Source organism: Punica granatum, chromosome 2 (assembly GCF_007655135.1).
Source record: "Punica granatum isolate Tunisia-2019 chromosome 2, ASM765513v2, whole genome shotgun sequence".
In the NCBI taxonomy this organism is placed as follows: Eukaryota; Viridiplantae; Streptophyta; class Magnoliopsida; order Myrtales; family Lythraceae; genus Punica; species Punica granatum.
In genome coordinates, this window is record NC_045128.1 from 22,121,172 (window position 1) to 22,182,414 (window position 61,243).

General features: G+C 39.2%; 2 protein-coding genes across 4 annotated transcripts; both read right to left on the reverse strand.

Annotated features, from left to right (window-relative positions):
• Positions 1-31,399: 31,399 nt before the first annotated feature.
• On the reverse strand, positions 31,400-33,852 carry LOC116194685 (adenosylhomocysteinase). The gene is made up of 2 exons (XM_031523562.1): positions 33,040-33,852; positions 31,400-32,488 (listed from the first exon to the last, which is right to left on the reverse strand). The coding sequence occupies exons 1-2, from the start codon at positions 33,748-33,750 to the stop codon at positions 31,742-31,744; spliced, it is 1,458 nt and encodes a 485-aa protein (XP_031379422.1). The 5' UTR covers positions 33,751-33,852; the 3' UTR covers positions 31,400-31,741.
• Positions 33,853-37,630: 3,778 nt separating this feature from the next.
• LOC116194686 lies at positions 37,631-38,852 on the reverse strand. Of its 3 annotated transcripts, none has more exons than XR_004154500.1 (4): positions 38,516-38,852; positions 38,392-38,448; positions 38,190-38,255; positions 37,631-38,047 (listed from the first exon to the last, which is right to left on the reverse strand). XR_004154500.1 is itself a non-coding variant. In XM_031523563.1 (4 exons), exons 1-4 carry the CDS (start codon positions 38,710-38,712, stop codon positions 37,965-37,967), a joined length of 375 nt encoding a protein of 124 aa, XP_031379423.1. In that variant the 5' UTR covers positions 38,713-38,852; the 3' UTR covers positions 37,631-37,964. The 3 variants fall into 3 exon arrangements, 1 of the variants encoding a protein (XP_031379423.1); XM_031523563.1 differs by having other exon boundaries at positions 38,392-38,420; XR_004154499.1 differs by having other exon boundaries at positions 37,631-38,076; positions 38,392-38,852.
• Positions 38,853-61,243: the final 22,391 nt, after the last annotated feature.

The following is a 61,243-nucleotide window of genomic DNA, read 5'->3' on the forward strand; positions in this document are numbered from 1 at the left end:
CACCATGATTCCCAACTTAAGTCTTGAGTGTTTTCTACTTGGAGTTGGCAGAGCTTGCTGCCATGGAGGCTGCGGTTTTTGCTGGAGTTTTGAGAGTGTTTGCTTGAGTGTTTGAGCATGAAGAAGATGCAAGTGTGTGTGTGTGGTTGATAGTTGTAAGTAGGGCTTATATATGAGTGTTAATGGGCAAGCAAATGAAGATTAATGGATGATTAAGGGCTCAAAAGGTGGCAGGCCGAATTTGATTAGGGAATTTGGGTCTTGAAGATAAGATGGCAAGTGGGTTGATGGAAGAAGATGAGATGGCATTAATGGAAGGATGTTGATAGAGGGGTACAAAAGTGAAAGACTTAGGATATTTTCAATGCAAGTGGGCAATGGTGGCTAGCTTTGTCTTGGCAAGGGGGAGGAAGATGCTGTGGATCCCACACGGCTTAGATGAGTGTTGAGGAAAAGTTCGGGTCTTGATTGATCACGCATTAGAGGTTTGTTGCTCAAACGAACGTCGAATTGTCAATGTACGCTCGAAAATGGTTCAAACGAGCCCAAAATCATCCATTTTGGCCAAATGAATGTTCGTGTAGTTTTTGGGCTCGGAAGTCGGTTTTGCTCGTTTCAGGCAATCGGAGCAAAGTTAGTCGTTTCTGAATGCACATCCCGTGTCTGCATTCCATATTGGTCATTTTTACGTGCATTGTCAATCAGACTGAATAATTGACCAATAAGCTGGTATAGCCAATGTGAAGCCGGAGACGTCATAGGAGTCCGAAGCCGGATGATCCAGAGATTGCTGCGATCTCTGTTCGTTGAGAACAGACCCCGAAGGATTGAAAAAGTGCATATGAGATCCTAAAAGCATTGTTCTGAGAGCCTAGATAGATTGTGCAATTCCGTCTGAGGATTTCGCATTGAGCCTTGGGATGAGTAGCATTGTATTGGCCAACCATCTGACGTCAAGTTTTTGCCAAAAGGACATCCGGTTATGAATTTCAGTTAAAAACGGTCTTTTCTGCCATTCGGAGGTCATTCGGGAAACTTAAAGGGATATTGCAGTCTGATTAGCCCAATTGTGTATATCCGCTGTAGTTTTTGGGGCAATGTATGGCTAACTTGGTTTGCCGATATTCCGTCAGACCAGTCTTCGGATATGGTTTTCCGTTGAAAGGTATGCTTGTTTTGCCGCACGGGAGTCATTCGAGGAGTCTGTGTGACTTCCGAGAGACAATCTAAAGCAATGCTCATGCTCTGTATAATTGCTGGATGTGACTGCATCTGACATTGAGCATTAACCTTTCTCCGGTGAACCAGTGTTTTTGGACTTCCCCTGAAAAATTGTATGTATTCAGAAGATTGCTCTGTATAGAGCAGATGATTTACGAAATGTGTTTGAAGACACTTTTCATCTGTTTGGCACCGTGAGGGATTTTTGGAGTCCAATATAGGATATTTTTTAATGATCGAGCGAACCGACAGAAAATAGCACTGTCGGCAAGGTATTCTGAAAACACCAGTTTTGGATGCTGTCTGGGCTCCCTATTTACTCTGTATGTTACTGGATGATTCTATATGTTCTTCTGTCATGTGCTTGAATCATCTGCTTGTTTCTGTTGACTTGAGAATGAATAGCAATTTGCCGCTCCGTCGAGCCATCTTCTGTAACAATGCTCAGGTCATGGCCTGAATCATTACTGATGTGCATTGCTTGAATTGATGAGCCAAAATGGGGTGCTGACAGGGGCATGATCCTATATGGGTGATAATTGATAGACTAACTAAATCTGCTAACTTCCTGCCAATCAGAACGACATTTGGTGCTGATCAATTGGTGCAATTGTTCATCAAGGAGATCGTGAGATTGCATGGTGTGCCGGTATCTATAGTATCGGACATAGGTTCTTATTTTACTTCAAAGTATTGGGATAGTTTTGTTAATGCCATGGGTACGAAGCTGAATTTGACAACTGCTTTTCATCCCGAGTCAGACGGGTAGAGTGAAAGGACCATTCAAACATTGGAGGATATGCTAAGAGCGTGCGTTACAGAATTTCAAGGCAGCTGGGATGACTATCTACCTCTGATGAAATTTGCCTATAATAATAGTTACCAATCTAGTATTAGAATAGCTTCTTACGAGTCGCTTTATGGTCAGGCTTGTCAAACACCTCTATGTTGGAATGAGGTTGGAGAGAGGCAATTAATTGGATTAGAAATTGTCGACTTAACATCTGAAAATGTCAATGTTATTAGGGAAAGATCAAAGACGGTTCAAGGGCGACAAAAGAATTATGCAGATAAACGAAGAAAGGACCTCGAGTTTCAGGAAGGGGATCGAGTGTTCTTAAAAGTATCACCATGGAAGGGTATTATGAGATTTGACAAGAAAGGGAAGCTTAGTCCCAGATATATCGGGCCATACGAGATTCTTGAGCGCATCGGGAATGTGGCATGTTGGCTTTACCCCCTGAACTATTTCGTATTCATAACGTGTTCCACATTTCAATGTTACGTAAGTATATGCTAGACCCGTCCCATGTTCTGAGTTATCAACTGATGGAGATAAATGAGGACATGACATACGAGGAAGAATCAGTGGAGATTTAAGATAGGAAGGAGCAGGTTCTTCGAACCAAGAGAATCCCATCAGTAAAGGTATTGTGGAGAAGTCACTCGAGAGAAGAGGCCACTTGGGAACCCGATGATTCTATGAGAGTTAAATATCCATATCTTTTTTCCGATATCAGGTAAATAATTTCGGGAACGAAATTCTTATTAGTGGGGGAGATTGTGAACACCTATATTTTTCGTACAGACAAATGTATATACCTAAATATATATGCTCGTGCATTATAAGTATATATGTATATGAATTGGGCTTATTAAATGTTTCATGGGCTTAAGCCCAGTGAGTCCATGATATATTTCCTTTTCCTCCTTACATTTCCACCGCCTTACTTATATTCCTTTTCTTTATTTTATATTGTTGTGGCTGAGTTGTCGAAAAGAAAAGGGAGGAAAGAGATTGCATGGCCATCTTGTCTGAAACATAGAGAGAGAGAGACTGGAATGAGCTTAGAACAAAATTAAATGGAGGGAGAGGGAGAAGTATCGAGATAGGAAATCTTCTTACAAGGAAGAGCTCGGCTTTGCCCTCGGGTTCAATTATCTACCAATTTCGGGTACGTAGTGTGAATTTCGTTTTTGTTCTGTCAGTTGGGATAACTTAAACGGGAGTAAAGGGAAACATAGAGAGTGATATTGTTGCAGCTCTAGGTAGAATGGTACAAGAGAGAAGTAAGGAACAAAGTAGAATGGGAATCGGGAAATGGTTTGAGCCCTACAAATGTGGAACTCAGCTTGTTTGCTTAGTTAATTACTCCAGTTTTCTGTATATTTTCCACTGAAATTACTCTGTGGGTCGTCCATGTTGTTAGTAGTAGTAGACTTCAAGTTGTTTATTTGCATTTGGGTTGTCCTATTAGCAATTTGCTTGGATATTCTGTTACTTATTCTTGCCTACCTATGGGTACAATGAAGAGTTGGTTGCGAAGATGGTTAAAGCAGGACTGATTTTTGCTTCTTTGATGTCTTCAATTGTGTTAGGTTCCTTGTATGAATGCTAAGTGATTGTTATTATTGGGTTGATTATATCCTTTCCATTTCTTTGATCATTTTAAGGTCAATTCAGTGTGAATTAATGATTTATTATATGAACATCATGCATCTTATACATTTTCATCTACATTATATATAACGTGATAAGTGAGAATGCAAGGAGGGGAAGTTGTATGGTGTGAATTATCCTTGTTAGAATTTCATCATGAGAAGTCCATGGACGGATTAAGTTGAAAATAATAAGCATATATATATATATATATATTATTTATTTATTTATACTGGATGTTCTAACTATGTTTATAATTATAGGAACCGAGGAGACCGAAACTCTACACCTGAAAGACTCGATTCGTTGAGTTATCATTTTGGGGTGTCTTTGTGAGTATTTTTATTCCACTATAAAATGAAATTAAATCTTAAATAAGTATATAAATGCTTATTTGAATTAGATAAGTTGAATGAAGATAGTATGAAGATTTTGAGGATTTATTGTAAATGAATTCGCTTAATTGCAGTGTGGTGATATTATTGTTTATAGCCATGTGACCGCTGATCCGGCAGTATATAAAAAGGGACGCCTAGACCGTTGATCCGGCGGAATACAAAAAGGGACGCCTAGACCGCTAATCCGGCGTGATATAAAAAGGGATGCCTAGACCGTTGATCCGACGAGATATAAAATGGACGCCTGGACTCCTACTGCTGTAGGATAACATTCAACCCCCACTTATAAGAAATCAAATGAGGAGTTTGTGAATATGAGTGCAGGGTCACGATACCGTCGAAACTCTGTCGCGAGGATTGCGATCCTATGGCTACTATTATTTGTTGCTTAAGAATGATTGCTTGAGTTATGTGATATTGAATTGGTTGATAAGAGAAAGGTTAAAGACTGAAAAGTAGGTGTGTGTATATATATATATAAATATATATCATTAGAAATTTTGAAGTAGATGATATGACTGTAACTGTTGTTGTGAATGCATAAACAAGTTTGATACTTCATTTTATTGTGGAATTTAATACTCCCCGAGATGCAGCTCACCCCCTCTGCATAAATTTTTTTCAGATGAGCTAGGAGCTAGACTAGTTGCACATGATAACTTTTTGGACAACGGGGATCAGCGTGGATGATTTTTGCAGTTAGGCCCACTCATAGTATAAGTAGTAAGTTCTGGTAGAATGCTATGATCATGTTATGACCTAAAACTTTTGTTTAGTTAGTTTAGAAATGTGGTTGAGAAGAAAATACTCTGTTGAGATGTATATATTTATTTTAACCTGCTGGATCGGTTATATATTTTTGGAAGATGTGGGAAGCAGGTTTTATATAAATAGTTTATGTGATATTGGATATTGAGGAAATACAGAGGAAACTCTGCTGAATTTTTGGGTCGTGACACTGAAATTAATGCGACGCGGGCTCATGAGTGTTGGAGGTTTCGGCTGAACCGATGGATCTCGGGAGGACCGAATGGTGCTTGAGGTATCCGTGGGACGGTCGAGCTCCCACGTGATTGTCTAGCTCCTTTTCAAGCGGCTTGATTTGAATCGACCTGCACTTGGACACTACTCGGATCGGATCAATGACTCGAGGCTAAACCCCATACCGCACTCGGGTCGCATACTCGGGGATTCATCTAAGTGGATTAGGCTAACATTTCACTTTCATTGACAAAATTGCACCTATATTATTTATCCCGTATGCACCATCATACCTTTTGTGATATGTCTGTGGATTAGGTTAGGTTGCTATCACAATTGGTTCATGGGAGCACCATTATACGTTTTGCGAATCTTCGCCAAGTAGATGAGTTCAAAATATAAAAGAAAAAAAAGTCTAAATTACCATCAGCAAGCTTTAAGATCTATTATTATTCGACAGGTGAAAATTTCTTTATGGACATATTATCTGCTTATTATTCTAGGGCCCAATAGCTCAGTCTTTCTTACAGTCATTTCTCAGAGCCCATATATAGATCATCTACGTGAGGTGTCCCACGTCTGAAGAATAATTATATATCCATGAAAACTAAATGTTGACTTTTAAGTCTACCATCAGAATTCCTGGCTCCTGCACAATGTGAGAGAAAGCAAGTAAAAGTCAACTCTAGATAGCCCCACATATTTATTGGACTTTTTTTTTTGGTGGGATAAAGAAAGCCCATGATTCTAATACATTTATTAGAAGCAATTTCAATCTTGAAAAGGAGTATAAATATAGTTTTCCTATCAACCCTCATTTACAAAACAAGAGCATGACCTACGCAGCATGCGAAATTAAATAAATTTATGATTGCAAGAATAACATCAAATAACATAAGTTTTTATCTATTTTCACCGTCTAACACTTTCTTATAATTTAGCATGCTCTAAAAAAATCGTGATTTCTTGGTCAAATGTTACACGCTGTTGGGCTAAAAATTGATGTTATAGCATGCTCTAACATGTATTAGACGGTGAAAATAGAGAAAAAAATGATGTTGTATACTGCAGTTTTCCCTTTATGATTATAAAACAATCGAATACTTAGTGTCGTTTTATGAAAATTATTCTGCGGCTTTTGAGATATAAGTGGAAGATATTAACTTATATTTTCTAACACTATATATATATATATATATATATGTATGTATATAGTAATTTAGTAAAATAAAACCGTGAACCCATAACATGATTTATAGTTTTAATTTTTTTTTATTTGACTGATATTGTCAAGGTAGGACACATTTTCCTCTCCTCATAACTCAGAGGACCAACATGTGTCCGGAAAATACTTTATGGGGGCAAATGCAATTTTTCGGTTATAGTTTAGGGGGTCGAAAATTAGTTTTTTCATTAATTAATTTCTAAATCATAATCGGAATACTGTTAGATTATTAAAAAAACTGTTTGAAATTTCAAAAATGCATAAATTAATAAGTCATATCATAATACTTGATTTGGTCCCAATGTTGAAATGGCTGATGGTGGTTGGGATTCCAAGACAATGCCTCATGCATTTGTCATAACAAATCAATGCTTTGCGCTTGAAGGCGGATGGAAAGCACTTCAACGTGCAAGTCATCTTGCACCACCAAGTCTTCGCCTTTGAATTGGGCCGTGCATCATCACCGTAAACTCTTGGGTAGGACGCTACGAGGATTAACATGAATAAGGCCATCAACCCAATGTAAACTCTTGGGTAGGACGCTACGAGGATTAACATGAATAAGGCCATCAATCTTGGGTTGAAAGCTGCCATTTCTTCTCTTAATCACTTATATCCTAACTATGTACTCAATTAATTTGATGGGGTCGAGATGCAAGGTTGTGTAGGGTGGTAACGTTATATATACTCCCTCGAGACTGCATATTTCATGAGTGTAAAAAAAAAGAGAGAGTTAAATACTAAAATGATAGTGCACCCCTTGGACCTTATTTGCATCTTGGCATATATAAAGAAAAATTAATACATTTAATATAGTTACTTTATATATTTCGAAATGTATATATTCTGCATATATAGAGAAAAATTAAATACATTTAATATGCACCCTATGGAGCTTACCAAAGTTGAACGGCTCAAACCTATTATTATATATAACTAGTTGTCCGGCCTGATCGTTGCGCGGACATGTACTTTTAATGAATTTTTTAAATAAAAATATTGTGAATAGCTTTGATACTTAATTATGTACGAAATGAAACTACAAAATTTTTAAAAATTCATTTATATATGGAGAAGATAAAGGTAGAATTTTCAAGCAAGGATATTCCACATTTCCAATATCTAGTGAGTGGTAGATTCATGTTTTCCCTATACTTGTGCAGGATAATGAACATTGGTATGTAATGTTCATCTGTATTGAGATAAAACTAATTCTGGCAAAAAAATAAATAAATAAAACTAACTTAAAAATTTCGCGATCAAATGGGTGGTATGAGTATTTTCTAGCATCTAATATTCTTTGCTATGATAATATATATAAATAAAATAACGGCAAATAGTAAAGATAGAACATGGTTGAATGATGAGAATAAATCAGCAAATGAAACCTTAGAATTGAAAGTGCCATCAAACATCTCATTACTTCATCCATTTCACTCGATAAAGTTGAACCATGAACTATTTCTTATGATCAAATGTATCATAGTACGTATTAGAATTTAGGAACCTAAAACTATATATTGTTATTTTTTTTTTGATAACAATGATTCGCCCTAGATTTTTTGGAAAGAACGCTCCATTTTTTTAAGTGCCCACCACCTGATATTGAACGTTCAATGAGTCTCTGATAGTCTATATTCGAGTCTCATCATGGGAACCAAATACATTCTAAGTGAATGAAATCGGAATTTCTTTTAAAAAAAAATTGATCAACAGCGTTTGACCGCGGTCAAAGGCGTTGACTGCGGGGGAGTTTGACCGATTCAATAGTAAAACAGTCTGCGTTTATTTGCAATTTCAGTTGCATGGATGAAAGTTCTTTTGGTCCTTGACATGCGAACAGTAGCATATTCGGACTCAAGTAGTTATTTCTGACAAACAGTCATGCATATTTGACCGGAAAATTAAAAAAAAATTAATTAATGATTATTTTTTAATTAAACTAAAAAATTCATTTGTGGCACACGTCCTAAATAAGAGTCACGTATTTTCTTCCTGATAGTGCCCATTGAATATAAATAAACAGAGACTTTGGCGCCCAAAGTCCACTATCGATCAATTGAAACAATTCTAAAAAAATCGAGAGAGAGTGCAAGGGAATTTTCTGAGTTTGCTAATCGAGAACTCATAAGGCTGATTGTATCCCAAGAGCGACTTGCTATTCAAACCGTTAACACTCATTTTTCGCACTTCACAGTAAGTGGTGCCTAGATGTGTGAAGCCTAAGAGACCTGGTCAATTAAGAAGATTAGTCCATGATCGAGGTGCAAAATCCAACCCGAACGACAAAACTTGATCATGGATAGCCTTGTCTGGTGGAATAGCTCAAGGATGGAAATCGTGAGAAGTTTCCAAACACGAGCTAGAATGAATATGGACAACTCCAAGGTTGGAAAGATCCCTCAATCTTGGAAATTTTCATATTTAATTGCCTCCATACAGGAGTTACTAAAAAGAAGAAGATATAAGTGTCTTATATGAAAGCAATATTTGACTCCAAGATGGTAGAAATCCCCAAGAAAGGAGGTGACCTTGAAATTATCAAGAAATGAGATTATACATGCTGCACGTTTCGGAGTTCTCTTGCCATTTTGATTTCTTTCTGTTATTAGCAATTAGGAATAAATGGAGATGTATCCTCCAAGTTAGTTAGTTTATTTTCTTCCTTTTATTATTCTAGGCATTAAGATAAGTGGATGATATTTCCCATATAGTTCTAGAGTTAGCTAAGTGTCTAATTTGCTGAGTTATTTCTTATTTTCATAGTCTTGGGCAGCACTCTAGTATTAGCCTATAAAATCTAAGTCCATCTATTGTATATTCCCCTGACATCAATCACAAAACGACTCTTATGCCATGCACCTTTATATCTATCTTTACTTATCGCACTGCACTTCAATATCTATCTTACCTGCACCATTTTCCTTATCATGCAATAGCTTTCCGATACAATCCCACCGATATGTCGGCATATTCTTCTACCTAACTTGGTTCTTGATCAAGGAGGTCTCCATGAGCTAAGGTTCCATCTTGAGCTCACCCTTTTCTGCTCCTAGTAGCCGGACCCAGCGCTTCATTCCACTTCCGGCTAACTCAACTGTGAAGCTATCTAAGCCCCTCACTAGCCAATCCAGACCATGAGCTTCACTAAAGATTGGCTTCTAGCCGTCTCTCGACGTCATTCGAGTATTAGCACTCATTTTGGGGAGAATCATAGCGGCCAAATCCTCAGGCTGCGTAATCGTCCGACCATCATTGTCAGACACTCCAACAACATCTTTCCTAAAATCAACTACCGACAAGATCTACGGACCTCCGGGGCCACTTGGAGCTGCATCTAGCTCAGTGAAGTTGGCTGGGGTTTCTCTACCGATCCTTGGACTGCGCCTTGGCACGCCTAGTAATACCAATCTCGTAAGAGATTCACCTAGCCGGCGCCGAAAGTGGGATTGCTTGATTTTACATGAAACACATCCTTTTGCAACTTCGTGAGGGAACAAATGACTCTCCTTGGAAAGCGTAATCCGTGCCTCAAATCTCTCGAGTTCTTCATCGAGATCAACTTTGAAGATCCTTCTCTATCTCCGACTTGAAGTGTGGAGTTCATATTCATCATCATCGACACCATCTCCGATCCATCTCCAAGGTCTATCCCCAACAGTATTGACGGCCGAATTTGGCTGTGCATCGTCATCATACACTCTTGGCTACGACCCCGGGAGGATCATCAAGAATATCGTCATTAGTCTTTGGTTGACGGTTTCCATTCTTCTATTGGACTAATTCTGACTATATATATTTTTAAAGGAATCAAGAACCAACTTATAAGTTGGTTTTGTGTGGAGCAAAGTTATATGTGCTAGCCATTTCACTCGCCATTGCTAGATTGTCATTCCTGATAAAAAATTGTACATTTCATTAGTTAATTTTAAAAAAATAAATTAGTTTATGATTATAAAATTGACTGTTTAGTAATATTCAAGTTAGTATGAACAGAAAATAGTAAGTTCATCAAATTGAATTAGATCTTAGAAACTTTATTTACATAAAAAAGCGTTATTTTATTCACTTAAAAATATTAACTTATATATTTTATAACTAAAATTAATAAAATTGTTTTAATCAAAATTAGGGTAATTGATTTAAATTTTTAGTTTCTAAAAGGATTTTTTAATCTTTAATGTTGAAATTGTAGAAAATATTTGAATAAATTACAAAAAAAACTTAAATTTTGTAAAACGCCTTTGTTTTGTCCTAAATTTTTCTTTGTAACAAAAAAACTACATGTTTTGATAATCGTCTTAGATTTGGCCTCCTCTACTATTCCGGTAAGATTTCCATCTATTTGCCCACGTGGACTTCATGGTATTCCACCAAATTTGCACATCATTTGATCATATTCTATTTTCTTTACAAAAATAACCTAAATTTTCATAAAGGTATCAGTTTTGCTCTAGATTTTGATTTGTAATTTAAAAAAAAATACATGTCAACACCCCGTTTTGGTCTATCGGCTCCAAAAGAAAACATCAATAGCATTCTTGACTACAGTCCGGAAACTATTACAGAAGACGACTTAACAAACCTCGGGTTACTATTCACAACTGGGTTACTTCCCACTAATGGATGACGGAAATGACGATTTTGCCCCTCCTCCTTGTGATCATGCTAGGTTGTCGATTTCGAATTTTCCTCATGCTGAGATCCTCCATGCATCATCTCGGGCCGTCCGGTTGACATGGCTGACCCGGCTAGTAACCCGAGATTTGCTAGGTCTTCTTATGTAATAGTTTCCGGGTTATAGTCAGGAATGTTGTTGATGTTCTCTCTTGGAGCCGGTAAACCAAAACGGAGTGCTGATATGTATTTTTTTTTTAAATTACAAATCAAAATCTAGAACAAAACTGAGACTTTTATGAAAATTTAGGTTATTTTTTTTAAAAAAAGACAAGATGATCAAATGATTTGAAATTTGGTGGGTCCCATAAAGTTAACGTAGGAAAATAGATGAAAATTTTAATAGAATAGTAACGAAAGCCAAATCTGAAACGATTATCAAAACATATGGTATTTTTTAATAAAAAGTAACATTTATGACAAAACTGAGACGTTTTATGAAATTTAGGTTTTTTTTTGTAATTTACCCAAAATATTTTGATTTTTTAGTTGAACATCTTTTAGACAATAATATAAAGTTAGTTTATATTTTTATTAGGTTTACTTACCATACTAGTCTACACATGGTGCAATTTACTTAAAGTTTTTATTTATACATTTTGTTTCAAATACCAACATTCATAATTTTAGTTCGAAATTCTTTGCCAACGCTTTGTCTTTCTATTTGTTTACTAATATTTATTTAGTTTTTTATTCAGTTAAAGTTTTTTAATAAAATTAATGTCGCTTATTCAATTGTAAAACACCTTAGAATTGTAGATAACATATTAATTTTTTTGAAAACTTTAATTATCATAATTCTGCCAATCGGATTTTACATGTAATTTATGACTCATGAAATACATATTTATTCACTAAGAATTGAATAATTGACCCTTATAATTAAATTCAATAATAATAAGCTCAATTAAATTGTTACGCTTTTTATTTTTCACTGCACTTAATATCTTTATTGAATTGGATACTATTAAAAATTAAATGAATGTTCAATAAATAAAAGAATATTCAATGCACACTAAATAAAAGAATTAGTAGTAAAATTGCAACTGAACAATTTGAAATTACTCTAATATATTGAAATTGTTATTCAAAATTTTTTATTGTGAAAATTTATTAATCTTAAAAGTGAAATTTATCTCTAAAAATTGTGTGTAATTACTATTGAAAACAGACCCACGTGTTACACGGTTAAAGTACTAGTATAATTAATTTGGTAATTCTGGGAAATCTCAGTTGAACATGCACTGCAATCTTATTCAAAATAATAATAATAATAATGATAATAATAATATATTTTGAGCATTAAATTATTTAAAATTTGCATCGGAACACCTGACTTAAGAATTTTTCACGTAATTATAGTCAATATTTTTTTAGTTTGCATGTTTATTCGCGCATAACGTATAGCGCAAGGGCGTGCAGCATTAGCATATAACGTTGATATTAGCTCTTGTAATTCTAATCAATATTTTAATTAGAGTTTTCGTGTTACATCATTTGTGTTCGTTATTAATTGAATGGACCTATGTTGTTCACTCGCATTGGTTTACCACCTTCTTTCTCCCGATTAAATTCTTTGAAATGCCGAGAAAGGAAGTATGTGATAAATGATTGTCAGTCAGCCTCTTGAGAGTTGTCTTCCTTAGGATGCCTGATGAATACTTAGAGCGAGTCCAATGCTTGGCACTAAGATGAGTGCCAATGTGGGCCCTTCCATGAACATTGGCGTCACGTGAAAAGTATTGGCACTAGCATCCCCTTTTACAAATTCACTCCAATATTAGCACTCCAGTATGGACCCACGCAACTATTTAATCTTTTAAAACTAATTAAAATTTTAAATAAATGAAAAAAATTTAATTCAATATGTTAATAAAAAATTATTTAATTAATTAAATAAAACTTAGTAATAATAATATTACCAAGATTACATAATTACCACAATTACATAATTAGCACGACTAAGTAATTACCACGATTACATAAGAAATATTACCGCGATGACATAATTAGCACTGTCAGCATCCCGTTTTGGCCTATCGGTTCTAGGAGAGAACATCGACAGCGATCCTGACTACAGCCCGAAAACCATAAAAGAAGAAGACTCGGCAAACCCTGGGTTACTATTCACGACCGGATTAGAAAGGGCAACCAGATGACCTCGGGACATGACGACAGAGAAGACTCTAGGGTTTCCATGAAGATCACGGAAAAGAACCAAAGAGGCTAGACAAGTGTTCGATCCCGGGTTAACAGGAACCGACTCACTACAACACTATTCATCGCTGGCTCGATGGGCTATCAGAAGGTATCCAATATGGAACTCTAAAAATCCCTCATGATCCCAAACTGATGAATATCACCTTCAAGTACATTTCGCAAATCATTTGCTCGAGTCGGAGCACTCCCGAGTATTCGCAGACGGTCTTTCTAGGAGGGCTCCCGAGACACTCTCTCAACAGGCGAATCAAGGGCACCCGAAGATAGGTCTAGCCATACCTAGAGAATCTTAGGACCATAGATAGGCTTAAAACTGTTATTCGGAAATCATTTAATTCTCCTGAGTAAGTCTAGAGCCGGAAAAAAAAAACAAAAAAAACAAAAACAAAAACAAAACCCTTTCTACAAGGATCTCAAGCTGGAGACCTGTTCGGCAAAATGTCAGTACTTGAAATCAGATCCAGCCAATTCCAGGGACCTCAAGGACCAGGGAAGTTACGCCTGATCACACTGCACACGTCATTCAGGCCTCCCGAGCGCCTTACATGCGAAAATATGCCCCTTTCAAGCGGATTCTCGCGCCAGGAGCTTGTCTGATGAAATGTTAATGCCCAAGGTCTGTACCAGCCAATCCCAGTAACCCCAAGGGCTAAGGAGATCGTTTCAGTTCGCATTGCACAAATCATCCAAGTTTCCTGATTGGCTCCAAAAGAGTCTCAAACGCAGCCCGACAAACCTTCGAGATTCGTTTTCGACAAACGGAGAACACAGCGATCTCCGGGGACATAAATATACTTGGGAAATAGTGAGAAAACTCCGACTGCAGATTTCCGGGACGTCTCCGATTCCTGATTTGTGATGGAGGTCATGGAGTCAACCGTTCTGCCCGAACGACAAAGCATACCAAAACGACCAATGCAAAACATAGACGCACGAATGGTCAACAAAAACGGTTAACTTTGCTCAAATTACCCGAATAGAGTAAAACCGACTCTCGAGCCTCCGGGCCACCAAGTCATCCACAAAAGCAAAACATGTCGATATTGGGCTTGTCCAAATCCTCTCTTCGCATACATAAACAATGCATCGGTCACTCGAAGCATATAGCTTGAAGGCGCAACCGATCGAGACCTAAGCTTCTCCAGCCCTCTTTGAGACCATCTGGGACCCACGGACACCCCCATTTAGCCAGCCTCTCCCCCTCAATATTTTATTTACAAACTTCCCCCTACAAATTGTTTATTCACGCTTGCCCCATTCTTTAATATTTTAGTACAACTCATATCCATCTCTTCCATCAACTTCCTTGAAATGTGGATCATACTTCCTAACCCCTATTTTTAAATGAGGGTTGGCCACCCCTCTAAACATCATCAACTTTCACTAATCCCCATTTAATCTTGCTTAGTTTGCCTACTAGTCCACTTATGTACATCTAATTGCAAGACAAGCTAATCACTTCTTATCTTCCATTTGTCTCTAAGCTTTCTCCCTCTAAAAATCCTCTAAAGACTCCTCTTAACCCCTCCATTTCGTTCAGCATCCCAGCAGCCCAAGTCAAGGCCGAGCAAGGTCATTTTTGTTAGAACCCCAATTTTACGGCGACCACCGCCCGACTTAACCCGAGCCTCAAACAAACTACATACCCCCTTATTTTTGGTCTCCCAAGTCCATTGGTGGTATTAGCTTTTCCATTTGATGTCTCCTTGCCACCGTTCCAGCAGCCTCCAAAATCAGTCACCCATTATTTCTCGGTTTCCCGACGACTTCCCGACTTCCACGACTAAGGAGAGTCATACCTATACCCCTTGACGGGTCACCCACGACCCTCCTGAGAGCCGCCTACTCTTGTACAACCACCCTAGGCTTCGTTCTCCCCTCTCGGGTCACCTTTTACCTTCTAGGTCATTTTGCTCCATGCAGGTCAACCCAGCAGCCTGCAACCCGAACGTTTACCTCCACCATTTCCAAGGACCACTCAGGGTCGTTACCCACCGTGCCTATCTCCGGAACCGCCCCTAGCTCTCCTTTTCTTTCTCGATTTTTCCTTTGGTTCTCACGGGTTGTCTTTTACTTTTTGGGTTGGACCAGGTCTCGACTACCTGAGCGCCACCCACAGCCTTCTTCAGGGACCTCTAGGCTGCCATAAGCCATCGTGCCAAGCGGCTGCACCCGCGTTCCCTTTCTCTTCCAACCGAGCCTCCCTTTGAAGCTCAACTAAGCCACTTCGGGTCATCCGGGTACGCTACTGCTCAGGGTTGTTGACTTACTTTTCGAGACATTTCCCGACTTGTTTCCACTCTTGAGGCGTAAGTATAGCATTTTCTAAACCCTTAGAGGAGTTAGGACTTTTAATCTTTGAGTTTAGTGGGGTGATAAGGCGATCCCCGACCAACTATATACGTGTTGTCGCTTAACACTTTTCTATTCCATTTAAATGTTTGTTTAATGGTATGTTGCATGTTAGCATGACGGGAAATGACTTGGAATCAAGGTCGATGAGATTATCCTTGACTCAATGAGGCCTTGGAGCCTCTCGGCCATACCTCAAAGGGACGTGGCCAAGAGCCTCTTTTGCTCCCTTGAGTCCATGGCGGCCTTCCTCCTCGAAACTAGTCATTTGCCGCATTTTTTATATTTTCCCGTTTCATGTGTCGGTGCCATTTTATTGATTCCGATTAATATTGTGTTTTTATGAATGTTTGGGTGTTTGCTTTTATTTCCCAAAACCATGGTGACATTGGCTTTGTAAATGCTTGTTATTATCACGTTCGATGTTTGATGCATGCGAGAAACAATCAAATTAGGGCGAAGAGACCCCCCGAGACTCGAGCCAAGTCAGGTGGTCTCTCAGCCATTCCTAAGGGGAAGTGGCCAAGAGCCCTTGACCCACCTTGGGTGATGGGGTCACGAACCAGAGCTAGATAAGAAAGAAAGGTGGAGGGTAGAACCAACTAAACTCACTCGATAATATAACTCGCCACGAGTAAGAAAAGTCGCTTTGATTCGCTACGATCAAGGATAAACGATAAGAATCGGGGTTTTCGTTACTAAACAAGAAACTTGTTCATATAAGAAAAAAGAGGAAACGCTCTAAACAATTTCATTCAAAATAGTGTGCCTGAGATATCCTCTTACAATGAGGTGAATAACAAATATATCGAGGGAAAACGTCTCCCTTGACTCTAGAATAGGAAACTGACATCTAAACTCCTCTATATTACTTTCCTAAAATAGAATAAGGAAACAATCTGGAATAAGAAATTTAAGATTACTGACTCAAGCTAATATAGAAAATAATATATAATTAAGAGAAACTATATTATTGCAATGTAGGAATATTAATATCTAATGAAGCCAAATCCTTATTCCGGAGTCTTCTAGAATGTGTGTCTGGTCCTGAAAATTCGAATTCATGTTGGGCTACAATCTGAAGCACATCATCGGGTCAAGAAATGGCTTCCTTATCCCCAATCTAAACTCGTCTCTCGGATTTTGTGTAATCATGTTCCCCACACCAACATTAGTTTTATGATTAATCACACTTTTAACTCGTTAAACCCAAATAATTTGCATGGATTTGTGTATCGGTCACTATTTCAGACCCACAAGCGTTCAAGGGTGTCTTAACACCATTGACCGAGGTCCTCTTGTCCTTTGAGGACCCGCTTTAATCCTCATGTCACAAGTCATTTCCGTTAATTAAAATGATCGGGGATTAAGATTCTATTCAGATGGTCAATTCATGATTAGTCTGAAGGTTTAAAACCCACAAATTTAAAGTATTTGGCAAAATCTTACTTAATCAAATAATTCCACACATGGGGCAATAGAGACACTTCACTTGGCTAATTAATCCACTGGGCTTTCTAATAAATTACATGAACTAGCCAATAATCTATAATCGCATTAACGGTTTGTGAACTAATGACTACACCCTTTTAAAACTCACAATTTCACAAAAGCACCGAGACACATGACGCTCGTAGCATGGACATCTAAGGAGCACTCGTGCGTCTTAACTCGAGTCTAGACCCAATTTGAGGTGGCTCGAGTCAGGATGTATGAGTTTTTCCTAGAACACTTTCAGGCAGAGCGACTGGTTTCTCGGCTCTTGCGGAGTCCTCACGACCCCCGATGGGTCCAAGGGATCGGTCCATATCAGTTACAGACTTTTGATGGTTCGTGTCACGTGGTCTCGATTTTCCACACACACACTCACACATTTTTTCGGTTCATGATCCGCAGATACCCTAAGCGTTAGGATGACTGAAACATACCAAATAAGGAAAGGAGCAGGCGCCTATCAAGGTGCGATTGTCGTTTGTTTACTCATCTATATGTTTCTGTCACCCTAGCGTAAATTCGTGAGCGTATGGAATTGGACTAGAGGCATGAGCGGGGCAGCTCGAGAAAGGTTGTCCGGTCGCTCATGAGACAGGTGAAGAGACCTTGACATTATGTGGTGCTTCTTGCCCCAATTTCCCTAATTTCGGGCTTATAATGGGTTAAAACAGGAAAAACAAATTAACTTCGAACCTGACATAATCAAACATGGGAGAACAGTTAGGTAACAAATCAGATTTCAGGTTTCAAGAGAAAACACACCTCTATCATAATATGTTAAGCCCACAGTGTCGCGAAACTGAACAATTTAAAAGCAACTCACACATTTGAGGCTCGACTACCAACATCATGTCTGTCGAGTCCTCCTTAAGTAATGTTGAATGCTACATATCCTCCCAGGGCGACCATGGTTGATTCGCATCATATATGCGACCTCTATTTGTCTGCCTAGGGTAAGAACTTGTTTGCCAATTAACCCTGGTTCATAACTTGATAAATCACTTAAATTTGACAATAACACACAACTTGTCTGTTTTTATCTATTTCTATTTATTTTATCTCTTTTCGTCTATTTCTAGAGGGTTGAGCCCGACTCTATTACGACACAATACGCACGGGGTCTAACACCTCCCTAACCATCGACCACAGGGTCCAACGCCCCTATACATACAAAGCGCGCGAGACCCGAGCACAGTATGGACCCTAGTCCGGGAGCTCGACCGATCCAGCGGATATCTTGAGGGCTATACGATCCTCCTCGGAATCCCCAATTCGACTGGACCCAACCTCTGGCTCTCATTAGCCCGCGCTTTAATTTCGATTTCCGTCATTAAAATCACATGGTGAGCGCAAACGGAAAATTGGCCAAACGTGAACCGACTAGGATCTTATTGTTGTAATTTCTATTTATTATTTGAGAGTACCTTGTGAGACATTTATTTGTACATTCATTCTTATAACGACCCCGGTCGATGAGCGCGAGGTTCGAGAGTCGGAATAGATCAGGTCGGTTTACAGGTCCCCAAGATGGGCGAATCACATAGGTCTCGAGCCCGGTTCATGTGGTGAATCAACCATCACGGTTTGGTTAGCTAAGACACGAGGAAGGTGGACCGATCCCCTAACCCGAGGATCCGCTCTTCTTTCGATCTCTTAAACCGAATTGGTCATTTCCACGAACTAACGATGTCAAAATGAGCTAGGCGAGTGTATCATAATCAAGTGGTAAACAAATTAAAAATGGCAAACCTAGACAAATAAGAGTACCGAAAGGGCGTGCGGGATATAGGCCCACAAACCTTAGCAACTAGGTGTATCTGATACCCCTAAACCTGGACAACTCACTAGCCCTCGACCTTCAAGTTGTAAACAAATAGTGGCGACTCCCTTTTCACGTGTGTTTGTCTCGCGTCCCTTGGGAAGGTGGACACTCCCAAGTCGTACGATCAGCGTGCTCGCCATGTGGGCTCCGACGAGACGAAATTCGGGTCCATATACCTTGGAAAATCTACTGGGGACACTAGAGGGTTTGGGCTCAATCTCGTTTGTCTGTTTGCCTGTTTATTTATTTACTGCTTTCATTTATTTTATGCTCGTTTACTTCACGCACATTTATTTTATGCACATGCATTGCATATCATTCTAATCCTAGGTACCTATGGGTCGCGTCACATGACCGATACTAGGAAGCACAGGTTAGATAGGGGTTTGAAGTAGGGGCACAATACGCAATTCGACCGCTGTCACGGCCTTGAAAAGAACCCCTCCGGTTTCAAAGAATTCACGCCCTTGAATCGAGGACTCCCATCCCTAAGTAGCATGGTCCCTATAGTACCAAACCTTGCATCGTGCTATGTCTCCACGCTAGCCTCCTACCGGCTCCAACGACAATCCTTATACATGTACATGTACCTGCATCTTGTATATTAAATTGTGGGCATTTACTTTTTTTGCAAACATGCATCAATAGTTTCGAAAATTAGGGTGTCATTCACATTGACGAGTCCTAAGTGGGTCTTATTTTCATCTTGGTAAGGGATATAGCGCTCGGTCTAATGTTTGCGCCTCGACAGGGTCACGCCACCACTCGAGGAGATCGCACGCGTAGAGGCGGACCTACGCCCAGTCGACTGCGACTACGTCACTGCGTTCGTCGAAGACATACCCTTATAGGCCACTCGCCAGGTGGACTGGAATTTTCTCAGAGCAGCTGTCATGTTTTGGGTCCTAGCCCACGCTGTCTTCAACATCTAGGGCACCGAGCTCACGCCCACCATCGAGGAGTATCGAACCCTCATTAGCTGGACCACGGTCACCTACGACATTGTAGAGCCTTACTTTCACACCACCTGACTCGCTCTAGTCTCGCGTCTGCTCGGGCTGCATAGGTTTCAGCTACACGCCGAACTCGCATATTTCGGCAGCACTGAGATAATTGCCACGAAACTTCTCCGTTTTATTAACTCAATGGCATGCGAGATCCAGTGGGATTTTATCCATAAGAATTTATGCCATGCATATTTACATCTAATTTTTGGGACTTTCTTGTTCCCTCACTCAGCCGATCTCATTGTCGCGGCCTTAGCCAGTATCATCCTCCAAGTGGTCGGAGACCATGCAGACAAGGTAGCCTTCATGGCTGAGATTATACGGTCCCTCGACCGCATTACAAGAGTGGTTGACTGAAAGATGAGAGGATCTCCAATCTTTATGCAAATTTGGCTTCAAAGCCATGCAAACCCCTTTGGCCTTGTACATTTGACCATATTTTTCAATCGCCTGAAGTCAATTACTTTGCGGTTACTACCTCTCGTGCCCGTGGAAGAATGCAAAGTCTTTGAGTGGATGACAATTTTTCGAGAAATACCACCTAGGGGCTTTAAATAGTGTGCCGCGTGGATGCCGCTGGCCCTATGGCCCTTAAGTGTCCCGATTTTGGCGGAGTCCCACTCTTGAGTCATGCGAGGTCCATCACTTACTTTCCAACTCAAGTGATGAGGCAATTCAGTGACTTATAGACAGTCCTCGAAGACACGGTGCGAACCTGGTTCGAGCACACTTGGCGGAAGAACCAGACACCTGCAGATCGCCAAGGTGCCATTAAATAGGTCTTAGCCACATGGTGGACCATGGTCGTCGAGCGGCCCTACTTCCCTGAGCATCCCACTCAAGATGAGTAGGATTTCCGAGTCACGGTGGAGTACGTTCTTCGATTCTACTGGGGGATCCACCAGCATGCGAGGATCTCGCCGACTCTCCGCATGATGAGGAAAGCACACCGCCTAAGGCACCATCCACCCTAAACATGGCCATTCTGGCCGAGCTTGCTAGCTTGAGAACCGAAGGGACCGTCTACGCCGAGAAGTAATCGATAGGGCCGTACAACTCGTCGATCAACACCAACTTCAGAGGGAGCTCGCCGAGACTCGTACCGAGCTTCAAAGTCTCGATTAAGAGTTTGCCCGAGCGAACGCCTGGAAAGGTCTAGGAAGAGGGCTCGTGGAGGCCCACATATACCCTAGGGTATATGCCTTCATCAGGCTCTCGCCTAAAACCGGTGTTTTTCAAGGCTACGGTTACTTGCGCCCCAAGCATGATAGCAAATCAACTTAGGACTTTATTTTCAAAATTTGCATTGTATTCTAAACCTTCCGAGTCAATGTGAATGATAGCATTAGTTTTCGAAAATTCACTCATTTTATGCATTCCTTCTCTTTATTTATTTATTGTTTTACACCTCTACTTTTTAAACAAAATTTTCCCGCACTAGAATTCATGCACTTGTGGGATGTAAGCGTTAACAACTAGCGACGCCACATCCTTATCCCACGCGCCAACAATTAAGGATGGCATAAGACAATGAGCCCCCCATTCCCGAGGAGATCACCCCACCAGCACTGGCTTATTCTCAGCCGCCTGTGACACACGCTCCACCATCGCCGACCCCTACAGGTGTGCCGCTAGCGTATGCTGGGGTTCTTTTAGTCTATCTTCTGCCGTCGGCTTCTTCAGACACACCCCCGGCATACTCAGGGACGCCTCCGCTACAAGTCTCGTCAACAGCAGCTCAAGCACCATCTACCTTTGGCGACCCTGCACACATCATAGCACTTGAAAGTACGGTAAGTCAAATAGCCGCTAATGTAGTCAAGCTCATGGCCTTGTTGAGAGGCCAAGACCGCACCTTGACGAGCTCTACTCCGCCTTCGGTGCACAGGCCAATGGTTGACTCGATGGGTCCCGTTGGCCAATGCTCCGCAGAGCGATGCTCCATCGACAACACACGTATTGACGACCCACTTGGTCAACTTCCCTCCGCCGCCTTAAACTCTTTAGGCAACCGCCCCTTCTCCGTCGATGACGATCTCGGCATCAAACCCAGCAATGTTTGTGTTGCCTTCGGCGTCCATGCCGGCCCTAACCCCTATCTACAAAGCTCTTTCACCGATGGTCTTCTCGGTTTCAAGTGCCCACGCTCATGTTCATACTACATAGCCTTTCTCATTCTTGACTCTTCAATCCAATATTAGCTTCTCCACCAAGCTCCACCTTCCCTAAACATTCTTATCCCCGAACCGAGCATAACGACTCACGCGGTCCCCTAACTCCAACCACAAATATTCTCCCGGAAGCGGAGACTGAACAGGAGCAAGCTAAAGAGGATGGAGGAATTGATGAAGGCCATCCAGGCTAGTGATTCCCGTTATGGCACTAGCTATATGGATTTAAGTCTTTTCTTGGGCATGCAACTGCTGCCAAAGATAAAGGTCTCGGACTTCAAGAAATACGACGACATGTTGGACCCGTAGCACCACCTCCGCCATTACCAACGGAAGATGCTATGTACTGGGAGTACAAGAAATTCGTCATCCACGCGTTCCAGGAAAATCTAATTGGACCGGCTCTCGACTGGTTCATGTCCCTGAGAACTGCAGACATTCCCACGTGGACTAACCTCTCCCAAAAGTTTATCGACCACTTCCAGTACAATACGAAGACGGCACCATCTTTCCTAGAGTTGAGCACCATGGAGATGGCAGAGGGGTAGAGATTCGAGGACTACGCTACCCATTGGCGTGCTCAGGCGGCCAAGAATTTTCCTTCGCACCAGATGTTCCATGGGACCCTACAAGGTGCATACTACTCGCACCTCTTGGCTTACACTTCCTCATTCTCCGAGCTGACAATGGTCGAGATAAAAGTCGATCTGGGCATCAAGCTTGGAAGAATAGTGGGTCCAGCCAAGAACGAGGGAGAGTCCTCGAAAAAGACCACTATTGTGGCGTCATCCACGAGTAAGAAGAAGGGCAAAGACGCATCTATCAACGTTGTTAACCTTGGATGCTAGGGGTCCCTAGCAATATTCCATGAACCTCACACCCGCACCACTAATAGCTTAGACATATACCCTGCCTCCCATGCATTACCAACAGCAATACCCGGCCCAATTGCTGTACTATTTGGCCCCACCTGTTCATCCTCCACCGCCAGCCCCACGGTCGTACGTCCACCATTATGCCCCTACTCAAGCCCATCAGAACAGGCCCACGGCTTCGAGACCTCTTCAACCGGCACAATAGGCCTCGGCCCGGCAGGCTTAGTACGGCAGCACGACTTAGAGTAGGCACCGTAAGCAGTACTCGCCTATGTCGGTCCTGCTCTCTAAAATATACCGACAGCTCATGGGGGCTGGCAGAATCACCCCGGAAGCACCTGGCCTGAATTTCAACCAAGCGGCTCAGAACCAAAGCCTGCACTGCAAGTACCATCTAGGTGTTTCGGGCCACACTATCGACAATTATTAGAAACTGCAAGACAAAATCCAACATATGATTGACAGGCGTGAGCTCACATTCAATGCTATAAAGTCGTCAAATGGGCAGGCCAATCCTCTCCCGAATTACGGGTCAAGCTCCCCTGGGAGAGGACGAAGACAAGGAAGGAGGGCCGATCCCACATGTGACCAACTATGTCCCGACGGAGATCACACCATGGGGTTTGGTGCCGCGCCCAGTCCATTTGTGATCGAAGTAGCTGCCAAGGTGCCGTACCAGAACAGCAGATCCCATGGACCTATGAGGGTAGTGTTGGGAGCCCTAAGCAGCAAATGGGAGTAATGGGCATCACGCACTCGAGCTGGATATATGATAACCTAGAGGTAGCAAACAAGGGAAAGGCCCTCGTTGTCGCCCACATCTCATTGTTTGCTCTCCTCCTGAGCTCGAAGCCCCTGAAGGTCTTGATGGTGGTCCATGACCCCAAGGAGACAACTCCCGATCGAATCGAAGAAACCATGGGCTCGATTTTCTCCAACCACATCTTCTTCTCTGATGACGAGCTTACTTCTGTTGGATTTGGGTACTCATGAACATTGCATATTGTATGCAAATCTAATAACTTTGTGGTCAGCCGAGTCATGATAGAAAACGGTTCGGCCCCCAATGTGTGCCCAATCTCCACCCTCAAACGGATGAACGTAGATTTCAACAGCATCAAGCCGAGCAAAACTGTGGTTCGAGTTTTCGATGTCTCAAGGAGGGAATTGAATGGAGAGATTGAGATCACGGTCCATGTAGGCCCCCTGCTCATTCAACATCAGCTTCCAAGTCCTCGAAGTCTCAAATGCATTCGGCTTATTGCTCGGGAGGCCTTGGATCCATTCCGCTAGCACCGTCCCTTCTTCTCTACACTAAAAGGTCAAATTCTTCATCAATGACAACCTCGTTACCGTCAATGATAAAGAAGACTATGCCATCTACAAGGAGACGGTCGTCCCCTACATCAGCATTGGGGACGATCAGAACCTCTATCTCTATAATTCGAGACTACGAAGAAGTTGGTCCATCTCTAGCAAATCAAATGATCGGAAAGGTTCTGCTCCGGCAGAATTATGTCCCTGGAACCGGGCTCGGGGCACAGAGGCAGGGCATCCTCCATCCCATCAAGGTGGAGGAGTATAAGAGTAAGAGGGGACTTGGTCTTCGCCCCTCCTACCCCGACGTTATCCAAGCACGCAAGGGCCAGCACCTCGCTACACAAAATGGAAAGATTAGTAGTGGCATCCTGGTCCCTCGTCTCTCGCATTTCTTCCCAGGACCGCCACACATCATCGGGGGCACTCTTGATGACTCCTCGAATCAAGATGACTCGCCGTTGCTCTGCTAGCCATCAACGCCGTCACCGAGGATATTCCTTCAAGTGTCTACGTCCGCCTAGCACAGGAAGGTGAGGGACTAGACAATTGGACCTCGGTCCCATGCTACTTGGTCGTAGTCGCCGATGTGTAAAGCTGTCTTTGTACATGATTTTTCCAGCATGTAGGCAAAGTCATAAGCCACACGACAGAAGAGAGATTTTGTTATGGCTCAAGCCCACGCTATTAATGAAATCCCTTCATCCCTCTTTTGAATCTTGCATCTACATTCTCTTTCTCTCTTACTTACTTCCAGAACTTTCAATTTCTAAAACAAATCGTTTCCATCTTCAGGCTTCACTCTAATCCAAATCAATGACATCATAATTCGAACCCATTCGTGAAACATCTTGGAAAAGTCCCAACCCATACACTTCGGGGAAGGGCTTAACGAGGACGGTCGCGTAACCGAAATCAAGGAGAGTCTGCACTGCCTTGAAGATCACCAACTCACTGTCGAGCCGATCGAAGAGATCAATGTAAGCACAGAAGAACAACTTCGCACCCTGAAGATCGGGACGGGCCTTGACCCCATACAGAGAGCTCGGATGATCAACTTCCTTAAGGAGTACGAAGAGGTCTTCGCCTGGTCTTACTCCGACATGCCACGTTTGGACCCCTCAATCATCAAGCACTTCCTCCCACTCGATACAAAAAGATTCCAACCCAAGTAGCAACACTTGCGATGATAGCTAGCCGGTCTTCTCCTCCGCATCAAGGAGGAGGTCATCAAGTAAATTAACGGGGGTTTCTTGGAAGTTTGCAACTACTCCGAATGGGTGGTGAACATTGTGCCAATAGAAAAGAAGGACGGCAAAGTTAGAGCCTACATCAACTATCAGGACCTCAACAAGATTAGCCTTTAAGGACAATTTCCTGTTGCCTCAAATCGACGTCCTCGTCGACAACATTACGCACCACACCCAATTCTCCTTTCATGGATGGTTTCTCCGAGTACAACCATATCCGAATGGCCAAAGAGGACAAGGCCAAGACGACATTCATTACGATGTGGGGCACATTATGTTACCAGGCCATGCCCTTCGGCTTAAAAAATGCCAGGCAACCTATCAAATGGCCAAAGTCACATTGTTCCACGACATGATGCATAAGGAAATTGAGATCTACGTCGACAACATGATCGCCAAGTCGAGGGAGGGAGAAGAACACCTCATCAACTTGAAGTGCCTGTTCAATCGCCTCAAAAAATACAAGCCTCAACTTAACCCGACGAAATGTATCTTCGGCCCCAATTCAGGAAACTGCTAGGGTTTGTAGTGAGCGAGCGAGGCATCGATATCAATCCTGACAAGGTGAAAGTGATCATGGAGCTACCCCCGCCATCGACTGTGTGCGAGGTACGAAGCTTCCTCAGACGACTGAACTACATAGCGCGCTTCATTGCAAATCTGACTGACAAATGTCGACTCCTCTTTCGCCTACTTCGCAAAAACGCAATGACCGAGTGGGACGACGAGTATTAGAAGGCCTTCGATACTATCAAAATTTACTTGGTTCAGCCACCAGTGTTGGTCCCATCTACACCGGGTCATCCTCTCATCCTTTACTTGACAGTGCGCCAAAAATCTTTAGGGTGCATGTTGGGGCGAAAAGACGAATCCACATGAGCAGAACAAGCAATCTATTATTTGAGTAAGAAGTTCATCGAAGGGGAATCCAATTACACAAAGATTGAAAAGATATGTTGCGCGTTGGTGTGGGTTATGTAGAGGTTGCGTAATACACCCTCTACCACACCATCTGCCTGCTATCAAAAGCGGATCCCCTGAAGTATCTACTCGATAATCCATCCTTCATGAGGAACATCGCCAAATGGCACTGCTAGCTAACAGAGTACAACATCAAGTACATCTCGCGCACATCTGTCAGGGGTCAGGCTATTGCAGACTACCTAGCGGAATTCCCGGTTGAAGACGACACCCCAATCAATTTCAACTTTCCAGACGAAGGGATCCTCCAAGTGGACGGTGAGAAGGATAGACCCTAGTGAAAAATGTATTTTGACAGTACGGTCGATTCCAGCGTGTGTGATATCGGCGCACTGCTAATATCCCTGAAAAAGCGCTATTGTCCAATCGCAGCAAAGATCGATTTCCTCTGCACCAATTACGTGGTCCAAGTATGAAGCATGTATTCTAGGCCTATAAGTGGCGATCGACTTTAAAGTTAAAGAGCTAGAGGTATTCGGCGATTTAATGCTCACGATATTTCAAACACTAGAGCAATGGAAGACGAAGGACATGAAGCTAATACCATATCACGAGTATCTCAAGAAGTTGACAGAGAACTTCGATAAAGTCTCGTTTACATATACCTCGCGCGTCAAGAACCAGTTTACAGGCGCGCTCACAACGCTCGCCTCAATAGTGAGCATCACGAAAGAAAATCTTATCGAGCCCCTCGAGATTATGATTGCCAAGGGCCTCGCCCACTGCGATGTGATTGAGGCTGCCGGCGGAAAGCCTTGCTACGAAGACATCAAGCATTTTATGCAAACTAATCAATATTTGGGGTTCGCCGACCGTCACAACCAGAAAACTTTCCGGCGGATCGCAGCGCACCATTTCCTGAGCAACAAGACACTCTACCACTGTTCTTTTGACGCCATACTACTCTGGTGTGTCGACGAAAATGTGGCACAATGCCTCATGGAAGAAGTGCACGAGGGAAGCTGCGGACCCTACATGAATGGGCTCATGCTCGCAAAGAAGCTCATGCGCCTAGGCTACTTCTGGTTCACCATGGAGACCGACTACGTCAAGCACGTCGGGCACTACCATTTGTGCTAGGTCTATGCTAATCAGATCAAAACACCTTCCAGCGAGTTGCACCGCATGGCAGCCCCATGGCCCTTTTTAATGTGAGGCATCGACTTGATCAGCCCTGTTTCTCCCAAAGCATCAAACGGATATTTATTCATTCTTGTGTAGGCGAGCTTGAGCTCGAACATGATACGATCGAACTAAATTTAAGTTTTCATCGAGTTGAACCTGAGTCGCTCATGAATTGTCTCGTCTCACTCACACCTGTAGCTAGAATCGAGGTCAAAAGGAAAGGACTGAATGGCCATTACGTGAGAATGACGATTCCGGCCTATTTTTTGGCTTCCAAAGTAGGAAAATAAAATTGAACTTGGAATGATGATTCTATTCCAGTCCGATTCCTGCATACCAAACGTGGCAATAATTCTTAAGGTGGCATTTGGTATGAGATAATCTATATAGATTACCGATGATGTTATTTTAAAGTATTTGGGCCAACAAAATTACTAGTAATCTAATTAAATATCATTTTTCATTGTTACAAGTACATTAGTTAAATCTTTAATAATGCTAGTACCTATTATACATTTTCATGGAGGTATTATGATAACACAAAAAGTTTCATAAATGTCGCCGCTGGTACTCAATCTCCTATATATATATATATATATATATAGATCTATTGATTACAAAAAAACAAGTTTGAAATATTACCCTAGAAAAGCAAAATTATTGAGAATCATGAAAATGGTATCAGATATTGAAATGTAATCTCAAATCGTTTCATTTCTAATATAAACTAGATGAAACGTTTGTGCTATGCACGGGCTAGAGATGGGCTTACTAACAAATTGGTGACCATTATTCAATGGTACATATCTTTATATTATATAAAGTTGAATACAATGTAATAAATAGTAGTATAATAGTAAATATATATACAATTAGGATTAAATAGGATAAAATTATAAATGTATTTAAATTGAGAGTTTATAGATAAATTAATAATAGTTTGTGTATAAGTATAAATATATTTGGACGTGAAATATTTTAATTTAATATTTCCTCAAAACTTATAATAATTATAAGGGTAAATTGCATTGGTGGTCCAAAATGTTTTACAAATGTTTCATTATGGTCCAAAAAGTTTTTTTCGCTACATAATGGTACAACATGTTTCAAAGTTGTTTCATGATGGTACAAACCGTCAATTGGCCCTAACACCGTTAACATTTTGTTGACGTGGCGCGTCTTATGTGTCGCTTTTGTTACATGGAGCCAATCATAATGCGCCACATCATTTAAGAGAATAAAATTTTAAAAAGTCCAAAAAAATACAAAATATAATTAAAAAATACAAAAAAAGAGTAAAAATTTTGAAAAAAATATTAAAATTTTGAAAATTTAAAAAAATACAAAAAAGAGTAAAATTTAGAAAAAAAATAAAATAAAAAAATTATTTTAAAATTTTGAAAATTTTAAAATTATTTTTTTAACAAATTTAAATTTTTAAAATTTTTTAAAATTTTTTATTTTTAAAAATTTTATAAAAAATTTAATTTTTAATATTAAAATTATTTTTAATTTAAAATAATAAAAATTATTTTAAATTTTAAATTTAAATTTTAAATTAAAAGTTTAAAATTAGTTTTAAAAGTTTTTAAAATTTAAAATTATTTTTAAAAGTTTTAAAATTTTAAAATTTTTAGAATTATTTAAAATTTTTCGGCCACGTCAGCAAGGAGGTGACACTTAGTAGCCACGTCAGCGTCGGCTTGACGGCGTCAAACTCGAGTTGATTGTTTGTACCATCATGAAACAACTTTAAAACATTTTGTACCATCATGTAGCGAAAAAAAAATTTTGGACCATAATGAAACATTTGTAAAATATTTTGGATCACCAATGCAATTTACCCTAATTATAAAGTTATTCTCAAAATTTATGGCATACTAATTTTTGACCGAACTGAAGAAATGATAATTATAAAAAGCTACACCATTGCTCCTCCAAAGTCCAATATAGTAGTAATATATGAATTAATCATAGTTTCTTAAGATATTTTGATATAATTATTGAAAAAGGAAAAATTCTTTATGAAAAATTTTGAAATTTAACTAAAAATAATTAAAGTTTGAATTAGATAAATACAACTATATTTGTAGTAAAAATTTTGTGCTGGGCTAAAAAAACTAGTAACATAAAGTTCTTCCCGGAAAAAAAAAAGAAATAAAAAGAAGGGTAACATAAAGTTCTTCCCGGCTAAGATTTGTCCACAAGAATTAACTTTTCATTTTTCTCATTTGCAACCGTATATATGATTAAATTTTTTTTTTATTAATCATATTTTGATTCAAGTTCTTTTATTTTTCTCATGAAACCGAGAACCTCAACAAAAAAAAAAGTGAATTCATCATAGTTCATCAGGTAAAATAATATGTGTTGCCCATTCTATAGGCATATATATTTAATCAATTACCACAAAATGAGATTTTTTCTCTTTTCTTTAAATATATTATATCTCATTTTGACTTTCATAATTGAAGAAACTTTTGAAATTTAGAGTGGTGTGCTCCAATAATTGCATGTCACTTGTCATATTATAATTGGTGGTAACTCTAAAAGTCATTTAACCATGAACTACCTACATCTTACATAGTAACTTGATGAGATGATTCGATTTTTATAATTACATACGAATTATCCAGTACAATGTTTAACCTAATGAGTTGATCCGATTTTTATAATTATATACGGATTATCAAGTACAATGTTTAGCATACAGGAAATAAACGCGCGTCATGTGTTGCATGTGAGCATCTACTAAAGTTGAAAACGAATACACTTGCGAGCTTCATGGGGCAATATGCCACCTTATTTTCTTTAGTCTGAATATACTAGACATAACGTTTGCTTTCTGGTCGAAAATCAATGGCCATGGTAATTGGGTAATTGACCCAAAAATGAAGTATATCTCCAAATTCAATGTTTGTTTATCCATGTTGTCAATTGTCGGCAAGCTGAGATTTTCGTCTGTCATTGGCTGTGGTCTGGTATAAACAAATTGACCGGGAACCCCCACCCAACCACCCCAACTAGCCTTCGCCCGTTGCTTTCATCCCGCTGAAGTATTCCTTCTTGCAGTCCAAGGAAGTGATCTCTCACCAATCCCCTCTTACTTCGACGACAATTTCGACCATTTGTCCAGAACCAATTTCTACTTTACTTGCTGTAGACACCCACAAAACTGAGGGTTATCAGTTCTGAATACCCTGTATTTTTCGAACCCTATCCTGTAAAGAGCAAGTTCCAAAATTTTGAAACCGTATCCTACCATATTAAATCCTGAAATCGAAATTTACCGGGAACCTGTATTATACTACAGATTCCGAATATCCTGTTGAAACCCGTAAATTTTTTTCTCGCTAGATAAAATTAAAAATATCACATACATAATCAGTAATTACGCAAATAAAATATCAATAAAATTTAGATTAATTCACAATGATAAAAAAATAATATTTCATCAATTTATCGACAAAATTAAACATTTATAATACAATTTCACACAACAAAATACTTTTATCTCTGTTCTGACTTATTAAAGGAGACAATAAATCTACTCTTTTTCTCTTCTTTTTCTTAAATAAATAACCAGTTAGCAGGAACCGAAATCGGAACCAAAATCGAAACCAATTTTTCACCGGTTACTAATTTTAATATTCGAAACCTACCCTATTTTCAAAAGAAGCTACCTGAACCCTACCATAACGAATAGCTTCCGATCAGTTTCGAATATACCCGATATCCGTGCACACCCCTACACAAAACGAGACAGACAAGCAGTCATAAAATCCACCAAAACACAAAATCAAAACCCTTCATGACATGAAGCAAGTTAAATAGATTATAGAGTGAAGAGACAAATCAAATATTCAAGTGCAGCAAAATTTGATTGCAGCAGTTACAATATATATCTCACAACAGCCCCTCCTCCCGACTTTATTTCATCCCAGATATGGTGGGGTAAGGGTGACCAGGCCATGTCTCTTAACTCACCATCCCATCCCTCCTAAAGGCACACAAATAGAAAAAAAAAAAATCTGCTACAACAGAGTATAATCTGCTGCTCTACTTCAATAATAAAAAACAAAAGACCAAAAAGAAAGATCGAAAATCGCATGCAAACAATCGAGCTGTCCCAACAAATGGCCATCCCCCCCACCTTGGATTTCCAGACATGGCTCCCCTCTCCACTCAGTACCGGTAGTGGGCAGGCTTGTATGGACCCTCAACGGGCAAGCTGATGTAGTCAGCCTGGTCCTTGGTGAGCTTTGTGAGCTTAGCGCCAAGCTTCCCAAGGTGAAGGGCAGCCACCTTCTCGTCAAGGTGCTTGGGCAGCACGTACACCTTCTTCTCATACTTGCCGGAGTTCTTCTCCTTCCACAGCTCGAGCTGGGCAATCACCTGGTTGGTGAACGAGCACGACATCACAAAGCTTGGGTGGCCGGTGGCACAACCCAAGTTCATGAGCCTGCCCTCGGCCAGCACAATGATGCCCGAGTTGGTGTCCGGGAAGACCCACCTGTCGGTCTGGGGCTTGATGGTGATCCTCTTCACACCGGGGAAGTTCTCGAGCCCAAGCATGTCGATTTCATTATCGAAGTGGCCGATGTTGCAAACAATGGCATTGTTCTTCATCTTCCTCATGTGGTTGACCATGACGATGTCCTTGTTACCGGTGGTGGTGACGAAGATGTCAGCCTCGGAGACCACATCCTCAAGGGTGAGAACCTGAAGACCCTCCATGAGGGCCTGGAGGGCACAGATTGGATCAATCTCAGTCACAATCACACGGGCACCAGCCTGCTTGAGGGCAGCAGCACAGCCCTTGCCAACATCTCCGTATCCGCAAACCACAGCAACCTTTCCGGCAATCATGACATCAGTGGCCCTCATGAGACCATCGGGCAGAGAGTGGCGGCACCCATACAAGTTGTCAAACTGCGATTTTAGGAAAAAAGAAAAATCTACTAGTAAGTTCATAATGCAACAATCAAACCCACTACAATTAAAGATCATATTTTATAGTATCCAACTTGTCGGACAAATCTATTTGAATAATACAAGGTTGTCTTGCATGAGATCTTAGATTAGTGATTCAAAAGTAACCTCTTAACACAAAGCAGGACAACTAAACATCTCTAACTTTATTTTGTCGGGCAACCTTCAAAAGATGAAAGACAATTTTAATCAGATCCGAATTTCTCCACCAAGAAACATAAGATCCCACTTTCAATCCAATTGAAAACAAAGTACTAGGTACTAGTTTCACACTCTCAGATCTTTACTAGAACCCTAAAGAAACAGAACAAAGGAGACGCATTTAATTAACTGCCAAAAGAATGTGATTTAAAAGAAGGCGACTCAGATCTAAAGCTTCAGACACAATCAAACATCAAAGTTCAGATTTTTATGGCACTAAGTAGTCAGATCTAAGCTCAGTGACTTTGGAACATAATAAGATTAGCTGAAAGGGAGATAAAAATTGTTACCTTGCTCTTGGTGACAGAGTCATTGACATTGATGGCGGGGAACAAGAGGGTGCCGTTGGCTTGCATCTGGTAGAGCCTCTTCACACCGGTGGTGGTCTCCTCAGAAACCCCGACCAGCCTCTCCTTCATCTTGTGGTACTTCTTGGGGTTGGCCTTCAGCCCGTCCCTGATGATGGTGAGCACGATCTGGAACTCGGCATTGTCGGTGGAGGCCGGATCCGGTTGCTGGCCTGTCTTCTCGTAGATCTCCTCGGCCTTGACGCCCTCGTGGATGAGGAGGGTGGCGTCACCACCGTCGTCAACGATGAGGTCGGGGCCACCACCGGGGCCCCAGTCGAGGGCGCGCTCGGTGCACCACCAGTACTCCTGGAGGGTCTCACCCTTCCAGGCGAAGACGGAGGCAGAGTCGCGGGCGATGGCGGCGGCAGCGTGGTCCTGGGTGGAGAAGATGTTGCAGGAGCACCAGCGGACCTCGGCGCCGAGGGCTGTGAGGGTCTCGATGAGGACGGCGGTCTGGATGGTCATGTGGAGGGATCCGGTGATCCTAGCCCCCTTGAAGGGTTGGGAAGGGCCGAACTCGGCGCGGCAGGCCATGAGGCCGGGCATCTCGACCTCCGCGAGCTCGATCTCGAGGCGGCCGAAGTCGGCCTGGGACATGTCCTTGACCTTGTACTCGCGGCCGCTCGCGGCTTTGTCGACGGAGAGAGCCATGGCGACGGAGGGGCGGCGGCCGTTAGGGTTTCTAAGATCTGAGAATTGGACAGAGACAGAGAGGGACGGAGAGATTGGGCGGCCGTGAGCGAAGGAATTAGGAGGGAGGGAGGAGGGGATATATAGGTTTGAGGGGAAAAATCGACGGTCGCGATTGAATCAGGAGAATGGACGGTGAGGATTGGATCCTGTGGGGGGTTGGTGGATCTGGTAAACTGGTGCTTGCGTAGCGAACGGAAGATGTTGCGGGGCCTGCTTGGCTGATATTTTGTCTGATGAGAGGAGGTGGCGAGCTGAGCTTTCTCTTTTCTTTTCTCCACTTCTGACTCCGAGTAATAATTTTGGGTCATGATTTAATAAATGCAACTATTAATTGGACTTGATCCATTTCTAATTATCTTATTTATTTATTATACGATGTGCTTCATATTACAGCTCAATATGCATTCGAATTTTCGAAATCAGATACGCATTATAGAAGACTATGGAACAAGAATTTGACTTAATTAGATATTAAGTTTCTTATATTGCTATAATATAGTTTCTCTTAATTAAATATTATTTCTTATATTAGCTTGAGTCAGTAGTCTTAAGTTTTATATTTCAGATTATTACCTTACTCTATTTTAGGAAAGTAATTTAGAGGAGATTAGAGATCAGTTTCCTATTTTAGAGTCAATGGGGTGTCTTCCTTCTATATAAATATGCAATTATTGTAAGAGCAGATGGTAGACGAAATTGCCTCGAGCGTTTTCTCTATTTTCTTATCGAAACAAATCCCTTTGTTTAATGACGAAAACCTCGATTCTTATTTTTCATCCTTGAGCGTGGCGAATCAACTCTACTTTTCTTACTCGTGGCGAATTATCTTATCGAGTGAGTTTTGTTGGTTCTACCATCCACTTTTCTTTCTTACCTCGTTATGGTTCGTGAGTCTATCATTTGGTGAGCTAAAAAGAATCGAATCGCACACATGAAGACCAGGGGAACATCGACGAAGACTCGAGGTCGAATCATTTTCCAATCAAGAGGGGATGATGTGTTTCGGATTTCAGCCTATGTCCTTCTCAACAAGCCCATGCCCAAAGAAGCATATCTTGGACATATCAAGAAAATATTATCGTGATGTGGAAAAGAAAGATGATATGTCTTGATCTATAAAATTATGAATAATATAATCTTAATCGGGTAATATATTTTATTTAGGTAGAAAGATATTTAGAATTAGATATTACTTCTTATTTTAATTTGTGTCCAGAGTTCTTAAGTTTCATATTTTATATTGTTACCTTATTTTATTTTAGGAAAGTAATCTAAAAGAGATTAGATATCAGTTTCCTATTCTAGAGTCAATGGGGTGTCTTCCCTCTATATAAATATACACTTTATTGTAAGAGAACATCAGAGACTATGAATGAATATTTTTGAATGAAATTGCTTAGAGCGTTTCTTCTCTTTTCTTATCTAAACAAGTTTCTTATTTAGTGGCGAAAACCCCAATTCTTATCGTTCATCATTGAACGTGGCGAATCAAAATTACTTTTCTTACTCGTGGCAAGTTATCTTATCGAGTGAGTTTAATTGGTTCTACCTTCCACCCTTCTTTCTTATCAAGTTTTGGTTCGTGAGCTTATCATTATAATTAACCTTACTTGTCAAAATATATTATATGTATATTGTAATTGGATATTATCATATTTTTCATGAGGATCTTGCTGATAATTAAATAATGATGTTTTAATTTTTTTCCCTTATCACCAAAAAAAAAGTCATTAGTTAGGTAAGGTAAGTCCTAAAATTATTTCATACACATTTCTTAAGGCAAAAATAAGAAACTCATGAATGTGCTTGGTTTAAAATTAATTTTCTATTCTATAAAGTATTTTGGTTATTCAATTCGTTCTGTTAAATTTCTTTTTTTTTTTACAGGAAGTTAAATTTATTGATATTTTTCAAAGGAAAAAAAGTTCCTTGATATTTTATTGAATATAATTCACGTAGAAAAATTCAAATTAAAGTAAATTTAATTTAGATTAACAAACTTAAAAATAATTTCTTGCAATTACATATTCTAAATAGGCATATCTTATTGTAGAGATTAAAGAAATCTCGTTCTCGAATTTAGATTGGTCGGGGTCCACTAAACTTTTGAAAACGAAAGGTGCAGATCAATTAAAAAAAAAAAAGAATGCCCATCCCAGGTTTCTACTTTTTCTTTTTAAATTTATTTTTGGTTTTATCAATTGCTGTGGTTGTTGAAACCTAATTTACTGAAATAATAGTGGTGGAATTGCTTGGATGTAGTGCTATAGTCGTGATTGAGCATTAAGCTCGATATAATAATATTCTCCCCCACACCAACCCCTGAATGAGTGAATCCCTATAAAGGGAAAATTCAACTGCAAAAAAGAGTCTATGGTAGCTATCTTTCTACCTAAAGAACACCAAACAGAATGGGTTCCTATATTAGGCCATGTAGATCGAAGAAAACGGGGAAGATGATAGTGATCCGAAACTCCAATTTTAGTTTCTCACATTTGGCTAGAATTAGCAATATTATCCCTATCACGAGGAGTTTTTTGATGATTCTATATCATCATACGATGTGCAAAAGCACCAATAGAATTGCAATAAAAATGATAAATGTGTATACGCTCATTTGTCGCACTTGAACGGAATTATTGACTTGATTTGTGAACTTGATTGATATCGAATGCGGACCCGAGTCATTGAGTATTGGGTTTTTTGCTTTCAATAAGCCGAAGGAGTGGAGACAAGTCCGTTTGATTAGAAAAAAAAAACCCATGCACTTGCAGGAGAAAGATTTCTTGGACACACGTTCCAAGGAGTAAAATGGCTTGGACGACCAGATATACGTGAGGCCATATATATATCTTGAAAATCGAATAGAATATCATGTGTTATTTCGGGAGTTCATAATTTTAAAGATCTTGATCTGATTGGTATCGGAAGCGGCAGGGAAATGCCCAATGGACAGAAGACATATTTTAACTTTCCATATTCAGCTTTTCGTTGGCAAGGTATGTGGTTGTTTCTTTATATTGTCTTTCATATGTTTGGTCTATTTCTCTAGTGCTTTCCTTAGCATATTTCCGTTTCTATTTTGAATGAGGATTGCATCCACTTCTTGTATATTTGATGTAAAACGCCCATAAGTATTGGATTCGGTATTGTTTATAAATTCAATTGGAGGCATCTATCAATTTGCACATCTTTTTGAGTAGCTAGTCTTCGATGGGTCTTTCGTAAGCCATTGCCTGACTGGCTTTAGCAAGCCGTTCATAGAGGATTCACTCGGCTAGCCCCTCTCGGCCATTAAGGCCGAGCCTATTGTCTATCTTACTGTTTGTAATTGCATGCTTCCATCACGGGCTATCTTGGTCGTGATATCCATTGTGGATCATCTCAACGCACCCTTGACGAGCCATCTGAGCCGACTTTCGGTAGGCTCTTAAGCCACCACGTTTCATCTTATGCATTAGACATGAGAATAGTGGCAATATTCATAGCGGCTATATTCGGAGCCACGAGATCATCTCACACCCCACTCAACCCACACTCCACTCAACCCATCTATCTCGGCTGCTCCTAAATCCAATCGTCGTTCAGTAGTACGAACCATTGAAGACATGGTGCAACACACTGATTCGGTGAGGTTGGCGATGTTACATCAACGATCATCTCCTTGGAACTGCACTCTGATTACTTCAGACATGAAAGTCCATGTTTACATTAGGTCGTTTATTTTCCTTCATTTTTCTGTTTATTAGTTACTTTGGCATCTCTCACGAGAAGAGAAAAGGAAGGGATTATTTTTTTCTGGGTGAAATAAGGAGGGGATCTTAATCTTACATGCAAGTACCAAATATAATACATTAACTTCCAAAAATAGTAAATTTCTCCGACATAGATTAACATCAGGAGTGATCGAATACCCAATTTTTTATGATACTCGGACCCTACCTTGTAAGGGATCGGGTCCAAAATTTTGGAACCGGACCCTACTATGTTGAATCTTAGAACCAGAACTTATCCGGAACTTGTATTATACCATAGGTTCCGGTTATCCTGTTGCAACCTCTAAATTTTTTTGTTTCGCTAAATAAAACCGAAATCACAAGTAGATCCTATCTAACATCACAAGTAAATGGGATCACGACCACACTCCTTCAATCAGCTTATACAAACTCAAATCAGATGTTTTCAGGTACCTCTTCAATCTCCTTGATCACACGATCAGGTTCAGCCCCCCCAGGAGATCTATCTTGTTTAAAACCTGGGCCAATGGTATCTTTTCAGCTAATTCTGGTGAACAATCAGCGTAATATAAGATATAATGCCAATCAAAATAACAAAAAGCAGAATGAGCTAAAACAAGAAAAGGGTGGACAGAGAGAATATAAGAATAACCCACTTACAGGAATTATTTCCAAGTTGTTTTCCGAGGCTAAATAAACATTTGCCAGAGTTTGTGCTTCCAGTCCCTACAATAAGACAAATATGATTAAAAAACCGTACCTTTCAGTAGAGAATTTTAGTAAAATCCGCAGAGAACACATAATAACAATCTCATTTATTCATAACTATTTAAGGATTAAACATTAACAAAAAAAAACTGACCTGAGATGCATCTACTACAAGAAGAGCACCTTCACAAACAGCAAGAGAGCGAGAGACCTGTGCATTGAAAGATGTTTCAAAGGAGAGTCGGAGACGACAGGACGGAGAGGAGGCAGAATCTCACCGGGAAAGAGAGCTTGAAGGAGAGTCGGAGACAAGAGCGATGGAGAGGAGCCTCTGGAGTGGAGAGTCGGAGACGAGAGCGACGGAGAAGAGGCAAAATCTCACCGGGAAAGAGAGCTTGAAGGAGAGTCGGAGACGAGAGCGACGGAGATGAGCCGTAGTGGAGAGCCGAAGACGAGAGCGGCGGAGAAGAGGCATAAGCTCACCGGGAAAGAGAGCTTGAAGGAGAGTCGGAGACGGAGAATTGGAGACGAGAGGCGAGCGACGGAGAGGAGCTAGTGTACAAAGCCGATTTAGGTTACCAGCAGTCAAGAGGCTCAGAGCTGAGTTCCTGTCTTCCTGAGACTAACTTTACTCCTTTTTCTTTTTTTATTTGTAATTATCATCCGGTTCCAATTCTAGATACCCTGTACGTAGGAACCGAAATTGAAATCAGTTTTTACCAATTTCTTATTGGATCCTACCATATTTTCAATACGAGTTACCCAGATCTTACCATAATGGGTAGGTTCTGACTAATTTCGGATATACCCGATATCTGTGCACACTCCTAATTAACACTGACAGATATGTACGAGAGAAGTATGCTTCATTAATTGAAGTTGATATGAATAATACACAAAGTCTATGATTCAGAATTTGTAATTGTTCACGGCATACATAACTAATCTCGATCCTTAGACCTCTCAATTTAATTTGGACCATTCATTTTTATAAATTTTATAATTTCAAAAACACCCCTAAAAAATCACGATTTAGTTCATCTATTATATAAAATGTGATTTTCGTCCACAATTATTTTCATCAATCTGAGTCTTCGATCCGATCACAAACCCGGATTGATGATGTGGATTCATTTTATTGCGTCACGTGTAATATTGAACCAAACTGGTTAAGCAAATCAGTTTCAATTGAATCATCGAATCGACTTAGAAAATAAAACCGTTTAAAGCCTGCATCACCGTCGCACCGCATCATCAATAATATACCAGCAAATAATGGATGGCGATGTATTATGTAATGAATTTCTTACCCCACTTGTATTACTTAGACGTACGTCTCCCTCGAAGTCAATTAATTTTCCATGGTGAGATCATATGTTCTCTGAGACAATAATGAGATAGGATTGCTTCATTAAGATATCATGGAACGGGTGGGCCCTAATTATTCTGTATAAAATATGAGTAAAGTATAACTCTACTTTATTCTAACTTTAAATAATTATATTTATTTAGAATTATAATAATTGTTTTATTGAATTATAAGAAAAAATGAAAAAAAAGTAATGAATAGTTGAGAGAATTTAATATTAAAAATTGAATTGAATGTTTAAATTTTTTTTTTTAAAAAAAAATAATAATTGTGTTGTTGAATTGAAGATAAGTGAAGTAAAATTAAAAAAAAAAACTCTAAAACCATACTTTACCTAAGAAACTGCCATCAGAAATTCTAGTTTAGTTATTGCAAAAGTAGACATGGGAACATTTCAGAAGTCTTCGAAGGATAATCAACTCTCTTTTTTTTTTAAAACCATCATCTAAAGCAAGTTTTTTCAATCCAGTGATATTCTATTGTGTGGAACAACATTCTCATCATCAGATCATCGCTCTAACACAAATATATCTACTCTCCATTTTGTAAGACCGTTGAAAGCTTGTGACAGAAAAATTGAAAAATAAAAAATGGAAATACTTAAAAGAAATTATGTACAATGGATTGGTCATATTAAATGAGATGGATCTACTGGTTCATATTGATTTTATATGGTATGAAAAAATCCAAAATTCTTACCGCAGAAGCACCCTGAATAATATTATTGCGACTCCTACGAATTACTTATGTGGTATTTGGGCTTTCAAGTTAGGCCACTACCTCAAAATGCACTTGTAGGTGGGGCTACCCGGTATTCGGGTAAACCCAAAAAACCGAACCAAATGAAACTGAGTAAGCAATTAGGTTTGGTTTATTTAGACTTCGGTTCTGTTCCATAATTGTTGTAATATTTTATATAAAATGTTTTAGTTTTTTGAATTTTTGAATTTTTTAAGATATATTTGCATAATCATATGAAGTGTAGAAGTTTACGCTCTAAGTTTTTTTTTGTAATAAAAGTTTACACTATTAATTTGTTATAATATTTATGTAATATTTTCAAAATAAAAAACTCTATATGATAACTGATTAGTTATGCAAATATGTGTTGTTTCCAATTAAAAAATATAGAAGAATTACTTGGTAAAAGAACTGAAAGTAATTTTAGTAATTATGTCTTTTATACGTTACTATTAATACCTTAAGTTACATATATATATATATTTTTATCATTTTTCACTAAAGCTATTGTAGTAAGAATTTATAATAATAAAAAAAAACAAATGCTTCACTTATAGAATTATATTTTAGAAATATTCGAGTAAAATTTTATATAAAAGAAATATATGAAAGATACGTGCATCAGATGAGCAATGGGCTAGTTATTATCATATAGTAAATTTATCCTAGATATTCACATACTCCATTAATACAGGGCACGTGAAAGGATAACTTACCATAAGTTGAGGAATTTCTCAAGAAGTCTATGTGGAATCTTATTGAACGAATGGAAGCTTTTCATTGCACAACCGGAAAGTCTGAATCAATAACCTATATATAGATATGAATTTGTAGGATTATCCTTAATTAATCCCTAATTCAATCTTTAGTTAACCCCTAATTCAATGGTCTATAATTTGTTATTCTATTTCATAAATGACTTTTTTTGTGCATTATGATATTCGGAAATTTAACGGGATTTGACTAATCTAATTCAAATTAGATCGGCCCACAAAAGAGTAAATATCTCCCGCATGAAAGACTTATTTGAAAGAAGAAAAGATACAACAATTTCCTTCTTCTTTATAATAGTATATATAAATAAAACATAAATTATAATAGACAAAGAAAAGCAAATTTTATGCCGGCAACGAAAAAGGAACAGGAAAAGCAAAAATTCCCGCTTTATTTTAAAAAAATATTTTTATAATATACATAAGAAATAATAATCTAAATAGATCTTACTGGAAATGGAATTGGAAAGTGTTTTTTGGAAAACCATTTATTTGTCATAGATCTAGCGGAATACTTGGATCCTATTAAAAGACTAACCTAAGCACCATGTGTCGGTGTCGGTGGGTAGTGCATAAAGCACCGGCACGACATATCTGGTCAATAATGGGACGACAAAATGCATCTTACGGTAACGATGTTACAGCACGAGTCCTTATATAGTTGTTTCAAATCAGTTTCATCGACTGTTCTATTTATCGGGCAGTTGCCGTACTTATTAAATAAAAATTAATCAAGAAAAGGGATGTAAGATAGTGGTATTATATGTTCTAGCCAGGAGCCGAGATGTGTTGCTTCTTGCCACCGTTAAATTCACGGTCCGGATTTAATTCTTGAGTTTCCAACTTTCGACAGCCCTGCCAGTGAGGCTCTCTGACCAAGGCTGCGTTCTCATATTTTTTTTCTTGTATATTTTGAACTCACAAAGAGTAATGCTATTTCTTCCTGCCAATTGTGCCGAGCATTCTTCCGAGTGAAAAGACTTCGAGACACGCTTCAGTCATTTGTATGTTTTGACGCAGGAACATTACCAAAGTAATGAGAGAAAACAAAGCATATGTAGCGTTCCGTAACGGAATAGTTATGATTTAATTTGATTTTAAATTTTTAAAAATTGAAAATTGATTCATAATTTTTTTATTTTTTTTAAAACTGCCTAATCCCTTTCTCTCTTTCCACTCAACTCTCTCTCTCTCTCCTCACTATCTCTGTTGCTCTTCCTCCCATCACCACGAAGTCCGATTGAATCCCCATCTTAGCCTCTACTTTCCCATCTGGGTCGAGGAAGCTCACGGCCACCCCACTTGGGAGAGAGACAACCACAGGGATGGCGACTTGATGACGCCATAGGTGCCTTCCTGGAAGGAGGAGATCCTCGAGCCAGCGAGAAACGAGGTCCCCATGCGAAGAACATGAGAAGCAGTGGTTAGGTAACCGAGGACGGCCTGAGCTGCCGCTACGGCGCCAGGACCCGATAAGGTTGTCAAAGTCATTGAGGGTCCAATAGAGGAGGCAGAAGCAGACTTGGCTCTCCCGATTTTAGGGTTTCGTCAAATCAAAATTTGAGGCGAAATTTCGTTTAATTTCTTGGTCGAGGCTCGTCAAATCGAAATCTGAGATTCATCGTGGCTCGAGAACTATTACCGTGAGTTATAATTGGCTTGTCGTGGGTCGGACAACCATGGGAATGAGTTGGTCAATTAGAGAAGAGATAAGAAGGGCATGAAAAAGACGATGAATAGTGCGAAGAGAGAATGGGTGGGGCAAAATTGAAAAAATTTGAATTGTTTCGAAATTTTAAAAAGTTTGTAGTTAAACGAAGTGTAACTTCGTTACCAAATAAACTAATGTTTCAATCAAGAAACACGTAACTGATATGTGTCTCAATGTCTTTCACTCAGTGAGTCTGTTTGGCAATAGAGTTAAATTTCAAAATTTAACTATATTCCCATTGAAATAGGTGAATGACAAACAAGTATGTTGGTACTATATATATATATATATATGGATAATTTATGGACATCCAAGATCTATTACATACATCTTGCAGGGAAACACAGTGTGAGGCTTCTTCCGTCCATCCAGGTATGTCTTAGATCTTGATCTTGAGAGAAGCTGGGATTAGAGAATAGGTTCGGCTTATCATCTTCAAACCACTTAGCTATTGGTCTATAGATCTCTAGAAATTTCGTCTAGGAATAGTTAGTGTAATGAAAAGGTAAAGAACTGATATGCTGTTTGAATATCTTGATAAATATTTGAGAAGCTAGAAGATTTATTGTTTTGAAATATGGATTGATTTAAAGCAAGCTCTTCGAGTACATGTCCTTCTGAAAATAATTTCGATAATGATTCTGTTCTCAACAGAGAAGAGGTCAATTTGGAATGTTTTGATAAATCTATCGATGATTGGAAAATCCCAAGAATCGCTTCAAAACAGATTTATAAAAACTCAAAATTCCAACAAATATTTTCAAAAACCGATTACACCATAACCACTGAAGAGCGGGACATTCCCTTAAAAAACTCTTCACAAGCCATAAAACTCTTGAACCAAGAGTCACTGAAAAAACATAATGAAAAATACAATTTCATCCATATAGGGCTAGTCCAAGTGGGCATAAACCCCTAACCAGATAAGGCTTAGATACCTCAGTACTCTCAGTGCTTAGGGATGCTAGGCTTTTCAAATACCATGAATCCATCCTTAGAACAGTCGAGACTAGTCTGTGCGACGGACCAGTCCATTTCAACTGTTTCCCAAATTTCACCATGTCCCTTAAAGACCAAAACATAACTCATGGCTTAACCTTGCAAATTAAAACGCATAATTACAAGATTGCTTTAGGCTCCATTCCTTTAGCCCTTGTATGCAGAGTCCATTACAAAATGATGGTCTTAGCGTTCGCAACCAAAGCCTTCAAACATAGTCCCAAAGGAGAAACCCTCCTTTTCCAAACGGACATTGTTAGGTCAAACACTGTAGTTTCCAGACCAATTAGGTGGAATGAGGTAACTCTTCCTGATGAATGGGTCTTAGAAGACGCAGTTGCCCCTGAAAAAATTCAAAATGAGGAACCCAGTCAAGTGAGCCAGTTCCAAGATGGTAGAGTTTTCATAAGCTTTCGCCATAGGAGATCAGTCAACATGCAATCAACCTCAAACCCTTCGATAAGTTCTTCCTTTAGAAGCCCTGAGCTAAGAAGGATATCATTCAGTGTTGCCCCGTCGGCAAATACTTTCCAAACAGCTACTGAAACCCCTCCTAGGTCTGCCAATCTTAGAGGACTAAGTAGTATCACCACCGATATCCCTAGGCCAATATACTCTGTCCCAAATACAGATGAAACTGAGTCTTCACCCCCTTCACCCACATTTTCATCTATAACCGATTCTACCAGAATCAATCCTAACCCTGAGATCTATGTGATTGAGAAGCCCTTCACATTAACATCCAACAGCCTTAGGAACGATTTCTGCTCCAAAGAAAATGAAAATAGGAGGAATTGGTTGCATGAAGTCTTCACGAAAAAATACGTTGAGACTATAATGCAAAATCAATGGATAAAATACATGAAGAATAACAAGAAAAACATCCTTTTCTGGGACTGGTTTAGCCAAGTCTACATGGAAGAAAAGGCCATCAAATTCACTGAGAGAACCATAACCTGGAAACTACCCTTCAACAAAACCATAGTTTCCTCGAAATCTCCTCCAAAATATGTTGAGCCAAAAGAACCTGAGCAAGCCAAAAACCTTAGGTTACTCAACATGATGATCAAAAATACCCGCGCCTTAGAGCACGAAAACCGGGAAAGAGAAAGAAAACAAATTGAGTCGGAACTTCGCCAAAAACTCCATGAGTTACAAAAAGAGGTAAAAACTCTGAAAAAAGATGAAAAGATGGTTCAGACCTTGGACGATGCTGAACCCAAACCTGAGTGTAAAAGCCAGGAATTCACACATCAAAAATACCTCTTGAAACCTACAATAAGTGTACATGACTTCCAAATGGAAGCAACTGCCTTGTTTGATACAGGTGCAGACGCAAATTGTGTGAGGGAGGGATTAATTCCTCTAAAATACTGTGAAAAAACCCAGGAATCATTATGATCTGCTAGCAATAACAAATTGAAAATTTCATACAAAATTGCAGAAGCAGAAGTAAAAAATGAAGATTCCACATACAAAACTGAATTCCTAGTTATCTAAGACTTAAAAAATGAAGTCATACTAGGAACCCCATTCATCCAGCTCATCAAACCCTTCCTTTTCACAAACTCTGGCATAAAGACGGTGTACTTAGGAAGCAAGACCATTTTCCCCTTCATCACAAAACCTATAACTAGGAATTTGGACATAATACAGGCAACTGAGAGGCAAATTGGTTGGGTAAAAGATGAGATTTCACACCATAATGTTGAAAATCTGCTCCAAAAATCAGATTTGAAACAAAAAATTGATAATCTCAACAGTCTGATCCAAAAATCAGTTTGTGGAGAAACCCCAAATGCTTTCTGGGATAGGAAGCAACATATCATTGAACTACCTCATGAAAAGGATTTCGATGAGAAAAATATCCCAACAAAAGCCAGACCCATTCAGATGAACCAAGAGTTGGAAAAACAATGTAAAATGTAAATATAGGAACTCTTGAACAAAAAATTGATTAGACCTAGCAGGTCTCTCTGGAGTTGTTCAGCCTTCTAGGTGAACAAAAACGCTGAACTTGAGAGAGGAATCCCCAGGTTAGTAATCAATTACAAACCATTGAACCAAGCCTTAGCATGGATTAGGTACCCAATACCTAACAAAAAAGATTTGCTACGAAAACTTCATGATTCAAAAATATTTTCAAAATTCGACAGAAAGTCAGGTTTTTGGCAAATTCAAATCACCGAAAAGACAAATACAAAACTGCATTCACAGTTCTGTTTGGCCAGTACGAATGGAATGTAATGCCTTTTGGACTCAAAAATGCCCCATCTGAATTTCAGAAAATCATGAATGACATCTTTGGTGCGTACTCCGATTTCATAATTGTATACATCGATGATGTCCTCATATTTTCCAAAATCATTGATTCTCATTTTAAACATGTGAACCATTTTATGAGAATCACATCAAAAAAAGGCTTGACTGTGTCTCCGACTAAAGTCTGCCTTTTTCAAACAAAAATTCGATTTTTAGGGCATAACATCAGCAGGGGCACCATAATCCCCATCAACAGGTCCATCTAGTTTGCTGATAAATTCCCTGACCAGATCCATGATAAAAAACAACTACAAAGGTTCTTAGGAAGTCTCAACTACGTTGTAGATTTTTTCCCTGGCCTAAGTAGACTCTGCAAACCGCTCCATAATAGGTTAAAGAATTCTCCTCCACCATGGACAGATGAACAAACCAATATTGTGAGGCAAATCAAGCTTCAAATCAAAACTCTGCCTTGTTTGCACTTGGTAGACCCATCTGCAAAAAAGATTGTTGAAACAGACGCCTCTGAAGAAGGATACGGATGAATCTTGAAACAATCCAAAAATGAACGTGAATAGGTTGTTCAGTTCACATCAAAACATTGGAACCCAACCCAGAAGAATTACTTAACCATTAAAAAAGAAATTCTTTCTGTGGTCCTTTGCATTTCGAAATTTCAATTTGATCTTCTAAACCAAAGGTTTTTACTTCGGATTGATTGTAAATCTGCAAAAGAGGTTCTTCATAAAGATGTTCAAAACATTGCATCAAAACAGATTTCTGCCAGATGGCAAGCGATCTTGAGTGTCTTTGATTTTAACATCGAATTCATAAAAGGTGAGGCTAACAGTCTCCCTGATTTCCTGACAAGAGAATTCCTGCAGGTACCGCCATGAGCATGAGGACTCGTTCCTCTAAAAAAGAGGCTTCGGCCTCAAAACAGCTGGCTTCCAGCCAGTCGATAAAAAAAGAGGAGAAATCCTCGAAATAGGTGGCTTCCAGCCAACCCTCCTTTGGGCAGATCATCGTTGATAGCCAGATTAAAACCTATCGACAGACTCTCCAACAGGAGATCGATAAGCAGGGCTGCATGCAAACCCTGCCAGGTAAAATTCCTAAACCTAAAAAGGAGAAACAAACTCTTGAAAAACAGAGTGCATCTCCTCAAAATCTCGATAATAATGCCGTAGTCCAGCAGTGGATTACTGTATTAAAAGATAAACCAGAATTAGCACAAATGCTATCTGGGATATCTCCTCCTATGCTGGAGACTAGCAAAGGAGAGAGCTCTAGGCAAATCACCAAAAGAGCAGAAAAAAGTCTCACAACATTTTCCGATAAGGAAACCAGCTCTTCAAAAACAGCACAATGGTTTCCAAAATCATTATTTCAAACTGTTTTGATTATGGAAGAAAGTTTTTACCATGAAAACCCCTTCTTCGCAGCATCAAAATTGTTTCCTGAAAACTGGTGTTTTCGACCAATGGATATTTCAAAAACCCGGGAATACTATGAGAAAATTTTGAGTGAAACAGGTTCAGTTGAGTTCAAACACCACCTTGTCCCTGGATCCTCAAACACCATATCCCACTCTACTGCCAAAATACAAAGAGTGATCCACCCGAGAGAATGGAATGAGGGAAAACCATACCAAATCCATAAATTCCAAGGCAGATTCTCGTCCGACCTCCCCCATAATGCCATGTATTCCTACTGGGATTACTGGGATTACCAACAGGCCTGGTACAATGCATTTTTGTACCAAAACCATGAGTTCAGACACACCTGGCTGATCTTTTTCCATTTCAAAACACCAGCCATATTCCCCTATTGGTTTGCCCATTGGTGGTCGCTCTGGGGTCTAATTCCAGAAATACTACCTCCCATAATTCTTGAAGCATACACTACTTTTGCTTCTCGTTTTAAACCACATGGGAATCAAACCATATTTCCCGTGCTTCTCCAATTCTACCAAATCTTTGGATTATCATGGGTTCATAACTGGACTTTCGGATACAAGCCATATCAACAGACAGGCTTGCAGACACTGACCAGAAATTTCAAATGCAAATTGTGGGTTAAGTTGAAGGTAGACCATCTTGACCACCAGTTTGTTCTCGATTGGTTCCGGAAAAATGCTTTTGTTTCAGACAAAGCACAAGTGGACCACCAAAGCTTTCTCCAGGTCAAAGCCCGTGCTTCCTCCTTTCTCTCAGCAGCAAAAACTGATGAGGACTACATAGGACGGCTAAGTCAGGTTCTCCTGGAGTTAAAAGATCTGAATACTACTGCCTCGTCTGCATCAGAATCCCACAGGGAAGACGATGGTAGTGACCTATCTTCAAATTAACTGTGCTAGCCTCAGCACCCGAGAGCGTCTGCCCACTGTTTTGACACGTGGATCAGTACAAGACAAAAAACCTTTCGGCACACAGGCTATGCCCCACATTCAGCGCAATCTCCGGAAGCGTCCCACCACTACTCCAGTGGTACCATAATGGACAAAAAACCTTTCGGCGAGCGTGCCCGACATAAAGCAGCAATCTGTCACTATTTGCGACAAAAAATGCACTGTAGCTACAGTTTTCCCACTGGGCTCGACAGTACCCCGCATGTGAGTGCATAGTCTAAGACTGCACATCGACAAGGCATCTCCTATCGCCTATAAGAAGGGCCTTCCTCCAGCATCGAGGGGGGGACTTCATCCGCCATAATAATCTCTTTCTTTCTTCTTCTTCTTCTTCAGTTCATATGTAAACATCCGGCATCCAAAACCCGGATCCTCTACCTCCCATTCTGTGTGTAAGTTCCAGTGTAAGCATGGGTTGAATTCTTTCAGATTCTTCCCCTTTTCTTTTCTTCTCTCATGTTTTCTTTTGTTTTCTTAATCATCATGTACTCCCTCCAGCCCGCCATGGGCTAAGTTTTTGAATAAATTTTCCTTGTTGATCATATATTTATGTTGATATTCCCTTATATCAGATTCTTGTTCTTTCAGTACTCTATGGTTATCCCTTAGTCGATAGATCTTGGGTGCAAATGGTATCAGAGCCAAGTGGGGATAGGATGTATAGTCCGTTTTGATTCTCAGATCCCGTAGCTCGTATAGGTCATACCATCTAGGACCGCCTTCATGGCTGGTAGAACTTCATCATGTATACTTTCCTTAAGTGTCTAGTTGCATGCCTATACAATGAATTGAAGCTGGTAAACGTAGTAATATACGATCATAGCGTAGGTCTCTCTAAGTGTCCATCCGGCAGCTTTAATGGACCCTACACATTCTAATCCTTAAGTACTGTACTCCAAGCCCACCGAACCCAGTTGTAAGTCCCGACGATTAGGACAGTTTTTGGGTAAAACCAGGAGAAGTAATGGTGTAAGGATATGGTCTAAGTAGATGAAGGTTATCTGCGTAACTCGGAGTAGAGTTATTCTCGTGCATTATCGTTCGTCTAGGTACAGCAGTTGGGGTAGGGTTTAGGTCCGAAGAGAGTCACACTGAGTTTGTCCGTCTACTATTATTGTTAAATCTAGGTACAGCAGTTGGGTAAGGTATGTAATAGATCTTGCAGGGAAACACAGTGTGACGCTTCTTCCATCCATCCAAGTATGTCTTAGATCTTGATCTTGAGAGAAGCTGGGATTAGAGAATAGGTTCGGCTTATCATCTTCAAACCACTTAGCTATTGGTCTATAGATCTCTAGAAATTTCGTCTAGGAATAGTTAGTGTACTGAAAAGGTAAGGAACTGATATGCTATTTGAATATCTTGATAAATATTTGAGAAGTTTAAAGATTTATTGGTTTTGAAATATGGGTTTATTTAAAGTCAATCCTTCATATGCATGTATTAGTTCCAACCATAAAACCGATAAGAAATCCTTTCACTAGAGGATTTCAGAAAAAAAAAATATCTGAATTAAATTCCCATAAAACATTACCTGTGTTAGAACAACGCATTCTGAACACGGTAGTCAAGGAATTTAAGTTGGATTCCGAAAATCTTAGGAGTGATTTCCTAGGACCTTATAATGAAGTCAAAAGGAGGTGGCTCTACGAGTCCTTCTCTGAAAAATATACCAAATCTCACATTCAGGATAGTTGGACATCATTCATGCTAAAAAACTCCACAAATATCATATTCTGGGATTGGTTTGAAAAACATTTCGTACCAGAAAGAATGGTATGTGTAACTCAGAAAACCATAAAGTGGGATCTTGCTAACGTAGACCCGGTTGAGTCAACACACCCACCTTTAGGTACCCTCAAAATAATTCATCAAAATGAGGAGATCAAAGCTTCTCCCTTCAAAAAGAAAGTGGACGATTCACTGGCCCCCAAAGATATTAAAAACATCTTTGAACAAAATAATTTCACAAATCAGTGTCTCTCCACCATAGGTTCCCAGTTGACTAGGATAGAACAAGAAGTCACCAAACCTGTAGCCAACCAGGTAGAGACCTCTAGTCATCTAAGCCAACCAAGACTTGTACCCATAGAATCTCTCAGAAAACCTCCCTTTAAGCCCCATGAGATTCCTATCTCTAGGAAAAAAAGAGTTTAATCAGAAGCCCGAGAGAAAAATAAAAAACATAAATCTCCAGGAAGAATCCACATCCACGAGTCTGCCCAAAATGATTGTCCTAGACACTCCCCTGTCAAGAATAGAGCCTGGAACCCCATTAAAAGCAGCAAAACTAAAGGCACAAGAGTCTCAAGACTCGAATGTCAACGCCATCGATAAAACTAGAGAGTTGAACAAATTAGTGTGGCAAGAACCCCCAAAACCCTACTACACTAATATATCTGCACCAGACCTAGTGCTAGAAGAGAAACCTAGCATTGTCCAAAATAGGTATAGTGCAAATGCCATCTATGAGTGGAACATAGAAGGGTAATCAGAATATAACATACTGAGCGTCTTGCAGCAAATGACGATGGTGTCTAATGCTTACAAGACTCAGACACGATTGTCTGACCCAGCCATAGCACACATGCTCATAGCAGGGTTCACTGGTCAATTGAAAGGATGGTGGGATAACTACCTATCGCCCTTTCTCCAAAATGAAATCCTGACCAGCGTCAAGACAGATGAAACTGGTGAGATCATATGGGATGAAAACAATGAAGATATCCCTGATGCCGTAGCAACCCTAGTCTTTGCCATCAACCAACACTTCGTAGGAGATCCCTCTCACCTCAAAGATAAAAACCTAGAGTTGCTGTCAAACCTAAAATGCAAAAGACTATCTGATTTCAGACAGTACAAAGATACCTTCCTCACTAGGGTCATGTCTAGGGAGGATTGTAACCAGCCATTTTGGAAAGAAAAATTCTTAGCAGGTCTGCCAACCTTGTTAGGAGAACAAGTCCGAAACGAAATCAAATCCATAAATCATGGCCAGATACCTTACAAAGATCTGAGTTATGGAGTGCTCATCAGCTTCATCCATAAAGAAGGTATCCGAATGTGTACTCAGCACAAACTCCAAAAACAATTGAAAAAAGAAAGGGCCTAGACTAGGAAAGAGTTTGGCAATTTCTGCCAACAATTCGATCCCTCTTTTCAAGTCGACAAAAAGGTCGAAAAATCCAAAACCTGCAGTGGGGACTGCAGTAGAAAACATAAGCCCAAACATTTTCGCCATAAGTCTAGATTTCCCTCCAAAAATCAAGCCTCTGAAAAGAGTGAGAGAAAATTTAACTCCTCTTACAAATGCTTCAAATGTGGGAAAACTGGCCATACCCAGAGGTACTGCTACCTCAACAAAAAGATTCATCAACTGGAAATTGATGAAGAAACAAAAAATCAGGTCTGCAATCTGTTGATAGAGTCCTCAGACTCTGACACAGAATCCTCAATTGCTAGTGAGGAGGGCCTACAAATGGACGAACTTGATTGGTCGTCCGAAGAAAAATCGATAAATGTCTTAACCAAGGATCACGAATTCTTGCTAGAGATAGCGAACCAAATCCAAAACCCTTTGTTAAGAAAACAATATCTTGAGAAGTTAAAACAGGGCACTCTCTCATCAGAGACCAAAACCCCTAATTACAACCTCTCTGAAATCCTTAAAAGGCATGATAAAAGACGAGCTCATAAAACCTCGTTTGATACCCAAAAGGAATTTGAAATCTTAAAGAATGAAGTTGATTGCCTCAAGTTTGAACAACAACAACATTCTTCGATAATTGGTCGATTGGAAGAGCTACTCACTGAGGCCACAAAACCCTCAGCCAGCTCTGAACAAAACCTCATGAACCAGGATAAAAAACCCAGAAGAAACTCTGGCCTTGGACCAAAAAGAAAATGACCAGCATGAAACCCTAACCATGATAGGAGAACCCTCTCCTAACAGATGGTTGATCAAAATCACGCTAGTCATAAACCATAATCTGTTGATTAATGCAACCGCTCTGTTTGATACAGGTGCGGACGAAAATTGCATTAATGAAAAAATCATCCCTACCAGATTCTATGAAAAAACAACTGAATCACTTTCTTCGGTTAGTGGTACCAAACTTGACATCAAATACAAGTTGAGTAAGGTAGAAGTTGAACATGATAGGATCCGGTACAAAACAACATTCTTGCTGGTACAAAACCTCAGCCATAAGGTCATACTAGGCACCCCATTCATCCACCTTTTAAAACCGTTCCTTGTCACCTCATCTGGCATAGAAACGCACAAGCTTGGAAACAAAATAAAATTTCATTTCATCCCTGATAAATGTATTTACAAGACAGACTAATACATTTTGCGCAGGAAATGGCCGTGGAATCTGCTCAAGAGTGGTTACACAAATGTCTATTAGAACTGTGGCAAGATGACAGTCTTGAGAAAATACAAATGATATACAGGACGGAGAAACAGAAGCAATGGACCGTATCTTCACTGCATACATCCACAATATCTGTGCCCTCATCGATCATCCTGTATCTAATATGTTATGTGCTTTCTTCGACAGGCATTGCAAGGAGATCCCTCCCTGCGATTCAAAACCCTGTTTTCAGCACATTAACTCCACTTTAAAAACCCGAGAGGACTATGAGTTGGTCATAGAACACTTGACTTTACAAGCTCCTGTAAGGGTAAATTTAAATATAAATCTGCAATAACATTTTCATGTCTTGCAGGAAAATGGATTTCCCCTGGTTCAACCAGGATGCTAAAAACTCCTCTTTGGAGACCCATAAAAGAAGGAATCTGCCTCCAAAAAAGCGGTTCCGGATAACCTCTAGCCTCACGACTTGGAAGCCTGATCCCAGGCAACAACTCATCTTGGATAATTTATGGACATCCATAAAAGATCCTCAAAAGGATGAGGAAACCATAAATGCATTGGTCCTTCATCTGGAGGAACTATGCAACAGCATAACATCCTTGCAGCAGGAATTCTGCTTCAAAATCAATTCGCTGCAACAAGAGCTATCCCTCCAAAAAGCTCAGACTCAAAATTTCCTCCAAAACATGTTAGTTGAGTTCGATAAATTCACAGAGCACTTTGCAAAAATGCAGAGAGAAAACAATGCTCTGAGAAAGAAAATTAAAAAGAGTGAAAAAAGGAGAGATATTCTAAAAAAAGAGAACGAGTACTTCAAAAAAGAAATCCAAAGTCTCGTTTCAGAAAGAATAGAAGTCTTAGAGTTTTCTGAGTCCTGCCTCAGAGAAAAAGACGCTCTTGAAAAAGAAAATATAAAATTCAGGCAGGAATTGGAGCCCTCATCAACTCCATCGATAATTCGGTCTCAAGATCTCTTGAAACCTCTGACTGAAAAAATATTTTCCAAAAAACCCATTGAGGTTACTCTCAGTGGCATTTTTCCACAGGCAGGAGAAATCCTGTTCTTGTCAAAACTTCCTGAGGACATTGTCTCAAAAATTTCTGAGATAAGCCTCCAGGAATTTTCCTCAAACATAATTTCCTTTTTTACCAGGATCCTTCAGTTCTGTGCTAGCACACCAAAAGGGACTGACGGATGGTTCTGGAACTGGGAAAGGAAAAACTTTTTTCAAAATGATTTTAAAAAACCCTGCGATTTACATGGTGAAGATGAAAACTACAAAAAGGTTGACATCTTAATGATGGAAAGTTGCAGGCATAGTTTGGAGTTCTCCATACCTAGATTAAGTTTTTATGTTTTCCCTTTAAAAAACCGTTTTAATAAACACCATTTTGATTTCTGTGATCTTCTGAAATTTGGGATTCTCAAATCAATAATCCTCAGATCAGAAGAGGCACACCGGTCAGAACTCCAATCCCTCTTTGGGAACAATGCCTGGAATCTAATCACCAAATCATTGAGGCGCTCTGCCAGCTTCTCCATCCATATTGAATCCTCTCATCCGGAGTGGATTTCCCCCATAAAGGTTCAACCTGCTATCCATTACATCTTCATTTCTCCAGTAGACTCCGAGGACATTCTACCACCGGAAGTAAGATACTGGCCAAGTGAAGGTCAAATCATATCACAGATCAGCAAGTGGTGTGCTTGGGTTTAGATAAATGAATGGCACTGGCGCAAATATCCAGGGCACATTCTTCAGTTCTCAAGTAAATGCCAAAGGGTCTTTCTCCATTTATCTCTAATCGACAAGCCATTGCAGCCAGGGTTTAGCACCCGTCATGACTAGTGGCTACAAAAGTTCGCTGAAGAGATTAAGATGGGACCCGACATTTCCGACGAGCAATTCTGATCTAATTGCTAGCTTCAGCACCCGAGAGCGTCCGCCCACTGCTTCGACACATGGATCATTACCGGACAAAAAACCTTTCGGCACACAGGCTATGCCCCACATTCTGCGCAATCTCCAGAAGCGTCCCACCACTACTCTAGTGGCAACATAACGGACAAAAAACCTTTCGGCGAGCGTGCCCCGACAAAAAAGGCACTGTAGCTACAGTTTTCCCACTGAGCACGACAATACCCCGCATGTGAGTGCACAGTCCAAGACTGCACATCGACAAGGCATCTCCCATCGCCTATAAGAAGGGCCTTCCTCCAACATCGAAGGAGGACTTCATCCGCCATAATAATCTGTTTCTTTCTTCTTCTTCTTCAGTTCATATGTAAACATCCGGCATCCAAAACCCGGATCCTCTACCTCCCATTCTGTGTGTAAGTTCCAGTGTAAGCATGGGTTGAATTCTATCAGATTCTTCCCCTTTTCTTTTCTTCTCTCATGTTTTCTTTTGTTTTCTTAATCATCATGTACTCCCTCCAGCCCGCCATGGGCTAAGTTTCTGAATAAATCTTCCATGTTGATCATATATTTATGTTGATATTCCCTTATATCAGATTCTTGTTCTTTCAGTACTCTATGGTTATCCCTTAGTCGATAGATCATGGGTGCAAATGGTATCAGAGCCAAGTGGGGATAGGATTTATAGTCCGTTTTGATTCTCAGATCCCGTAGCTCGTATAGGTCATCCTATCTCGTAGCTACGGGATCTGAGAATCAAAACGGACTATAAATCCTATCCCCACTTGGCTCTGATACCATTTGCACCCAAGATCTATCGACTAAGGGATAACCATAGAGTACTGAAAGAACAAGAATATGATATAAGGGAATATCAACATAAATATATGATCAACATGGAAGATTTATTCAGAAACTTAGCCCATGGCGGGCTGGAGGGAGTACATGATGATTAAGAAAACAAAAGAAAACATGAGAGAAGAAAAGAAAAGGGGAAGAATCTGAAAGAATTCAACCCATGCTTACACTGGAACTTACACACAGAATGAGACGTAGAGGATCCGAGTTTTGGATGCCGGATGTTTACATATGAACTGAAGAAGAAGAAGAAAGAAATAGATTATTATGGCGGATGAAGTCCTCCCTCGATGTTGGAGGAAGGCCCTTCTTATAGGCGATGGGAGATGCCTTGTCGATGTGCAGTCTTGGACTGTGCACTCACATGCGGGGTATTGTCGTGGGAAAAACTGTAGCTACAGTGCCTTTTTTGTCGGGGCACGCTCGCCGAAAGGTTTTTTGTCCGTTATGTTGCCACTAGAGTAGTGGTGGGACGCTTCTGGAGATTGCGCAGAATGTGGGGCATAGCCTGTGTGCCGAAAGGTTTTTTGTCCGGTAATGATCCATGTGTCGAAGCAGTGGGCGGACGCTCTCGGGTGCTGAAGCTAGCAATTAGATCAGAATTGCTCGTCGGAAATGTCGGGTCCCATCTTAATCTCTTTAGCGAACTTTTGTAGTCACTAGTCATGATGGGTGCTAAACCCTGGCTGCAATGGCTTGTCGATTAGAGATAAATGGAGAAAGACCCTTTGGCATTTACCTGAGAACTGAAGAATGTGCCCTAGATATTTGTGCCAGTGCCATTCATTTATCTAAACCCAAGCACACCACTTGCTGATCTGTGATATGATTTGACCTTCACTTGGCCAGTATCTTACTTCCGGTGGTAGAATGTCCTCGGAGTCTACTGGAGAAATGAAGATGTAATGGATAGCAGGTTGAACCTTTATGGGGGAAATCCACTCCGGAGGAGAGGATTCAATATGGATGGAGAGGCTGGCAGAGCGCCTCAATGATTTGGTGATCTGATTCCAGGCATTGTTCCCAAAGAGGGATTGGAGTTCTGACCGGTGTGCCTCTTCTGGTCTGAGGATTATTGATTTGAGAATCCCAAATTTCAGAAGATCACAGAAATCAAAATGGTGTTTATTAAAACGGTTTTTTAAAGGGAAAACATAAAAACTTAATCTAGGTATGGAGAACTCCAGACTATGCCTGCAACTTTCCATCATTAAGATGTCAACCTTTTTGTAGTTTTCATCTTCACCATGTAAATCGCAGGGTTTTTTAAAATCATTTTGAAAAAAGTTTTTCCTTTCCCAGTTCCAGAACCATCCGTCAGTCCCTTTTGGTGTGCTAGCACAGAACTGAAGGATCCTGGTAAAAAAGGAAATTATGTTTGAGGAAAATTCCTGGAGGCTTATCTCAGAAATTTTTGAGACAATGTCCTCAGGAAGTTTTGACAAGAACAGGATTTCTCCTGCCTGTGGAAAAATGCCACTGAGAGTAACCTCAATGGGTTTTTGGAAAATATTTTTTCAGTCAGAGGTTTCAAGAGATCTTGAGACCGAATTATCGATGGAGTTGATGAGGGCTCCAATTCCTGCCTGAATTTTATATTTTCTTTTTCAAGAGCGTCTTTTTCTCTGAGGCAGGACTCAGAAAACTCTAAGACTTCTATTCTTTCTGAAACGAGACTTTGGATTTCTTTTTTGAAGTACTCGTTCTCTTTTTTCAGAACATCTCTCCTTTTCTCACTCTTTTTAATTTTCTTTCTCAGAGCATTGTTTTCTCTCTGCATTTCTGCAAAGTGCTCTGTGAATTTATCGAACTCAACTAACATGTTTTGGAGGAAATTTTGAGTCTGAGTTTTTTGGAGGGATAGCTCTTGTTACAGCGAATTGATTTTGAAGCAGAATTCCTGCTGCAAGGATGTTATGTTGTTGCATAGTTCCTCCAGATGAAGGACCAATGTATTTATGGTTTCCTCATCCTTTTGAGGATCTTTTATGGATGTCCATATATATATATATATATAGATATATATTTAATTGAGGTCGAGGAAGAAGAAAAAAAAATAATGATTGTGTTATTGAATTATGAAAAAAAAGTAATGAATAGTAATAAATACTAAGAGAATTTAATATTAAAAAATTGAATTAAATAGTAGTTAAGATAAAAAAAATGAAGAAAAAGGGAAAAATAATGATTATATTGTTGAATTGAAGAAAAAGTAAAGTAGAGTGAAGTGGAATAGAGCAGAAAATAAACGAACAAATGTTCTTGAGCCAAAATATAGAAATGACTGCCGCGTGTCTCAAAGTCTTTCACTCGAAAGAGTGCTCGGCACAATTGGAACTTCAAAAGGTGTTATAGATGTAAAATATGCCTTCTATTACGAGCCGTTCATGTGCAGTCATTAATGTTGACTAGTTCTCGTACTCGTGCATTGTACGAGCAATTTTATGCTATTTTTTTCAAATTCTTCTAAGTGAATAAATTTTTAGGTTTTGGATATGAATTTCAAAATGACTTATCAAAAGTATATGTTTCGTATATAAGTTAAATAGTATTTTCATTTATTTACTAAAATTTAATAATTATTCATAGTATGTGTAATTCATCAGTGTATTGAACAAAATTATTAGAGTGTTGTGTAAAAGAAATAAATTATTTATTAAGAAAAGTTAGTTGTAAATGACAATTAATTAAAGCTTTTGATATAATTTTTAAATTTCATCAACAATATAATCTTTCTAAATATACATTTTACAGAATAAAATATTTCTATTTGAATTTAGTGGCCATTAATTATAATATAAACAAAGTTAAAATTGGATAAGAAATGTAAATTCATACGCTCCGTTTGTTTTCAAAGTCATGATTTAAGATTTTAACTTTAACTTTAACTCAAAACACTACACAACAAAACACACATTTCAAAAGTCAAATTGGTGGGCCCCATATATTATTAAAATACAATCCCATTATAATTAATTATCTATACCTTCCATTCATTTTATATTTCAAAAGTCAAACTGGTGGGCCCATATATTTTTGTCTTCTTCTACAATCACAATCACAATCACAAATTCGTGACTTTAACTCTGAAAACAAACGCATTGATAATGTTTCTGGCAATTTGATAAAATTAATTTTTTTCGTTTAATTAAGTTTGTATTTTTTGCCATGAGTACATTTCATATTAAAATTAAAGCAATTGTTTTGGCCCTATAATTCTACCAATTTGAATGTTAAATTCGATCGAATTCATGTAATTAAAGTTATACATTTATATTCGTATCAAAATTAAAGCAATTGTTTTGGTGCTATAATTATACCAATTCGAAAGTTAAATTTTATTGAAATTATTTTTTTCATTGAATCTTTTATGACTTTGTCACTTGTGTTTTTTCGTATTAAAATTACTACAGTTCTACCCATTCGAAAGTTAAATTCAACTGAAATTATTTTTTATTAAAAAGTTAATAACAAAAGAAGGGTAAACTGTTCACATTTTAACAATCCTAGTACAAACTTTTTTCTTTAATCTAAAAATGCACAAACTTTCGATTTGATAATAATTCTAATACAGCGTCAAATTGTTTGTTAGTTTAGATGAAATTGAGGTCACGGAGGGCGCCGAAGGCCCAATGAGGGGGGAGGGCGCCAATGACCCAAATCGGAGGGGTGGTGGCTCGAATCGAGGCCCCCATCCCCCGAAATCGGGAGAACCATCAAATTGGGGATTCTCCTGATTCCGGCGGGTGGAGCCACGACCCCGGCCATCACTCCCCATCCCCCTCGATTGGGGTCGCCGGCGCCCTCTATGGCCTCTGTCACATGGTAGAACCGGAAGAAGTTTTCCTGCCATTGTATATTATGTGTTTATTCGAATGTTAAATTCGATTGAAATAAATTTTTTCATTTAATTAAAGTTATACATATATATTCGTATTAAAATTAAAGTAATTGTTTTGGTACTACAATAATACCAATTCAAAAGTTAAATTTGATAGAATTTTTTTTATTGCAATAACTTTTTCCGTTTAATTTTATATAACTTTTCCACGTGTATTTTTTCGTATTAAAATTACTACAATTCTACCAATTCGAAAGTTAAATTGATTGAAAATTTTTTTTATTAAAATAATTTTCCTGTTTAATCTAATATGAATTTCAATGTACAGCGCAATTCTACTAATTCGATTAAATTATTATTTTTTGTTTAATTAAGTTTATAAGTTTTTGCCATGTGTATTTTTCGCATTAAAATTAAAGCAATTGTTTTGGCCCTATAATTAATCTATCAATGTGTCAAAAAAATAATTTTCAACAATTGTATATAATCTTTTTTATAATATTAGTAATTTATTATAAAAAATCTATTATTAATTTATTTGTAATTTTAATATGTCAATGTATCAAGAGTTTGATTGTAATTTGTTAATATGTCTTTGCGTTGATAATAGATGGCATGTAGTTGACACATGGTAGGGGTTGATACATGGAAAATACTGATGGAGTAATGTGTCAAGACTATGAAAGCCTCAAATGCCACATGTTAAGCATAGGAAAAGGCTTGAGTGTCACATGGCAGAACCTAGCGAAGTGTTCTTATCATTATATATTATATATTGATTCAAAAGTTAAATTTGAATTGAAATTATTTTTTATTGAAATAAAAGTTTCCGTTTAATTTGATAGAACTTTGCCACGTGTACTTTTTCGTATTAAAATTACTACATCTATATCATTTCGAAAGTTAAATTCGACTAAAATTATTTTTCATTAAAATATTTTTTTCCATTTAATCTAATATGAATTTCAATATACTGTGCAATTCTACCAATTCGATTTTTTTCGTTTAATTAACTTTATATGTTTTTGCCATGTGTATTTTTCCTATTAAAATTAAAGCAATTGTTTTGACCCTGTAATTATTCTATCAATGTGTCAAAAAAATAATTTTCAACAATTGTATATAATCTTTTTTATAATATTAGTAATTTATTATTTTTTATAAAACAATCTATTAGTAATTTATTTGTAATTTTAATATGTCAATGTATTAAGAGTTTAATGGTAATTTGTTAATATGTCAATGTGTTGAGAGTATGCGAAGTCCGGGATAGCATGTACTTGACACATGGTGGAGGTTGACACATAGCATATACTTTTGGAGTAATGTCTCAAGAATAGTCTCAAGTGTCACGTGTCAAGTATAGGAGAAGGCTTGAATGCCACATGACAGAACCTGATAAAGTGTTCATGTCTTTATATGTTATATATTGATGTGTCAAAATAATAATTTTCAACAATCATATATAATCTTTTTATATTATTAGTAATTTTAATATGTCTATGTATCAAGATTTTAATTGTAATTTGTTAATATGTCAAGTGTTAAGAATATAAGAAGTTTTGGATGCCACGTAATCGACAAATGGTGGAGGTGGTAGAGAGTGGTGGAGTAATGTGTCAGGGATATGAGCGCCTCCAATGCCACATGTCAAACATGGGAAAAAGTTTGAGTACCACATGGCGGAACCTAGCAAAGTGTTTCTGCGATTATATATTATATATTGATTCTCCTCATATTTCAA

What these genes read in the sequence shown, in the direction of transcription:
- LOC116194685 (XM_031523562.1), bottom strand. Translation starts at nt 33,750, where the DNA reads ATGGCTCTCTCCGTCGACAAAGCCGCGAGCGGCCGCGAGTACAAGGTC. An exon ending in ACTCTGTCACCAAGAGCAAG is followed by an intron (nt 32,489 to 33,039) that starts GTAACAATTTTT and finishes CTAAAATCGCAG; the next exon opens with TTTGACAACTTGTATGGGTG.
- LOC116194686 (XM_031523563.1), bottom strand. Translation starts at nt 38,712, where the DNA reads ATGCCTCTTCTCCGCCGCTCTCGTCTTCGGCTCTCCACTACGGCTCAT. An exon ending in TTGTAGTAGATGCATCTCAG is followed by an intron (nt 38,256 to 38,391) that starts GTCAGTTTTTTT and finishes GTCTTATTGTAG; the next exon opens with GGACTGGAAGCACAAACTCT. An exon ending in ACAACTTGGAAATAATTCCT is followed by an intron (nt 38,048 to 38,189) that starts GTAAGTGGGTTA and finishes CCATTGGCCCAG; the next exon opens with GTTTTAAACAAGATAGATCT.